Source organism: Netta rufina (assembly GCF_964035555.1).
Source record: "Netta rufina genome assembly, chromosome: 9".
Classification (NCBI taxonomy): domain Eukaryota; kingdom Metazoa; phylum Chordata; class Aves; order Anseriformes; family Anatidae; genus Netta; species Netta rufina.
This window is the reverse complement of record NC_140132.1, coordinates 5,294,507-5,366,595: the sequence shown is the minus strand read 5'-3', so window position 1 is coordinate 5,366,595 and position 72,089 is coordinate 5,294,507. Positions and strand designations below refer to the sequence as shown.

Here is a 72,089-nt window from a genome sequence, read left to right as displayed (position 1 = left end):
TTGAGCTGGGTTAATGAAATAAAGCCAACCTGATTTTGCAGCAGTCAGTGTATATTGGATGGTTGGGCGAAGGTGTCTGAGTAGAGTATTGATTACATTGATTGCACTTCAGAATTTTCTTGGAAGACTGCTGTCAAAATATTGTTCCTTGGGGACTTGATCCACCTGCCACAATTTATCTTAGCATATTTTTAATGTTCGAACTACTTACTTCCCTCCATTCTTGCCTTGAGGATGCTATACATACACACACACACACCAATAATAGCATTTAGTCGTGCTGATGGATGTGCTCCTGTACTTGAACAGTTTTGTGTTTGGGGGGTTACTGCTGCAGCCTGGTTGGAGAGGAGACCGGGAGGGCTGAGGGGATGCTACAAACAGCATCTTAGTGTGGAGCCGAGAGATCTGGAGCCTGACATGGCCCTCTGTGTGTCCAACAGGGATCGGCTCTGTAGGGTGCACGTGAGGGTGGTCTCCAAGGACTTCACGGCCAAAGCAACACTGAGGAACCCAGCCTGGCTTGGTGGCTCCCCATGTGGGGTGACTGCCAGAGGCAGAGGCTGTGCCTTGAGTCCTGCCCCCAGCCTTCCTCCCAGTAGCTAAAGAAGGCCACAGAACAAAATGACCCCTCTGTTGCAGGGGAAGGCCCGGGCGTGCATCAGGCAGAGCCCCGTGATACCACAGTGGCCCCCATCGTCCATCCCTAAGGGTCTGTGTGGCTGCAGTGGCACCAGCTTTGGTCTGTGCTTCCCAGCACCCAGCGAGGAGAGAGTGGGGGCTGACAGCTTTCAAATAGAAATTAGAGAGCCAAAAAATATGTGTAAGAAAACTTCAACCTGACCACTGCTTCTAGAGGAAGGTCCAGTGGCATGTATAAGATTAAAGGACTTACGAGTTCGTATAGTACCAACATTTCCGTTGTCTAAATTAACTGTTGGACTATAATGGTATTTGCAGGCTTACATATCGAATACATTTGTTTTTTCTTATTCACCTTGTATGTGCTAGTCACTGGTCACTGGTGTGAAGCTCCTGCTTTGTTGCACTTCTTTTGCAGGAAGAAAATCCATTCATCGTATGTCGGCTCTGAGTGAATATAACTTTGTGGAAAACAGTTTTCCTGTCAGACTGTGTTTGCGTCCCAAAACCCACTTACAGGGTTTTAACACATTTCCCGTTGTTATGTCACGTAAATGACAAGTGAGGCACGTTGGTTTTATGCCCTTTAATGATTTATCTTTATTTTCATCTTTGCAGTGTCTGTACGTGGTGTTCCTGGCCTGGCTCTTACATCCCCCGTGTGGGAGCAAAAGTACTGGTAGCATGTAAGTGCTTTGTTTCTCTGCTCTGACATTTACTAGCAGGTGGCAAAACACACAGCTGCAGCAGAAAACAGGTTCCTCACAGAACTGAGGCGTTGTGCCTCCAAACAGCACGGTGCCTTCCCTTGGGTCAAAGAGGAGAGAGAGAGGAAAGCGTGCACAGGAGGCTTCCTTTTGAATTTAGGGGCGATGGATTTACAATGTCAACCTAAATGGGATCTATCTGTTCAGCTGGAAACAGACACACATCAGGGAATCACGATTCTGGAAAGAGTTTTAATAGACAATGGGAAACGACCATGGAAGGAGTAGCTGCAATGTGCTGCACCTAGAGGACGGGCCCAGCAGGCGCAGTGTGCCTGCCCTGCCGTGTGCTGCGGTGCCTGGCTTGGAGCTGGTGTGTGCTTGGGGCAGGAGGAAAGCAACCCACAGAGGCTTCACCCAGGTGACCCGAGCCGAGGCTCTGGCAGGGATCAGTCCCACTGCCTTCCGTGGGTGGGATGCCTGCTGCTGGTGGGATGCAGCCACCACAGACTGCCCTGCTGGGGCCACCCTCTTTAAATACACGTAGCCAGATTGGCACAAACACTCTGCTCCCAGTTAAATGGAACACCCCACAGCTACACCCAGAGAGATTTAATCCAGTTTAAGCACAAAGCAAAACAAATCTGCTGGGCCAACTTTGGTGACATAGTCAGGGAGCCACCAAGGCGGCACGGAGCTCATTACTTCTCCTAGCTCCTGCTCCTCTGACCCAGCAGCCTCAGCTGTGAGGCACCCCACAGAGGCTGCCTCTTCTGCTGGGATGCAGCCAGGGGCTCCATGTTTAGGCAGACACCAGGAAGGTTTTGGGAAGCACATCGCAGGGCTGCAGTTGTAGGAGCTGGGGAGTTGCCGAACAACAATTTTCCAGCTCTTCTCCACTGAGGTGGGCTTGCAGAGCTCAGTGTCCGCAGCATGTCTCAGCAGAGGAAGGCAGAGCTCTCTGCACCCGACCACTGGTCATTGCTCAGTAGTTCTGCTGAATGGCTGGTGTGAGTTTCAAACCCCTGCAATACAGGCATTCACCAGAGTACCTTACATTTCAAAGCAGAGGTTGCTTTTCTTCCTTTGCAAGGGGAAAACATTGTAAGTGAGCCCATAATTTTGAGTACGCTAATTCCAAGACATTTGCAGAGAGTGAGTGGTTTCCTGGAATAACAGCCTCTCTCAAGAGAAACGTCAAGTGCATTTAATCAGTCACATTTAGAGCTCTGCAACATCTGCAAATGAATTATTAACGATCTCAAATGTTTTCAAATGATCCAAAAGTCAGGAATAGTGTGGCTCTTCAGACAATCAGCTCTGATTCAGGGCTTCTCCTTCCCACTTTATGCGCTAGGGACCCTGCACCTGCCTGCTGCTAGCCCGAGTCCTTGCGGCTCGGCGAGGCCTCTGCGGAGGCACCGGGGAAGCCGAACAAATGCGAAGTACAGCTGGCACCCGGCTGTGCCTGCCTGGATTTATACATCATTTAGCAAATAGGCACGGATCAGTGCTGTGTGTCCTGGGGGGAGGCGGGGGTGCTCCAGGGAACGCCGTCCCCGCGTGGTGCTCGTCTTGTCTGCTGCCCACGGTGCAATGTTTGCACTGCAGTGGTGATAGGCTGGTCTGGGTAGGGTTTAGTGGGAGAAGCAGGGTTTGAAACATTGGGCTTCTCATCAGCCAGCAATAGCTAAAATATCACAGTAAAGCTGGGAATTAAAGCACTGCTCAGGATGCCTGTGTCCCAGCCTTGCTTCACCCACCGGTGTGTGAAGAAAGTCAGAGATGCTGCGTGTTGCTTTGGGAGCAAAACAAGGGATGTTGTGAAGTGCTTTGAGAAACAATAACAACTGCCATAGTTGTTATTGTGAGTCAATCCCCTTTCACTGCAGTGTAGAAATACCCTTTAAAAAATAATTGTAACAGTCTAATTTCTTCAAATGAGGTAATGTGGTTACATTAACTTTTGAATCAACAAATGTTGTCATTTCATCGCCCCCAGCTGACAAAATAATGGAGCCATCAAGAAGCAGATATAAACAAAACACTTGAAGTAACACGTGAATTAGTGGGGGAAAAAAATGGTATTAACTCTCATGGATACTAACACAGTGAATTCTGGTGTGTGTACAAACGAGAATTCCCTCAGGTCTTCAGAAACGTGTCGAGCAGCTTGTTAGATTCAGACCAAATACAGAATGTCTGTTCAGCCTTCTTGTTGGAGAGGAGGTGAACCGTGAGAACACTGTGAAAGTTACTGCAGCCTTTAAGAATAAGAGCTGAGCAGAAAGGTTTTTATCTCCTAGACAAAAGCCACCGATAAACAGAGCGTGCAAACCAGCTGCATCCAGGATGCTGTGAAATTGTAGCACAAAAGGGGAATTAAAACTCTACTCCTTACTTCGGCTGAGTAAAGCTTGCAGGGTGGTCACTTTATTTTGTGCATAATTGTAACAATCAGTCTATGGCTTGGCAATGTGTCTGCTGTGGATTATGCAGTCTGTGTGCATTATTAACAGCACAGCTTTGTCCCACTACACTCATAAGGAAAACAAAAAAGCACAGAAAATCACAGCCCAGCGGCTGTGGGCACTGGAGCAGCAGGGCCCCGCGGCGTGGCTCTGCAGGGGGCAGCTCTGTGCTGGTTTAACGGAGCAGCTCTCATCCCATGGCGTGTGTTTGGATTGTCGTGCCTTGCAAAGTCGGGTATAACTTTGCTTAGGTACCAAGCTACAGCTACCAAGAGGGTGCTGCCTATATGATATTTGCTCATTTCATTTGAAAAAGGAGTTGGAGTTTCATTTTTTTTTTTAAATAAAGTACTTCACAAGGAGATTAGCTATCTATTTCCTACATCCAGAAGAGGAAAGGATACTAATGTTGTTTCTCAACTTAAAATCAGCTTGACACCTCCATGTAGTTCTATTGCATAACGTGACTTATTTCAAGTTCAACAACCTTTCCCTTTTTATGAAGACAAACTGCAAGCAACAAAGCCCCTAATGGCTTGCACACATTGTACATGAGATGTTCTTATAAACTGGTGCAGTTGCTTATGCCGAAGCTTGGCTTTTCTGAAGCTTGGTACTTCAACAAAGAGCTGGAGTGAATGGCCTGCCCTTTCTCATCCTTGCATGCCAAACTGCTGCTGGCTCAGCTACGCAAGAGGCCAGGAGCATCACTGGGGGGGGGGGGGGGGGTCTCTAGCCAACCAGCAGCTCATACAGCTGCCTTGGTGCTCAGAAAGTATGAAAAAGGGAAAAACATGAAGGGGGAGAATGTTGTAGGAAATGTCTCATAGGTCCCTTTGCAAAGGGGCTACAGGACTCCCACCTCCCCATGCAATGAAGAAGGCAGATTATGGCAAGGTGAGGAATTGGGGGTCACATCCCTTCTGCTTTGAGGCACGGCTTTGTTTTATTCTTCTGCACAGTCTCTGTACGAATCTACCCCCGTAATGCGCATATTTGTACGAGACTTAAAGGTGCTTAAGTTCCTTAGACCCCAAATCATTCTTGTATCCATGTTTTTCACTGTGCTCTCTTTGAATATGAGCCAGGAGGCAGCACTTGTGCCAGACAACTGCTGGGGAGCCTAAGGGAAGGGAGTGCTATGAGCTGTGATGGAAGGGAAATGAGACTGATGAGCTTAGAACTACCATCAGTCAGGCTTGACCATGTTTCCTTTGTGTGGCGTCTGGTCTGAGCCCTCCGCACACCTTGTACCTGGAAGTACATCATTGCCTGGTATGGCCAAGCTGAGACGGGACCCGTGAGCCTCATCCTTCTCTGGAATAAGTCTTTCCAAGACAGGGAGATAGCTAAGCAGTAGGAATACCGCTAAGTTAACATCTGGTGTCAAACATCATAGTTCCGACACAAGCTCAAACATCGACTTTAAAAACAAAACAAACAAACATAAACATAAACCGTGAACCCTACAGCCTGCTGGCTTTGTTCTCTACTTGAAGAAAACATCAAGCACTCTGAGCCAAGTCCCTCGGGAAGATGCTAGGCTCTTGGGAGCTTCCCTGGCATTAGGGCCCTGCAGGGAAAGAGGCGCTCCGAGCCTGTGCACTGTAGTGCTGACACCCATGGTGGGGCCGGCAGGGCTGTAGTGGAGGCTGTCTGAGTGCCATCTTAGCACAGAGCAGAAACAAAGGTTGAGACTGCCAAGCAGTTTTTATGACCGTGTCCTCAGTGTGATGCTGAGCCTGAGCGCTGCTGGGCTGCCATAGCAACTTGTACAGCTCTGGGTGCTGCTCCTCGGGGCTTGCTTCGGCTGCCACTGGCATGGGTGGAGGTGCTCCTTTTTAAAACCACCATTGAAATAAATGAAGGCAGCAAAAGAAAAAGAAAAAAATAAAAATAAAATAGTTTTGATTTTCAAACTGTGGAAAAAAAAAAGGATGAACTTTTATCTAGTTTAGCCATGAGGACCTACACAAGAGCCATGGTCAAGATTACTGTTATCCTTGCTGAACTTTGACCAAGCCCTGCTAAAGACATTTGTAATCGTTTAGCCTGGTGTCCCGGTGGTGCTCATCACTTATGTTGAACAGCACATCTGTAACCCTGTATGCCTCCAACTGAGGCTATGAGTGCCAAATCCATGCACAAGCTCCTGCAGCTCTGCCTCCTGCTGCATGGTCCTGCCCCAGCACAGCACAGCCTTCAGCAAGGCTGTGCTGTTCCCCACTGAGGGGTTTGCCCAGCCCTGCCCAGAGCAGTATTGGGATCGAGCAGAATGACAACGTTAAGAAGCAAAGTGATAAAAGTGATACTTGTATATTTTTAAAGCACTTTTTTTTTTTTTTTTTGAGTAAAATACATTGCCAGAGTCACAAGCAATTACTGCTGGAATGCCAACAGGTTTGTCCCTCCTTAGAGTATAGATGCGAAATTAACTTTTGCATGCTTTCAACTCTATACTTAATGTTTTGACTCATTCAAGTAAGAAGGAAGAGAAGAATTTTAATGTGGCCCAAAGCAAGCGCTCTGGCTGAACTCCTATCATCTACAATTGCTCCGGGTAATGGTGACACTGGAAATGAAGTGTTATTTCTGCAGCCTTTGTACTTTGCTTCATTAGACATTACCTCGCCAAAAATCATCCCCACCCCACTTAGCAAAGATGAGATGCTGAAGAATACCTCAGGGAGAACCACTTTTAAACTGTAATCCTGGAAATGCTTATGGCTGAGATACCCCAGTGAAAAACATGTATGACTCACAGAGTTACACAAGCACATTTAGTTCTGGAAAAGAGCTGTAGCTTTTCCAGAACATCCACTACAGGTCTTAACAGGTGCTCAAGAGACCTTTCATGTGTCCAGAATATCACGTAATGTAGTGAATAATAAAGGTTCTGTGTATAATTCTGAGTATATTTAGCAACCATTTTGTTAGACAAGAAAGGGATGTTACCAGCAGTCTTAGTTCTCTGCTTCCCTTGGGGCTTGTTTCTTTCTGCATGGTACCCACCATTAAAGGTGGCAAGGAGCCTATCTGCAGAACCTCCTGTCTCTTGCTCAGATATGAGGGTTCAATTTTATATTTTTAGGGCTTCACAATAGTCTGTCTGTCTTAGACAGATCATTTATCTTCCCCCTCTGCCAAGAGATACAAAATCATTAATGATTTGGGGACCAATTTTCAAAAAAATCTAATGCAGTTACTGCCCTGGTTGACCTCAGCAAGCTCTTCAGGTATTCAGTACCCTTGATGATAATGCCAGTCAGTGGTATTACAGCATAGAAAAAAAAACATAATTATTCAACCAAATTAATTCACAGTAAAATAATAGACTTCAAAAAATGTTCATAGAAGTAAAAATATGTTTTGATTTCTAATTATTATGACTTTATCAAGTGCCAGAAAGAAACACAGTCTATTGTCCAGAAATAATTTATTCATCAACAATAAAACACTGAATAGAAAAAAGCCTTGTAAATAAAACTATATATATAATGCTTTATTTTTTTATTCAATACTCCACAAAAAACACTACAGACAGTAACAAAATAATCCAATTAATCTTAAAAATTTCAAATGATAATTGTCACTTTTCATTTATCATGTTTTATTAACAATGCAAAGGTCAGTTGTTTACATATTGTAGTTTTACTTGATTTCATTAAATTGTTTCTTAAAACACTTGAAGCAATTTGTTATTTGCCCCATCATTTATAACATACATAAGTATATCAATAAACAAGATAACAGCTCTGAGAAAGATATGCAGACTGTTCAATGGTAAGTAGTCTACCATAAGTTGTTTAGTGGGAGAGTGGGAGTAAATCACAACTGAATTGGGATAGAAGTCAACACATTGGGGAGAGAAATCATATTTGGGGAACAATTACATGTTTTCCATTGCCCGTTTAGTAATGTGATCTCTTTCAAGCTCTGATTTCTCCTGTTTTAGATACTCTAGCACCTTTGCTAGCATATCCTCATCCAGATACTGCCTGTTTTGTGTGTCATCGTTGTCCCCTGCCATGGAGAGCCTTTTGCTGAGTGATGCCAGCTTCGCGGCCTCCTGTGGTCCCACCTGGCCTAGGTGCTCTCTGATGGCCTGCTCCAGCCGGTCGTCTTCCTGCAGGTCGCTTTCAGAAGCTGGAACGGGAACTCGCTTCATCTGGCTCGTATTGATAACTTCAGGATATTTTGCCAGCATCTTTGCCAAGTAATCAGCCAGCTCTTCATCCTTCTCATTCAGTTTCTCATACTCCATTTGTCGCCTTTCCAAGTCGTTAATCCACGCAGCTTTAGGAAATGGGCGTCCTTTCAATCTTCTGGGAATGTAAGGCAGTCTTGGCAAATCATTTTCTTGATTAAGATGATTTAGTAAGTAGGAGGGATTCTGGTTACCTAAATTGTCAGTTCCCAGAAGACTGACTATGTCTTCAATATTGAGGTCTTCAGGTAAATTTTCGGGAATTGCATTAAGAGGCTGCTTCATGTACCCATTTTTAGAGTTTACATTACTTTTAAATATGTCACTCTGTCCTAGATTAGCTTCAGCGATCTCATCAAGGTCTTCTGGGAACTCTGCTTCCTGCTCAGCTTCCAACCTTTCGCTCTGAAGCTGCTTTTTTTCCCCAGCTTTCAACATGTCTATCAAATCCTCAGGAGGAACTTGTAAATTCCTTGAGATTTCTATTAACTGAGCTATAGACTGAGGATCAAGTTGCTTATCCAAAAATGCGGTTGCTCTTTTCTCCTCAAGTTCTCCTCCAGTCCTTAATTTCCTATTTCCAGCATTGCCCACCAGCCTCTTCAGGTAATAATTCATTAGCTTTGAAACATCCTCTGACATTTGATCTTTATTCTCTCTTCTCATTTCATCCTCAGGGAAGCTGAGTTTCCCTGATCTCTTCATTTCATCATCAATCTCCTCTTCATGTTTATCAATTTCCTCTTTGCTGTCTTTTATCTCTTCCTGGGTTTGGCTTTCCACTTTTTCCTCTATGGGATTCCAATCTTCTCCTCCAACCACATCTTCGTAGGCAATGTTATTCACTTTATACACATCATCTTCATCGTCTGCATACAATTTCTGGTCCTCATCCAGCCTCTCTTTCTTGTGATTACTAGGTCCTGCCATCTTCCCCAACTCCTGAAACACTGACTCCAGTGTAGCAAGACTTTGGGGTGTGTATTGCTCTTCCACTATTTCATTGGTACGCTTGAAAGGACTGTCTCTTGAACTGTCTTCATAGAGGCCAATAGGCATTTTGAGGTATTTTTGCCACCTCTCAGGCCACTTGTAAGCCTCGTAATCATCTGTTACTCCAGCTGGAAAACTATTATCAGAACTCAGACCATAAGGTTTATTCTCCTTTGGGGCAACTTTTGACTCCTTCTCAGCTTGTCGCAAGGCTTCCAACATAACCTTAACCCACTGAGACTCATCTTCAGTCAAAGAATCCCTCACATTTTCTGGTAGGTGAACCTGATCTTTGCTTTCTTTCTGTTGCAGGAGGTATGGGACACTTTGATAGGAGTTGTAATCAGGGCTGCTTTCTCCCTTGTTAGTTTGCTTGCGAAGATCTTCTATGTATTCCAAAGCTTTGATCATATCAGGATTTGGGAACCTTTGTAAGTTTTTCATTACATAGTCTGGGTCCTTCTGAAGCAGCTGATATTGCTGGAAGGAAGCTGCATCAACCCAACAGATTAGGGCAAAGAAAAAGGTGACAGCAGAGGCTGCTCCAAGCTGGAAGGTTTTAGTTTCTGCCATATTTAGTATATTTCCTTGAAATAAAGAAGAAGAAAAAAAGAGATAGTTAATATATGGAGACAAACTTAGCAAACTGAGAGGTAAAAAAGAGATTGTTATTTTAAACAGGACCTCATTGTGAAGAATATTAGTACTACATGTTTTTATTCTTCATGAAATATTAATAGAGCTCATATATGGAAGATATTTTTAACGGAAATTTATTTTCAGATTTTCTGAACATTTCCTCTGTCTCCTCAGTTTATTGCAAATGATTGGTTTGCAAAGCTAGAAACGTCTTATCTTTATGCTCAATTTACTTTATGAACATCAGTTTTCCAATGGCAGTGCCAAAGTAAAAATAAAAATCCTATATAGCTAAATAAATGCCAATAGAGGATTCCAGATGTCATTTGGATTATTAAAATGAAGGCTTCAAATGGTAAAGACAGTATGTCCATATATTTAAATGCAGCTCAACATATTAATATTAAAACTGCATACAGTATTATTTTGTGAGATTGTTCCATAGGGCATCTCATTTACTGTCAGGGTAATACCTCTGAACGGTGCTAGACTGCAGTAAAATTAATGTAATGAAGTGGAGAACATGGCATATAAAATAACTTGCAGGTTTATTTCGGTTATTACTGTTAGTGTTATTACTTCCTTTTTTGCTATTTCATAAAAACAAACAGACAAACAAGCAAAAACTTTATTTGTATAGCAGCTGAATTTTAGTTAAGGGGCTCTATGAGTGATGCATTTTCCCATGGGCAGTAATACCCTATATAAAGGACAAATTATAATTTATCATACAGGTACAATACAATTATTTTATGTTCCATGACAATTTTGGAAATAGGCTCAAGTAAATAGATTCTGAGGGGTGATTTCATTCTTTCTTTCACTTCAGCAGAAATTGAATCAGGTCCCAGGACAAGCAGAAGCTTGACTATTGGTATAAATGAGATAAATTCAGTTAGAATACATCAAAAGAAACCCATGTCTCATCAGTGTGTCCAGTTTAAGCCAGCCAATAATAAACTCTGTTTAAAGGAACACAAGTGGGAAAAATATGCATTAGACTGAATTAACAAAATGACAGCACTGCTGCGTATGAGGCTACAGCTGCACAAGCCCAGTCCTGCAGTGAGCCGAGCACCCTCCGCTCTGTGAAGTGAAAAATTGCAGTCACTTATTTCCTAGGAGATGCTCGGGAGCTCATATCCTGGGGCCGTGAGACAGATTAGTCTCTTTTCTGATCCATTTACATTAATGAATAAAGTACAATAACGAGAAAGAAATGGTAAAGATAGAAACCACTTTGCTTAATTGACCTGGTTTGGCTTCTTTGTTTTTGGCTTGGTAAAACCATCCTGTCGAGAAGTTGGTGATTCATGACAGGCTGCAAGAGCTACGTAGACTGCTGTTTGCCCACTGCTGTACATAGAAAGTGAGCATCAGTATGCTCATTTCAGCTCAATTGTACATTTTTCCGCTGTTTTTGTTCCTAACGTAATGTGACTTAATAATTAAAAAAGAGAGCCGCTTTTTTACCTCAGTATGCCTGAGCAAGCTAATAGCCATAACAGAAAACAATTTCCCCAGACATTTTTGAATATTCAAGTCTGCATACATTTGGGAATTGATTTCAGAAAGCATTACTTCAGAACAGCTGATTAGAAGGTCCCACCCTCTAGGTCTGTGTTTGCCCTAAAACAAAGCCAACGCATCCCTTAATTTGCTATCAATCACAGAAAAGGCACTAGTCCTATATATAAATGTATATATCTTGAGGCAGAAAAAAAAAAAGAAGAAAAAAAAAAAAAGGAAAAAAACTTTGCTACCTATTGCAGCAAATAAATGGAATTAAGATTTTTCTAGCAGAGAAACTGGTTATTAATAGAGTTAGTTTGATAAGAAGAGGAGAAACTCTATTGTTTTTGAGAAAGGAGGAAGGGAGAGTTGTTCCATAATTATCTGCCAGGCACATCCCACTAACAGAGACCAGGAACTCAGCCTCCTCCACAGCACACAATTATGTATTGCTATACCCTTTGTAAGAGTCAGCATCATTCAATTAATATCAAAACGTGTGTAGCCCCACAAAGTTTTGTTTGGTGTTCCATAAGGATGTTGCTCAATGGAATATTTCCTTTGCAGGAATAGCAGCTTAGTGGTTCCTCTCTAGACATTTGGAGTACATTTGTCTCTAGATCAATTTTCAATTCTAATCTATTGTTAGATGATTCTCAAAAGCCTTTGTCAAATGGAGCTGGAAATGATTTATTTCAAAAGTTTGAGTCCAGGTCATAAAATCTTGTCATTAAATATACTGCCTTATTCAGGGTAAGAGGACTCCTCTCCTCAGTTTCTCAGACAAAATTTCACTTTTTTTTTTTTTCTTTTTTGAGAAAACAGAGGACATTTTAGACTACCTATCTTTTGGATCTATAGTAAAATATTCTCTTTTGTGCCTCTCAAAGGACAATATGCTAAAATGGTTGTTTTATCTACATATGTATAATCGTGAAGCTAGCCTGGAAGGGGAGTGCATTTTTTTTTCTCCTCTACTAGAACCTAACAGACAGCACAATCATTTTTTGGCCAACAAATATACAAGTTTCTATTTATAAAATGAGGAGATTGACTTCGCAATTTAACATGCACAAAGGCAATGCAGACTGACAGAAGTTCCCTGGAAAAGAGACAAAACAATAAATCTCCGTACTGGGATGTTTCCATGGTAGCAGTAATTTTCTCCCTCTCTCTTTCTCTTTCTCTCCCAGCAGTCTTTTTTGATGTGGATGTAACGTTTCCAGTGAAAATTTGCTATGAAAACTCATGAGCTTTCCTATAGATGAGTCCTTTAGAGTCTGAGAGGGGATCCAACAGCAGTTTTCCATGAAAATAAGGAAACACATCATGCACTCTTCCTCCCATTTACTTTTGCAGTACACAGCGTGACTGCAGCAAAGTTGCTGTTATAAAAGCCTCTCTAACCCGTTATGCCGCAAGGGACTCAAAACACGAACAAAATCAGAACGGGGTGAGGAGGAGGAGGAGGAGGGGAAGAGCAAACAAACCGCCAGCAGTTCTGAACGCACATAATGACAGCTTGTATCTGTGGACACACACAGGGCTCATCACACCGCGTTCGCCTCCCAGGTAACCTCGCATCTTGTCCTTAGGCACAGCCCGAGTGCCATGCCGAGCCGGCGACACGCAACGTGGCAGCACCAGCCAGCAACGCAACACCTCCCAAACCAACGAATGCATCCAGGAAAGCTCCGATGGCCCCTAACAGACCGGCTGAAGCACCCAGGAGCGGCTCCACGACACCCCACAGACCCACGGACGGGTCCGTGTCCCCCCAACCGCGCGCGTCGTTAAGCGCACACGCATCGGCCACCACCTCGCCAGCTCCCCCCCGTCCCTCCCGTCCCTGTTCCCTCTCGTTTTTCCCCGGCTCCCACCCCAGCGGTGCCCGAGGAGCGAGGCAGGGGCGCTGCCAGCCCCGGCCGCCCCCCGGCGCCCCCCGCCGCAGCCCCCACCTGGCCGCGCCGCCGCCGCCGCCGCCGCCTTCAGCACCCGGACAGCGCCCGCTTATACCGCCCTGCTGCTGACGTCACCGCGGCGGGACACGCCCCCCACCCGCGGGGCCCCGCCCACCGCCGAGCAGGGACCCCCCCAACACCCAAAGGTGGGACTGGGGGGGGTTAAAGAAGGGGGGGGTGCTGGCATAAAGCGGGGAAGGGGAAAGAAGGGAAATAGAGGGGAAAATAAAAGAAGAGGGGAAAAAAGGGAAGAAAAAAGTCAAAAAGTGAAAAAAATATGAAAAAAGGAAAAAGGGGGGATAAAAAAAAAATAGGAGGAAAAGAGGGAACTCTGTATTGGGGGCAGGCAGCGCCTGTTGCTTCTCGGCTCCAGAAAGTGGGGGGGATGCGGCAGTGGGGCACGTTGGGCACAACCCGCTGCTGAGACCACTCCAGGGTGCAGCGGGGTGAAAGGGGCTGCCGGGGGTCCGTGGGGTCAGTGCGTGGGGCAGCCCCGTGCTCGCATCCAGCACCTGGCCTTTGCAGGGCACAGGGTGGCCTTCAATGGCTGTGTTGGGTGAGTCATTGGGTGACCATTGGGTGAGATGTTTTTGGGTAAGACCTTGGGTGAGCTGTTGGGTGACCATTGGGTGACCATTGGGTGAGCCCTGGTCACACAGTGACAGCTCCTGCCACAGTGCAAGGACAATTCGGGGTGTCTATGCCCTCCCCATCCAGCACAACAGGCCCAAGAGCTCCAGACCAGGCAAGGGCTGGGTGCAGTAGGGGAATGGCAACCTTCAGACGGAGCGACTGAAGCATGTCAGGGAGGGACAAGGCACAAAGAACCCCACTGCTGGTTCAGGGGGGGACAACCCTGCTCCTCCCCGGGGCAGGCACGGGCACTGCACTGTGGCCCGGCCGTGCCAGCAGCACTCCTCGTGTGTAAGTGTAGTGTCGGCACCCTCAGTGCCAAAAGGCCAGCACGTGGTCACGTAGATCAGTAGGGTGAGTAAGTACCTCTCTGCCATCAGTCAGGAAGCATGGAATGTAACACACTGCTTCAGGTGCTGCTCTGGGTTTTAGCTCACTCCTTCTGCTTCCCTTCTCTTCCAGAAAGGTTCTTTTACTCTGGCTTTTAGATAAGGACTCATTTTCCCCCAAAATAAATCTTTCCTGACAATTTTGACCTTTTACAGCACAAGATATATATATAAAAAAAAAAAAAAAAAAAAAGATGAATAGGATGAATATACCTTCCAAGGCAATAAATGTTACAAAATTAAATTGTCATAAGAACAACAAGGTAGAAATAATTGCAGCTGTGAGCACAGACAAAAGGACTGTCTATGCTGCATTTGTTGGGGCTGAAATGGAGAGCCTCTCATTTTGCCTCACATGGAGTTGTTAGTAAACTACAGGATCCATCTTTGTCGGTGCTGAAACTCAGCAGCAGTTTTGTTCAAGACCCAGGCACAGCCTGAAATGCCTGCTTTGATGGCTGGACCCAGAAAGAAATGAGTTAAACCAGAAGTTCTGCTAGGACCCATGGTGGCATCCTTGATGATGGAGACAGAGGGGCATCAGCCACAGTAGGCAGAGAGCAGGGTCCACATGAGCCATGCACTACCCTGACCACCTGGGAAGGGTCCTGCTGAGCAGCACCTGTCCTGTCAGCTGGGTTCCAAATGCCCACAAAATGTGTGGTTAGACATAACTACAGCTATCATACCTTAGTCCATTGTGAAAATAGCCATCGTGATCAAAACAAACAAAAAAATCAAAGAAAAAATGTTCAGATTTTCAATAATTTTGTTGTACCTCTGCATGTGCTTCCAACAGACTCTTTCTTGTGCAGTCCATGACCAAACACCCAACAATTGTCTAGCAAATTCTTTCACATGAAGTCATCCTACTGCCTCCATCCACCTATCCCCGATCCTCAGCATCAGTGCGTATTTCAGACAGCTCAGATTAATTGGCACATCAGCACGATGCTTTCCTCTGTTCCTTAGCCTCTCACTTGAGATTCACAGTGTGTGAAGTCAGACACTTGGCTTAGTGCTCTGCCATGGCTATTTTGGGTTCAGTGGATAGAATTTACAGAAGGCTAGCCACAAGTGAGCTGTCAATTTTACTCCACATCAAAATGTTTATTTTGCATGGGCTTTGTGCTAATGATTGTATTCACATGGTCCTGTAAGGAGGCCCTTAATTAATGTACTCTGTGTGTGTGTGTTGCACTCTTTTCTTTGGAATGAGTCATGAAACAGAAAATTTGATCTGTGCTGTCATTAGAAGTTCCATGGCATTTTATGCAAGAGTAGGATCACAACACAGCATTTCTGAAATTTAGGTAATTGCATTAGAACTAGCTCAATATCAACTGCTTAACCATAGGAGGATGGTAACCTTGTTTTTCTGAAGGCATTTTGACCATATTGCATCCTCTTGTGTATGCTGGGAACAGAACAGCAATAAATGTAACATTTTCTCTGAATGGTTTGCCCTGTCTCATGCTCTGCCTTACACAGTTATGCATCATGAGAGGCTAGAAGCAAATCAAACCTGCATCTTGCATGTTAACTTAAGAGTAAGCAAAACTTCGGGGAGGTGAGGGAACTCCACTGCAGCAAACAGAGGCAAGAGGACCAAGCCCATTGTGGTTTGTCACACCCATTGAGTTCATTATCACTGAAGATGGTGGTAAGGTGAAGGTGATGATGGCAAGGACCCCCAGCTGCCACCACCACCACCCACAGACCGTGGAGTCCCGGTGAGACCTGCCTCCTGCCCCAGCTCACACAGGACAAAGCAATGATCTTGATGGTTACGGCGACACAGAAGTAATGCACAGCAGCAGGCAGCACATTTGTTTGGCTCCTTTGCCTCTGTTGTCTAAAACCCAAAATAGTCTGCAGGCTGTACCCTTGACTTCAGCTCTCTCTCTCTCCTCATCTAATTGGAGTCACCAAAAGATCAGTGCTGCTTAAAAATAAAGCGGGGTTGTGTCAATATTGATGGTTCTTCCCCCTTCCTCCGTTTCCAGGGGCAACTAAAAATAATTTACAATTCATTACAGATGTGGCATTTCCTACAGAGTAAGTAAGTGCCATTGTCACATTTAGAATTCATTCCTCATCTGACTGGAGTATCTGCATTCATTCTGTATGTAATGAGAAGGGGGAGGTTTGCTTTCGTCAGAAAAAAAGTTCTCCTGTCACCACAGATATAGATTAATTTAAATGATTTTGATTTTAAAATACTTGACCTCTGCTTTGGCCCAAAATTATATTTGTTATTTTCTGCTCATTTCACATTCTTGGGAAATCAAACATATTTGTATGCAAACATTTTTGTCCTCCCTAAATTTAGGACACAATAAATGGTTTCAATTCCATTACCAAAGTTGTAAGGGGCAGAGAAAATATAACATTGTAAGGAAATCAGGGACTTTGTGGTTTGCACACAGTTCTTTAAGAGCATGGATGCCAAGGCAGGGGCCCGTGGTGGCTGCAGGCCTCTGGGCGTTACTCCACGCCGCAGGAAGGCTTTGTAGGCCCACAGCGAGCCTGCCCAACACACCTCCCTGAAGTGGTGCTGCACGCCCCATAGGGATGCTTTAAGAACAGGTTTTGCTATGGACAACAAGAAAATAAACTTGGATTTCACCCCAAAATTAACCTGTTCGGGATTTCATACTGCCTGCACTTAAAAAAAAAAAATAAATTAATAAGACGAGGAGCACGGAGGCAGAGCGGGTCCCACAGCTCTGCAGGCACAGCTCGGCCCGTGGAGAGCCATGCCCAAGCCACGTCCACGGCACAGCTCCAGGCATGGCCAGTGCCCCGTGTCTCCTGCTGGGCCTCGTTCGGCACAGTGCTGGGTCCTCCCCTGCTCCTGTCCAGTCTGGAGCCCGCCATCATGACCCAGACTCTGAGGTCCTGCCACACCTGGCCCCCGGGTCCCAAAAAGCAGCCAGCAAAGACGGGGGCGCTGGGGTCAGCCGCTGCTTCTGACAGGAGAGGAGGCAAGAAGCCATGGCTGGCAGGAGGGTGTAAAAGCAGCAGATGAATCAACAGGGAATGAATTTACTGTTGTACTTATTCCAGTACAGCCTCCACTTTGATCACCACGAACAAGAATAGCAAAACACCAACAGATTAAGGAATATATATCTTCTCCCATAACCACCATAGTATTTTTATCTCCAGGCCTCCCCCACATACATACACGCGTATTTCCTCCCGTGGAGTTTCAAAGATCTTCACCAGCCTGTGACATCTGCTTACCAACATTTGGTGTAAAAATATCAATATCTGCTTTGCATAGCTGTGAGGGGTGTTACGTTTACCAGGCAGTAAAGATCAAGAGTCTCCGGGGAGCTGGCTGGATCAAACTGTCATGATTTCAGCACTGCTGTGCGTCAGACGGCAGAATTTAAAGTCAAAACACATATAGTTTAGGGAGGAAGACAATGAGAAGCTCTGAGTCATACCCTGCTGAGGGTGAAGAGAACAGATTAATAGACAGCAAACATGAATGAAACCGAACGGCTCATTTCAGTCACGCGGCTCCTTCTTAAACCCAAAATAGGATTTATTTTTAGTCATTAAGGATGAAAAGAGGATTTCTTTGCACCTTGCCAAGGAGCACTGAGAAAGGAGTTTTAATTAGTGTGGCCAGGCTCTCTGCCCCTCGCAGACCAGAAGCAGCAGGACGCAGGGCAGCGGTGCCCTGGTGAGGCATTGCCCGCGGGGCCCTACCAGCAGCACACCACAGCCGTGCTCCATCCCAGCCACGTGTCCTGCACCAAAACTGACTCAGAAAAAAACAAGGGTGACCACTTCACTTTCACCTCTTTTCAAGGAACTGCACCACTCCCTGCTGCAGGCTCAGCAGGGAAGGGCACAGAGCACTTTACTGCCTTTCTTTTATTTTCTCTTTCCTGTGCTATGTACTACTTTGTCCTTCCCTTTGCATCATTTTCCCATAATACTCTCCCTCCTAAGCCCTTCCCTCTGATGTAGTTACTCCGTCAGACACCAGCCCTGGATGAGAGCCAGGGCTCTGTGCAGGTCTTGCTCCCTTTCCCTGTCCCCAGGTAGGGCCTGGTGACTGCAGGAGCACTGGGCACTGTCTCTCATTCCAAAATAAAAAGTAAACGGAAAGGAGCTGTACTTGTGTTTTGCCCCGACAGCAGGGGTGTGGGGGAGACAGGAGAACCTGGTCAGAGCTCTTGGTTTGTAGATAGGCTGTGGATTTAATTCATGCTTTTCTACACAGGACATAACCCTCACAGGCAAAGCTAGCCTGGCAAGAGAGGACAGGAGCAGAGAGCAGGCTGAGGCTGGCATGTTTAGGTGGGAGAAGGAACAAATGGCAGCCTGCAGGCCCAAGGCTGCAGCACCGCACTGCCAGGGCACCCTGGGGCTCAGGGGACAACCCAGTCCCAGCTCATGGGCGTTTCTGTGATGGGAATGTGGTGTTTCTGTAGTACAGGTCCTCCAGAAGTGACCTGCAGCGACGCTTTTACAAGAGCACAAAGGTTTTATGTGGGAGTGAATGATGCTACTGCAAGAGCGGTATGTTCACACGTTTATGTGATGCTTCATTTTAAATAACTGGGTAGAAGCAATTTCACTGTTGGACATAGGATTACTTACATTATTTAGTCCTTTGCTAAATTATTCCTGTGATTCTGCTCTGCAGAAACTTCATGATTTTGGGGCTAAGCCATTTCTATTCCTTAATTAGAATCGTAGAATCATTATGGTTGGCTAAGCCTTCCAAGATCATCTGGTCCAACCATCCCCCTACCACCGATACCACCCACTAAACCACGTCCCTAAGCACCAAGTCCAAAATTACATCAAAGCCTCATTAATTTTCATATTTATTACTCACAAACACAGAAAAGTTCAGTGATTTTGGATCCCCCTCCCCCTGGCATCAAACCTCTGCTTTGTTACCTGCTTACTTGCCTGACAATGCAGGATAGGGGTTAGAGCAGCAGAATTGCCACCTATTAATTAACACTTCATTTCTTATTCATTTGTTGAGGCTCCAGCCATTCTCAAAGCACGAAATCACATGTCTGCATGCTTAATGGGGGCAAATGTTCTTCCCAAGCCATTAGGACAATGGGTGCTTTAGATACACAGCATGTGAGGATCTATCTGCCAAGGCTACAAGGGCAATAAGCCATGCTCTGCTTCCTTGTCATAAAAAGTTATCACCATTTTCTCTTGCATTGTCTTTGCTAGCATCATTACCTCCACCAGTGCCATTACAGCATTTTCTGTGGTCATAGGCTTGCCCTTCATTGCCTAGTATGTAACTTCATAGGTTCCAGCCCTATTGCTACAGTAATTTATATAGAGCTGGGTCAAAACCAAATTTAGCATTTGGTCACGAATGTGATAAAAATAGAAAAAAAATGAGACTGACTGCAAATCACAGTGCAGAGCCAGCGGTGTAGAATTTCTCCCCAAATAAAACTTCTACCAAGAAGAGGGCAAACGGATCTGGAACCACCAAATTAGCTCCTGTGGACAAGGCAGAAATGCCTCACTTTGTGTCCATTTATTTAAAGTTTAAAGGTGAATTCAAAATAAGCCTGAATGATAGCATCAGAAGGAGAGCACAAATTCATATTGTCCCATGCACTTATAGCTAGTAATATTTGTCACATGAGCATTACAGCTGAGGGCTTGCATTTTTAGGATTGACCCGTACTGACGTTGCCTTTCAGGATATACAGCCTGGGAGAGCTGGCCGGCTTCATGGCAGCTTCCCTGGGACAGTGACAGGAGGATCAAGCAAGGCCTGAACCTCAGTGCAAAAAGCAGAAGAGGTATGGGAGTTAAGCATTTCCCCCAGCCTTGCAACAGTCATGCCTGGCCAGGCTCAGGGTAGAACTTCAGCATGGCAATTTTGTCACCTTGTGGTTCCCTGACCCATGAGGATTTAATGCCACCACCCAGGTGTGCAGGAAGCGTGTTCTGAACGGCAAGAGGCACAGGAATGAAGCACCACCATTGCCTCCTGTAAGTGCATGTGGGCTCCTGTGCTCCTCCCAACACAGGTGGGAGCCCGAGGGTGCATAGAACTGGGCACAAAGCATCCCACGGTGCCTCAGAAACAACTACTTAAAACAAAATATATATGTATATATCACAACCAGGAACATGCAGCATTCATCTCTGGAAGTAAACCAGAACCATTTTTCTCTGAGACTTCCTCTCCCCATATTAACATCTGGAAAATGTTTCTGTGACCGCTTGGTCCTGAGTGGCTCTCATGGGGTAGCGAAAAAGTGCTAGGCAGGTTGCTCCCCTCTTCAGCAAATACAAAAAGTAAACAGTGCCCTCAGTCCTCCAAAGAGGCTGAAAACTAAATGACACCTAGCAACACCTCTGCAAGCTGCGAAGAACGCTTGTCTTGGACCTCCACGTGGTTTTAGATAGCAGCCTTGCTTCTCTCTCTCAGCTATCAGAGCCTTGACTGGCAAGTAAAACCTATATAATTAGGAGGAAATGCCACAATTTTCCACTAAGGCAAATACTCTCTGTGTGCTACACAAGGCTGGTAAGTGGCAGAGAAGCAGCGTGCCCTTCCCAGCACCAGGCTGCCGCTGAGACAACATCACAGGACAGGAAAGCTGCTCTGGCCTGGGCGAGAGTCCCACAGGGAGCCCCAGGGAGGGCATGAGGATGAAGCAGGTTTTCCTTGCAAGGCCTTAAAGAGAGGCAGTGGGTGGAGGGACTGCCATGCTTCCCCAACATTGGTGGCTCAGAGCTTGTTATAATTCAGGAAGGAAAAGGATACCACTGCAAATCAGTTGAGGAAGGGACAAATGCCCCCTAAGAAAGCAGCCTGCCCGCTGTCTTGTCTGAAGATCAGTGCAAATGGCTTTTGACTGCGAGCAACTTGCTGGGCGCTCCTAGCTTAAGCATAAGATAGCCCTGTGTGTTGCAAGATATTTTTTCTCGCCTCAGAACAGAAGAGTTGCATAAAAGAATGGGTACACATGGAAGATGGACAGCATAGATCCTGTACCAGCAGAGATAAAACACACAGCCTCTTTTATAAAATATTAAACATAAGCTATTTTTCCAATTGAATGAAATGTACTCAAAACAAACCGTTTGTATCCAGGGATCCCTGCAGGCGACAGAAGGCTTGTCATGAAAATAGCTGTTTCAGTGCTGGGCTAATAATTCAGATCCAGTAGGGTTCATATCTGAAATTAAACAGACACGTTATTGCATCTCACCCCAAATCTGCAGCATCCTTTCTCCGGAAATTTGCTGCCAGATACATTTAAAGCCAACCATAAACTCCATAGATGCTGTTTACTCCTGTTTCTTCAGCCACAACCTGCCAGCACAGCTTTGGCTGCAGGAAATGCACTTTTCCAGCAGGGTGGGACCGATTCTTTTGGATCCCATTTGCACAAGCTCCAGCTGAGACTGCTTTACACTGAAAAAGCCCCCACGTTCACACAGGGCTTTTCAACTGGGTGGGGCAAACTGACTTCTGCTGCCACATGCATCAAATGAGCGTAGTGATAACAAGGTAATGTCATTTTGCCTTTGCCTGCTGGCAGCAGCATTGATTTATATGATGGTGGCAGTAGCTTCCCCAGCACTACATGTATCTTCATTCCATATCCCACAGCTTTGAGACCAAGCAAACTTCCCAGATGTGGGGACACCATGCAGGGACAGAGCCAGAGCTGCTCACAAGAGTCAGGCCCTCTCCCTTTCTGCAGTTAATGCTGCAATTCTTCTACCTGTTCTATTTCACCACCCTAGGAAATTGCCTAGTTTGCCCATGCCTAAAACCAACCCAGTTTTCAGTGATCTTCTCTTCTGTGCAATGCAACGTGATGGGGAAGGGTCTGGGTCAGCACACAATATGTTTTCCACCAAACCTGTAGCTCTTAACGTGATTGTGGAGCAGTCCTGTTGCTGCAGTGCCATCACCTGGGGGCCTCCCACCAACAGGAGCTGCTCACAAATGTGAGCTGCCTCCCCCAAGGACTCAGTGGTCATCTCCCAAAACATGGCAGGCATTCTGTCATCTATCTACCACATTCAGCATGATCCCATGGAAGTGGCCTGGTTTGCCCCAAATAAATTGTTTGTAATTCAAGGCAAAAGCAATTCATTGCAGCTGTTTAAAATCAGGTCGCAAAGCACCGCAATGAATTACTGTCAGCCTTACCTAGAGCGTGGCTTGCGTATGCTCCTGCGTAGATATGTAGTCAACAGGGATTTGTTTGGCTGCCTGTGGTTTTCCACTAGTGAATCTCAAAGCTGAATCAAACGGCCAGATACTGCATCTGGCACTGGAGATCTTGCGGGATGAACTAAATGGATTATTGTCCATGCAGGGAGGTTTTCATCATCTGTCGCAGATGTAATATTGATGAGGTACTCAATTTTACATAGCTGTTTCAGGATATTTTACATTCAACATCAACCACCAAACAAAATGACAACCCTTCTGGGTTGGTGTCACTTGCCTGTAATCAGGAAGTCATCGCCACAGATGTCTGTGGAAGTGGTATCTTCTTCAGCTCCTCCTGATGGGCTGGTTTCCATTGCAGTGGGAGTACATCATGCTCCGTGCAGCACTACACCACTGCTAGGCTCCTCTCTCAGACCAGGGCTGCAGAAGCTGTCCCAGCTCACCAACTCTTTGTATAAGCCTCCACTGGGTGTTTTTACCCAGGCACATGAAAGTGCTTTTCTCATTCCCCTAGACTCTGCTCTGGAGGAGGCAGCAGCAGTTGGTGGGTACAGATTCAGCCCCGTGCAGCGGCAGTTCTCTGTGAGCAATTTTGGAAGGATTTTCTTTCTCACTGCTAAGCATTGTGAAGGGCATCAAATCCTGCTGTATTAGTATTATTGTTAGTAGTAGCAATAGCAGGAGTAGTGGTCGTAGTAGAACAGAGTTGTTTGGGGTTTTTTTTACAAGACAGGAAGAAATGGGAAGGAAGAACTATAACATGAGGAGATGGAGTAGAAATCAGAAAGAGAACAAAACGTTTCAGTCCTCAGCCATGCAGCTGCAGTACCTGAGCCCGGGCAGCTGAGAAGACAGATGCTCCTCTGGAGACCACATCCAGAGCCTCTGAACTGGAAAAAGCAGATGGGCCGGCGGCTGAGGCAGGAATCATGAGTCTCACTTCCAGGGTCTGTGCCAAAGAGGTGGGACCAAGGGGTAATTAGGCTGATAAACAGTGATATTAAATGTATGAAATGAGGCTTGCAATAAAAGAGAAATCCTAGGAAAAATCAGTCGAAGTGAGAAGCATAACAGAGCAAATCCCAGCACAATTAACCTGTAGGGAAGCAGAAGTACAAAACCTGCTCCTAAGATTAAATTTGGGCACACAACTGCAGTTATGTCCCCTGATTTTTATCCATAAAACACGTATCTGAATCACAGCTATTTATTTGCTTTTTAAAAAAAAAAAAAGCAGTAAAACAAGAGAATTGAAAGTACATGCTTCGGTTATATTAAGATCGAACTCATTCGGAATATGCACAAAATTAAATGCATGCCTAACCGTTTTGAGAAGCAGTCAGTGTTTGGTGAATGAGAACCTTTAGCTGTACTTTTTAATTATTATTGAAAATTCTTAAATCTAAGTTTATGTTGTTATTTTTCACAGCTGCTTAGACAGCCATGGCTAAGAGACTGCATTGATAGTCAGCAGCATTAACTTGGAAACCAAAAAGAACTGCAGAGGCTTTTCTGTGCCAGTGCTATCAGACAAAACAAAACCTCCCTTTTATAGTTATTAAAACCAAGTTCAATCACTGCTCTTAACAAGAATGACTCTTTAAGGGAAAAAACAAACAAACAAACAAACAAACAAACCAGACAATGACTTTCAGGCACTCAATTTGTAAAGCAAGCATGCAAATTTGATTGCCACAAAGATCATCATCTATGACGGTACCTACAACCCACTGATAAATACAGTATCTTCCCATGGCAATATTGCTTATTATCTGAAGACTGCTGTGACCTACCGAGTATCTGTTGCATTCATAGTTTGCATTGTGCTGATGTAAATCTTAAATTCATAAAGCAATATGAATTTTAATAGTGCTGAGCAAGTCTTGCCTGACATATCAGCTGCACTAGCCTGAAAAGATTGAACATTGAATAAACACAGTATATGCCCACATCTACAGAAAAATACACACACCTCAAAGGGGTTATTTTATCTCTCTCTTTTTTCATTTTTCTTTTTTCTTTTTTTTTTTTTTTGACATAAAATAAAAACAAATCCAGCTATGTAATTTTCAAAATCCCTGAATCGTTGGATACTGAAAACAAAAGTTCTTGGATGATACTGTCACAATGAGGTCGCAAAGAATTTCAAGCGTGGCAAACTATTTCTCTCCAAAACGTACTTCCAAGCATCATAAGAATGCAGAACTGGCTTGTATTCCTACACGCTCCTTTCTGCCTTACATAGAGTCTATAGACAGCCCTTATAGACCTGAAGCAGCTGGGTTATAAAACAAATTCCAACTTTTAAATGGCATCCTAGAAAGAATCAGAAGTCTTTGTTTTGCTTGATTATAAGAAGTATGTCCACTCCATTGTATAGATTGAGCTGGTAAACATGAATGTGATCAAGAACAAGTGTAGCACATGCATGGGAGTAGAAGGGAGAGTAAAATTAACATTTCACAGACCACCTTAATGATGACACTTCATAACATCTGTTTTCTCTGAAGTCTTAACTCTCCTTCATCCTGTTTTTGTAGTATTCTCTATGGTGTCTAACAGAATGGAACCCTGATTGGGACCAGAAGAATCTGCTGTGAATTATTTATGTTCCAGTATTGCTGTTTGCACAAGGATTAAGCCATTATAATAATCTGAGGGAAAATACATCATCTTTTAGTCTCATTTTCTTCTGGTCTGACTGAATTCAGATTAATGAATGGAACCCATACACCTAAGTAGGAATCTGTCCCTCAGTTTCTTTCATCCCAATTTACGGCACTTAACAGCACCCAGCTACATTATGGCTAAGCCTTTCTTTAAAACTGTCTGGAATATTTTAAAGGAGGTTTGCTCCTGACTCAAGAAAAGGAAAAATAAATAAGAAAAAAAAGGGAACAACTTTCAGCAGAATCAAAGACGTTGCAATTGATGGAATCGGTTAACATTCATGACCTCACCAAACTGCCTTGCATTATTCCTTTTGTTAAACCTAGATCAAAGGTGCCCAACACAGAGGAAGAGTGAGAAACAGCTAACTTGGGAGACTGGAGAATAAAACAGAAGTTTCCAAAAGTTAAGTGCTCACTTTTGTACTGACGTATTGGCAGCAGAGCATTAGTCAGACAGCCAGAGAGGTCTCATTTAATATAAGTATATTAGCATGCAGCGCCTGACTACATTTAGAAAGCTAAGCAAGGCAGGATCATTCTCTGCAGCGAGTCAGACTGATGCATTCTCCACAGAATCATGCCTTACAGAAAAATAATCATGAAATATTAATCATTTCCTATTTAGAGCTACAACTGTCACAAATGATGCCGCCTTCCCTTGCACAATGCCTTGCTGAAGACGCACACAAACAACACAATGAAAGCTGATTCCTACCTGGGCACAGGCAGAGCCTCACTTCGTGTGGCCGTACCACTGCTGCCAGCAGGACCAGGGACACCTCCTGGAGCCCACCAGTGCCCGTGCTGTGTCCCTCAACAAGCGCCATGCCAAGGCTGGCCCCACCATACCATGCCAATGGGTCCATGTTTGCCATCAAGGAGATGCTTCTGGGAAGTACTCACAGCGTGTTGAAGACAAACAATGTGCTGCCCTACAGGTTGGGCAGCACTCCTGCTCCTTTCCAGCAACGAACAAACACTGACAAGAACAAAATGCAAAGAGGAGAGCATGGGAAATGTGTTTTCATGAGGGTTTGTGTGGGCTAAATGGAGTGCTCCACGTGCGTTTGGGAGCTATTCAGTCAGGGATCAGACTCAACGCCCTGTGGCTTGCAAGGCCTGTCATTCAGCTGAAATAGCAAATAATAAGAAATAATTTCCCTCAATCGCTTATAGGCAATCCAGAGCATGAAACCCATTTGCATAAAACAGTCATTCTCATTTCACACACGCAGATCTCCAGCAGTCAAAACCTCGCAGTAGATCATTCAGGGACTGAGGGGAAGAAACTAAATCAGTTGTTTGCTACAAATAACCCAGCCGGTTGTGCCTGACGTGGCACTGCCTCATGACTGGGAGCTGTCGGTGCTCCAGGCTGTGACCTACAGCCAGGATCCCAGGACAAGGAGCTCCGTGAAGTGTCCTAAGGTACACACTTTGCTATTTCATGCTGCTGTAAACAGGTCAGGAAAATTTAAATGTTCGGGTGGGCCAGAGGGGCAAAAACACTTCAAAACTAACAGCAATGCTCGTCAGGCTGAGCTAGGTGGTCACTGGAAGTGCACTGATTGTCTGTGACTGGGAGACTTTTGCTTTCAATTACCATCTTCTACTATCTGATTAAACTTCCAGTCATATATTTCTTGGGCTTCTTCTATTTCTCAATAACAACTGTATCTTCTATCTGCTGATAAAGTCCCTTCCTCACTATTTAGCATTTCTTACATATGTACTTTCCTGAAATTAAGTTCCAGGAAAAACTATAATATTATCCCATAGTATTTTCTTCCTCTTGATACAGGAAAAAAAAAAAAAAAAAAAAAAAAAAAAAAAAAAAAAGGTTTACAAAGAATCAATACAAAAATCAACTATTGCTTTTATTACCATCATCAGGAATTTCTTGGAGCCAGATGCAGAAGCCGTTTTAATGAAACTGGCCTCAGCATCCACAAGAAGTTCCTAATTCTCTGAGTAATGGTTGCAAATCACTATCTTCAGACACTGCATTGCAATACTGCTGAAGTACATAGCGCCAGAACACCTTGAAATACTAGCTAGAACAAATAGCAATTTAGTTAATTAAGACCAAAAAAAAAAAAAAAAATAGTTCTTTTCCATCAACACTCACTCATCTCCTGGCCAAGGATCTCAAACTTTGAATAAACTAAGTAGTGATTATAACCTTTTCGCCTGTACTACATCTGTCAATGTAAGGTCCAACAGACAGTCTTGAACACCTAAAACCATCCTTTTCCTGTTATTTCCATCCCAGCAAAAAGAAATACTGTGAGGAGTTGCTTTCATTTGGTCTCTGCTAACACTTAACAGTCCACAAGAGGAAGACCCAAGACAGAAAGCAAGTTCTCCTCCATAACACAAAATACAGCAATATGTTTACCCAGTCACTGAAAATAAAGCAGCTGATGAAGATTTCCAGACGCAACGACCATTTTTCTATTTCTGAAGTGAAGTGGTGGCAAGGCTCCAGGCTGGGAGTGCGCAGCAGCAGCCTGTCGGGTCACCAAGCCGGCTGCAGAGCCTGCCTGGGCACCCAGGGACATCTCCAGCATGGTGGAAAAGACAGCACCCTGTCGCTGTGGCACCGTATCTGGAGGCACATCTGTCCTAAGTCGTGGGTTTTCTCTTTCTAGGGTTTGTTGTCTTTTGTTTGGGCGTAGGGCGTATTCGTAGCAAGAGCCCCACGTTCAGCATGAGGGACAACGAACACTTGAGTCCAAGCAGCGAGTGGGAGAGCAGGGCTGCCACACAGATCAGCAACCAAGAACACGTCTTCCCCAGTCTGCCACGTATTTCCTGCAGGGACTTCTGCAGATCGCAGGGCTGCTCCATGCCTGGTTCCCTTCTCTGCACCAGAGTTAGGTTTCCCTTCCCACCACAGGGTTAAGCGCTGAAAACCGGGAGGCCTGTTTGCTGTCAAAAAACGGCATAAAATTTTCATTAGGTTCTGAGGGGGTGGGAGGGAAAACAGCTCACAGGGTGGAAGGCTGCTGAAAATAAAGCATAAAAATTGAGAAATGTGGCAGAATAGCCCCTCCATACTGTGCCTGAAGACAGTTTTCTGTGGTTTTGTACAGAAGTTATCTGCAAAAATTGCTGTGTTCTGCAGCATCATGACATTAAGGTAGATTCTAGCTCTGAAACATGACAAATTCAAAATACAGCTGTTTCAATTTTAATTAAATAATCTCCTATCACAGGTTTTACATTTAAAAGCTATCCCTTTAAGCTAAAATGTTGGGAACAAAAAGGCCAGGTTCAGCTATTCAGAACAGTGAATCTTTTTCTCCTGATGCGCCCTACAGTTAAAAAGCATCAAAACTGTAACAAATATTAAGAAATCTGTCACTGGCTGTCATCTGCTTTGAAAGAGCAAACTCCCCAGGGCTCGCTGTTGACAGCACTGAAAGGAACAGCTCCACCTGCACTCACGTGTTAGTGCATCCCCACAAACGCTTCAGTGGGCAGCCCTTCCACGCCAGACGTGGTCGACAGGCTACCTTCTGCACTAATTAAAGGAGGTTAAAATGAGATCAGCCTCTCCCTTCTGCCTGTCTCACAGTTTGTGTTTGCGAGCATGCTCAAGCCCAGCAAGGGATAGCTAAATACTAAGCAATAAGTAAAAAATAAGAATAAATCTAGTATTTCTCGAGGGGTTGCCTTTTAGTTCACCGTTCTCATGACTGGAATGTGATGTGCTGGGTTTTTATTGACAATTCATTTGGCTGCAGGCAGGTGCAGCCCTGTGTTTGCCAAGGAACAGATCCAGCACGGGGCTAGCACAGCTCTGTGGATGCTGGACCAGAGCTGACTCAGGTCCTGGGGCCTACAGGGACGGGTCGGGCACCTCAGGCACTTACATTCCCTCACACACCAGTGGGGTACATGAGCTTTCTCTCCCCCACAGCCCTGCTGCACGGCGTGGGAGAGGAGAGGACAGCAGGTGACAAAGTGCTGTAGCTCCACACAGGCCCCAGACCCCGGAGCAGCATCCCAGCCCCTTCACCTCGAACCCCATCCGCCTCCCAGGGCACACCTTTCACTGCAATGTTTTGGCATCAAAGGACTTTGCAGCCTCTCACAAGCGCAGGCTGTCCCACAGAGACAAAACCTACACAGCTCCTTGGAAATGGAGGCCTTCAGCTACCCACAAAATCTGAATGAGAAAGCTATAAAAAAAAATCCTAGCTATTTCCCCAGTGGCAACAAGACTCATCCATACATATTACTTTGCCATGGCCCCAGTGACCACAAAAATCCTCTCTTAGGTCTGTTTCCTTTCAAAGCATATTATTAAGTCCCAGGGTCTCAACTTTATGAAAATTCCCCCTACAATGACACGTCAGAGGACAGGCAAGCTGAGACTCTAGCCAAGGAAGATCTTGTGGTCTGAGCACCTGCTGCCTCCCGGCGTGCCTGTCAGCATGGAGCAATGCCCATGACCAAATTCCAGCCCCAGTGAACAGGCAGAGAGAAAGCAGTGGAGGGGCAGGTGCTGTCCTCCCTCACTATGGCTTGCCAGAGAGCCTGGGGCATCAGCCTTTCCCTCCCCAATCCCCAGAACCGTACCTTACTTCTTGTCTCTTCTTCGCAACACAAAGTACGTTGCTGGACTTTTTTGAACACAGACATTTATTTTACATTTTCCCAGGTTGTTCTCTGGGCAGAAATGAAACTGCGAGCACAAGCAGAGGATTGCTTGCTCATAACCAAGCCACCACAACTCGCATGACTGACTCAAGCGAGGAATGGTACAAGGCTGAGCTAATAAAACATGCTGTCCTCAGTGCGTGACACAGCAGCCAGCATGAAGGGAAGATAAATGGGTATTTCCTCTTGATAGGCTCCGATAGAAATTGTATTTCAGACAAGCTGAATCCATCCATTCTAGTGAAATGCCAAAACATCCCAATTTGCAAGCTACATCTTCTAGCAGCAGCTAAAAGAAAACAGCTCAGAGATCAGAGGCAAAAGTTTCTTTTTGCTGTTGGTGGATTAAGAAAGCATGTTCAAAACAGCAGTAAACAATATGCCTAACAACTCAGAGCTATCTGCATTAGTTTGTGCCTCTGTTACGGTGCTAATCTCCCTTGGGATCCTGCGATGGCATGGAGATTCATAGGAAAAGCAGTAGTGCAAAACACCACGTGGCCTGCAGTCAGCTTGTTTACCGCACTGGCTGCTCTCTGGAGCTGAAAGCCTTAAATGCATCAGGCAAACACATCTGTGAAACAAGATCTCCAGCAGTTTCTGTATTTGTCTGATAGCACCGTACATAATCATGCTGAACAAGGACAGATTAAGGAACACGGGGACTGCATTCAGATATGCAACAGGAAAGGCTGCATTCACAGCAATTTGTCATCTGGATTGATCCTACCTCTCTGTGAAGGTCACAGTTAACCCGCCAGCCAACAAGAGAAACGTGCCATGTGAACACTACCAAATACACATTATTTCTAGCTAAGATAATTTTCTCTATTAATGGCAACAAATACACAAAGGTGCTTGGGATGATGATGTGCAAAGTCCATCGGTCACGTGTATGTGCAATGTGTATGCAGCAGCTGTTCGCAGCAGCCAACAGTCCCAATCTACTCTGGAGCCACCATAATTGGGGGCCAATAGTTACAGAAATTAATTGCTACTGCTGCAAAACTACAAGGGGGAGAGAGGTGAAACTCAGTGTTTCTTGCTTCAGGGCAATTCTCAACTTTATTACCAACTAATTTCACAAAGAGAGGCCATTTCAATTTAAAATCCTCCATCTATGCCTTAACCTCTGTTCCCATGTGAGTTTTTCCCACAGCTTCAGTTGAAAACCCCGTTTTTCTTTCACTGTGATTAAGCAGCATACTGAACACCAGAAATTCATCTTCGTGGAAATAGTGCAATACAAATAATGCAATACAAGTCACTGCTAAAATCAGAGGCTTGGATTCCTCTCACCCAACACTCACCATGGGCCACGGTGCTGGTCTTTCTAGACTGCTTTCAAAGGGGGGCAAGCAAGGGCAGTGCAGCCCACCCAGAGATGTGTTTAAAAGAGATGCAATGAATCACCCGTCGGGACTGCTCCTCTCTCTCTGATTGCCATTGTCTAGACTCCACACCTCATTTTTAACACAGCTCAAGGTGGATGAGATGAATACTGCACCAGGTGATTATATTTGAAAAAGATATCTACTTAAGTGCTGGAAGAAATTAGCAACACCAGATAGATAGAACATTACTGCACTGTGGTGTCTGCAGAAAGGTGGCATCAGAGAGAACGAAACGCAACCACCACACCCACACATCCCTGCTTATCAGCTCTTGCTGGATTCCAGGCACCCTTCAAAGAATAAAATTGAAATTTTACAGCCCATCAGCCTCAGTGATTAGTTCCATTTTTAATTAAAAGGAGTGTTCAATTTGAAATAGCCTTCAGAATCTCCCTATTGCACTGGAAGGAAATGAGAGGTGAGGAACTTCCCTAACTACTGTTGCTACCAATCTCTGCTTCGAGGCTCCCTGTGCACGAGCAATGTCAATACACATTATCAGTCTTTCCATCAACCAGAAGTTTTAGAAATATTTGAGTTCGTATGAAAAATATTGACAGTACTGTTTAACACCATCAACTCAAATTATTTTAATAACTTTTTGCTTCACCTTTACTGTAACTATATGACCCTACCTTCGCAGTAATTGCATGTCGTACTACAGGTGGATGACTTTTCATTAAGTGATCTCTTTCAGTAACTAATGGCAACTTAAAGACAGTCCTTCATGTAACATTAATGATGAATAAATCCATAGCAGCTAGTAGGTAAAGATATCAGAGTAGTTTCTTCATATTCAATTATTGTCCACAAAGATGCCTCAAGAGGGCTTCTGTACAAATATTGTACAGCCCAAGAGAGGGTTAATCTCTCACACAAGTCGCTAAGCAACAGGATTCTGCTCTTATGCCATGTTTTGCCAGCCAGAGCTGTGCCAATGATGCAACCTCTCTGCATCTTACCCAGAGAGTTGTCTGAAAACTTGTCTGCAGCAACAGCAGCCCTCCAGGCTGCTCACAAGCTTAGGTTTAGCTCCTCAGAGCCTTTAGTTTTCAAATTGTTTTGATACTTCTAATTTTCTGTTCCCAAGCACACATTGTATTAATGTATTGTAATACGAGTTACTTGATGAAAAAGAGAACTAACCGAAGCGTAGCTCAAAAGAAAAAAAAAAAAAAAACAAACACACATACACAGGAAGAAGCCCCGGTATTCAGCAACATTCAGTGTCCCACTACTAAGTCACTTCAATAAGGTGTCTCAAATACAATCAATAAAAGCAAACTTAGAAGAGTGCAGAAATTCAGAAGCCAGGCTCAGACTTTGGGGCTGGTCCCTTCTCATTCCCGGAGGGGAAGGGGGCGCAGACAGCTCCAGGCAGCAGCACTGGAAAGCCAGCCCACCTACACCAGGACTGCATCAGCCACCAGTGCTGGCGGCTGGCTGCACATGAACCAGTCTCAGCTATTTTGGATTAACCTGATGGTATGTATTTCATAAACGTCTGAACTGGGAGAGAAGGATCCATCCTGTAACGAGCAAATCCAAACAACGTGAGCTCTGGGGAAATTCATCTCCAAACAGTTCCTTTGAAAGTTAAGTTTCAGAGACTTGCCTCTGCAAAGACTTGGAAACCTTTAAGTTCACTCAGGAAAACCAAGATCGTTTCAGACAGAACACATGTAAACCAGGCATGTACGTCAGCCCTTGCTCAGCGTCAGTCTCTTAGTGTCAGCCAACCTCCATGAAACAACAAAAACAAAATCTTTGTGTTGCCAGCGTTTTCCAGCTAAAACTGCTAATCAGATTTTATGGAGCCAGGTTTTGCTTTGTTTTCCCCTAATTTCTTAGCTGTCTCACATAATGGGCCTACTTATAGTACTAAATACTCTGGTCTGTGTGTTTATTACAGGGGGATGTGTCAACTTACCGAGCTCCTGGCTGCTGTTACTGTTGGCCATAGCTGTGCAGGAGGTCAGACACCAGCATCAGCAGCACAGGACTGTGAAGCCGCCAGCTCTACACTGGGTCCTTCTCCTTGCTGAGGAGTCCAGATAGCGCAAGGCTGCTTTCTGCCATGACACCAGTCACTGCGATGCAGGACTAGATCCTGAGTAGCCCAAGATTTAGCCCAGGAAATTTGTTCGGTGTGGCCAAACTGAACCCACTTGGAGCATTGACTGAATTCACCATGCAAGAGCTGTGGGATGAGCGAGCTCAAAGCAGCCCCTGGGTCAGTCATTTATTGCAAGTCCTCATGGCTTCATCTCTTTCCTCACAATTTCTTTGTATTCCTTTTTTTTGTTTGTTTGTTTTTTGTTTTGTCCGCTTGGCTAACAGAACTGGCCACACTAACCTAGAGTGGCAATCTCTGGTCACTCCGAATGTTCGCTGAATCTCAGCAAAGTCAAACGAAACTTTGAAAAGAAAGCCTAGCAGGTGGGTTCGAGAACACCACCAAGGACATGGGGTGCTCCAACAACTCTCATGGCTAGGATCACTTTCACTTGGAAGCAGGAAGGATGTCTGCATTAAAGCAGGTCTGTGTATAACGTTTGCCTTTGTGGAGGCTGCTCTAACAAGCTGGGAGCCCTCTTTTGGAACTCCTGGCATAATGCAGGGTTTGAGTGAAGGAATCACTATCATATCACTACACAATCTACTACATCACTATCATATCACTACATAACGATGGCATTAGACAACCAAATCCCAAGAAAACAAATAAAAATATACAACTTCTGGGGGTTGGCTATCTTCAAGTTACTAAAAAAATGAACGATGCCTCTAGCTTCACTTTGGGCTGGTAATGTGTATTCTGGTACCTGCTCCCTGGCTGAACGGCTTTAACCAAGTGAGCAATTTTGGTATGAATAGTGGGATTTACTCTGTCAAATTGCTTTTCATCTCAAGAGAGAAAAATCTAAATTTCTTACAGGGGGATGACTTTAATACTGGAAAAGGTTAAGTCCCTCCTTCCACTCCTAAAGTTAGATAAAACACCTCGTACCCAGGAACCCATTCAGACTTTTTCACGCAGTTGTGAGCAACAAACACGGACAATGACTCAGTGACGGGCTGCAGGAAATGACTCACGGAGCAGCATCTCTCATTACTGAGCCGGAGTGTCCTACTCCGAGCCAGTTCCTCCCAACGCCCAAGTGATTGGATTATACTTCTGCTGCATTCCCTGAAAGGAGCTAATGAAATAAAGCTGGAGGGGAGAGCTCTGAACTCCATCCTTGGAGAGGCAGGGCTCCCTGCGGCATGCCAAGGCTACAGTTTCTCTCCATTATCAGAAGGGTAAATACCCCGCATCAGTCATATTCCCAGATCATGCAACCCACTTTCTTTCTGAGAAATGAAAGAAATAGAGCTGGAATGGGTCTCTGATGGTAAAATTGTCCTCCTCTCTCCTACACAATACTATTTGAAATCATTAATTAATGCAATCTGAATTATTTCTTTGGGACCTGGAAAAGTATGCAGACATCCTGAGAAACACAGGAAATCTCATATAACCTTCTCCCGCTTAAGGGATGTAGGTCACTCCCTACTTCTCCCCAGGCATGTTGTAATACAGAGAGATAAGAATTTGGGGCACCGTCATTTCCTCTTACAGCCATTACAGACATAAGCCAAGGCTATAATTTTTTTTTTGAAAAAAAATAATAATAATAAAAAAGGCAAAACTGACAAGAACATGCAGTTACTCAGGAACAGTAAACTAATCTTTGTGTCCAGTTAATCCACATGTATTCTTTCTAGCCTCATTATCCATGCTCCACAATCATTCTCCTGTGGTATCCAGATCAGATCTGCTTTAGCTCACATTGCCGTAGACTCCAACAAAGCCTGTCTCCGCTGGGGGAGATGGCTCAGAATATATCACGACCTTCTTGCGCAGTTGCTTCCAGCCATCTCCCACAGAAGCCCTCTCCCAGGACAGACTGGGATAACCTGTCACCTGCCACGTTAGCTTAATTTAAAAGATGCCTACTGAAGATCAAGGAAACTAGTAACTTAAAGTGCTGACTGAACTTAAAAAAAAAAAAAAGTCATTTTTTTTCTGCAGCTCTAAATTCTCCTAACCTTGTAATTTGCTAGTATGCTTATAAATCCACATATAGCTGCGTTTGATATTTATGTATAGCCAGAGTCAGACTCCATTTAGCGAGGGAAATGCCACTACATGGAAGAAAGCCATCTGTTCTAAAAACAGTCAAGTTGACCTTGTTTTCCAGGCGGTTCGGATCTAGAGGAGAGACACGTCCTTGCCTCTCCTTGGAGACATAGTGCCATACTCTCAAAATGCAGAACAGCTTCACGGGCACATGCAGAGATCCTGTAATAAAGCACGGAGAAACGGGGCTCGAGGCATGCAAAGATCAGGCTGCCAAAGCAGGGGGTGCTCGAGAAAAGCTAATTTTAGTCTTGTTAGATAAATGCTCGAGGCATGCTCTATATTCAGGAGAGAGATTCCTGGTGCAAGGCTCAGAGCAGGACCTGGGCCCACACCACCATCCCCAGGACAGCCTCCCCTGGCCGCAGACACCAGCCCTGCTTCTGCCAGCACCGCGTACACGAGCCCCTGGCACCCCAGCCCGTGATCTGCAGCAGGGCATCCCCACCTTTATGAGCACTGAGATGGGACTTGAGCCACCATGGGTTCTGAGGATGGCCCATAGCCCCTTTAGGGAAACAAAGATGAGGTGGTGACTGCACCAAAGTCAGACCTGCTCGCCTCTCCTCAGGCACGGGAGAGCAGCGTCTCTTCTAAGTTCCAAACTTGATTAATTTAACTTTAGAAACTACTCTTTTCTTATGAAAGAAAGAATAGAAATGTCACGCTCCGATCTTTGAGTACTCCATCAATAATTAATAATGACAAATATAACATCATAGGCTACAGCGTTACAAACTCCCTGTTGGCTCTCTTTGTAAGGCATTGACTGCAGCCTCGGAGAGCCAGAAGGTTCAAGGAGTCTCGACAAACCCCCCTGGGCAAAAATCAAGAGGCCAAAAGCGAGGGAAGAAATCTGATTATTTGACTGGTTGTGCTTTTTCCTGCTGCACCACACTTTGATCGGTAAGGAGGACCACAGCAGGTGGGCTCACACTGCAATGATGGAGCAGAAGCAGCACCAGGGCGGTGAGGAGCCAGCACCGCCCTCAGTGTTACCATCAGGCTCACACATCTGCTTAAACCCTGGGCAATCTGTGGTCGCTGCTGACCTAGGCTGGTGAGAGCCCATCACTGAATCAGAGATGGCTTTGGTCTCTCCTGTTAATCTTTCTCCAGTTATTATTTTTCTAGACAAACTCAAACTTTTTTTTTTCTTTTTTTTTTTTTTTTTCTGGGTACAGAGAGTAAGGGATTAAACGGCCGGCTGAATCACTTGTTTTTAAAAGAAAAATACTCACTTTGCAACTAGGAGAGAAAAATGGGGCTGCAGAATATGGAAAATTTTCAAGCTTGGTTTCAGACCTGCCCGTCCTTCCCGCAGAGAAGGCTGCAGCCTCAGAAATGCCAGAGCAAAGGCTTTCAGGTGCCGTCCCCTCACAGAGAGGCCTCCAGCAGAAGATCAGAGGCTCCCAGGAGCTCAGGGTTGCAAACAGCCTTAGGCTTCGGTGCCTCGGAAGATTTCTTGCTGCTAACTGCTGCTCAGTTTGTAATATACCTCACACGGGCAATTTCTCTGGGTGGCATTTAATAACCTCTTCAGACTTTATTGCTTTCTTGCTTCTATATCTTTACCGAGCTACTCTTATTTCTTACCATGCTATTTGACTACCCAGCGCATCTGATTTCTCAGGGAACAATAACTCTTCAGTAGGACCCTTTTTTATGAGCAAATCAAAAGCATGTTTTGTACAATCAACCACCTCATGACATTTGACATGAGGCCTCAGAAAGTGTTCTTTTTAGGTTTCAACTGATTTTTTTTCCTTTTCATTCTGTTTTATTCACATGCTTCATAAGTTCCTGTTTGATTTCTTCTATTTTCAGTATTCCCTAGCATTTCCATGCCAACTTTGCTCCGAAAGATGACTTTCATTATTATTGTATGCTGTACAAAACACGTTCCAAGGCGAAGCAACAGGATTTGATTTGCTGATATGTTTTCCCCTGCAAGCGTAAATAAGCACCCTAAGCCACGAAACTCAAGCTGGGCTCTATCCCATGTCCCAGGCTCACTGCCTTGTGATGCTAAGAACTGACATCTCACAATATCTTCAGTTATTCATAAAGCTAGATATAATGACATTAATTTATTAGAATCACAGCCTTCACTATTTAAGTTTTTCCACAACTTAGAATGAGTGGAAACTTGAAAGTAGGAATTTCAGAGGCTCATATGGCAGAAGTCAAGCAAGAAGAACTCCAGCAGGGATGTACCACAGGGCCAAAGATAAAAATGAGCCATCCTTGGGCATCCTTTGTCTCAGGCTATGGTTCTATGGGACAGAGAGACTTGGTTCAAGATCTCTGATTGCTTGGGACAGGGGTATACAGAACCTCTTGCTCCCAATATCTGTAAATCGAGCTCTACTGCTGCCAAAACAAATGCACTTCCTTCTGATCACACCTTCCAGAGGTTTGCATAGAAAGCACTATGCACTACAGCAAGGTCATTATGCGAAAAGCTAGATGCAGCCCACTCACTTTACATCTCTTCAGTGCCTGCTCTGCTGTGAAGTCCCAAGTCCTCCCTCCCATTTGCCTGGCAGACACCAGGCCACCCTTCCGAAAGGCACCATCCTGCTCTCACAGTTTGGTCCATTCCTGCCCGTATGTGACAGCCTCTCCAATAGCTCGTCTCCTGTGTTGTGTGATGACCCAGAGATACCCACCACCTCTGATGGACTTACAGACAGCACACAAACCTTAACAATCCCAACCTCATCACACAAACCTTAACAATCCCAAACTCCTCACACAGACACAACAGCTACCCTGGCACCAGCACCTCCTATTTGTCAGGCTCACTGCTGCTCCTCTTGCTAAAGAACCAGTGCAGCCCTCTGAACGCCTCAGCAGGGCCCTCCTGCTCTCTCCACCAATGCAGATCCCTACATCAGGGCTCCGCAGCTTCCTTGGGGTGTTTATTCTCCACCAGTTATGCAGATGAGCCTTGTCACTGCTCCTCTATCATTTCTCTCTTCTGCTGCCTTTCAGAAGAATTAAAGCTGAACTTCCTATTTACCCAGCTTTCAACCTACGCCAAGGAAACCTCTCACTATGCCCTGTAAGAGTTCACATAACTCTGTTGGGCTGTCACTGTGACCCCTAAATACGTGTCCCAGAAGCCGGCCCCCGTCCTGTCGTGGACATGCCTGCTGGGAGCAGGGCCTGCTCTCCTGAGGGGGCCCTGGCCGGCGTGGGTTCAGGAAACCAGCTCCTTACAGAGCTGGCATGGCACCAGCCGTTGCATTTCTAGGACAATTCTCTCGCACAGTGATACTATCTGGTTTCATCTAGCAACATTTTTTTTTTCTTCTCTCAACAGTGTGGCCCATTGAATAAGTGCGTTTCACCGTGGTAAGCAGCTTTCCGGTTTGGAGCTGACGTGGGTATGACCAGTTATACTTTTCTACTAATCAATTCAAGAAAGTAAATGCACGATGAATTGGCTACTGTTGAAAGAAGAAAAACATTTCTTTTTTAGTATTTAAAAAAGTATTTCAAAGTTTGCTGTTCCATTGGCTGTAGCTCACGAGCCTCTGCCTACACATCAATATCATAAATCCATGAAAACAATGCCTGAAGGCAGAAAGGTTTTTCAGACTCAAAATGGTTTTATAGTGTCTTGGTTTTATTTATTTTCCCCCATTCTTCCTATGTCAGCCAGAGCAACCAATTCCTACTCACATCCTTACGGGTGATTAAGTAAACATCTGTAAGCAGCCCCACTCCCGTAACTGCCCCAGCAGGCCAGCTGTGTAAGTGAATTAATCTAATGCTCTGCCAAAGGCAAGTGGCATGTTTCTGGTTATAGGATAGCTTCAACTGCACTTAGGTGATGGGATTGCTTTGGGAATAAAATTGCCCATCTAATTCTGCCTGTGGGTAAAAGGCAGCAGCTCTTGCCTAGGACACTTTAACAAGTGAGAAGAGCCAAAGAGTGAATAATTCACTGTGTGGGAATTTATCCAGCCTGGACCTTGGCTGAAATAACAGTCCTGCTCTTCCAGAGCAGAAGCCAAGGAACTCTCTGATCGTTTCTTGGAGGTCTTTTCCAACCTTAATGGTTCTGTGATGTTATGACTGCATTTTGGCAACTGGAGTTTAAAGCTCATCACAACAACGATGTGTGCAACACAGCTTACCTGGGTGCTGCATCAGCATTAACTCAAAATGGTGGAGTGCCACCTCCTGAAACACCCTCAGAAGAAAACTGTTTCTGAGCAGAAGCAGCATTGCTGAACAAACCTGGACAGCTCTGCTTCCTTTGGGAATGCACTGAGGACACTGTTACGCTATGAGATACAGCAGATCTTTAGTCTATTGGTAAAATATCCATCTTGCCTGTCAAGGGCATTTGCTTCCACAAGAACTCTCTTCTAGAAAACAGATATGGTCAAAGAGGTTGCAGCAAGAGAGACGTAGTTGGTGATTAGAGCTACATGTATATTACACAAGCTTTGCATGAAACTGTTAAATCATGTGTACACTAGACTGACACCGATGACTACCCAAGCGCTATTTACAGGGGTACCAATAAATCAGTGAGATCACTGTCCTCCTCCCTCCCTCCCCGCTACCTGGATTCTGGCGGATCCAGGTAAGTCAACTGAGCTTCATAATGAAAACAGAAATTTAATTATTCACAAGCATTCCCCCTGAGCTTTCTCTGGGCTTTTTGTGAATGATTAACAGAGCAGCTGCTCCAGACAGCACTCTCAATCCCTGCTTGCTGGCCTGTTAAAAGCAGTGACTCATCAGCACATGACGTCAAACCCTCCACTCCTCTGAAATGGCAGGAAGGAGGTTTCATTAAAAAGATAAAAAAAGGTATCAACATAACAGCCTGAACTTCCTCCCAAACACACACTGGCCAGGGGTCAGCTCAGCTGCCTTGCCCGAAGAGATACACTGTGCTTACACAGACTGCCCCTGCCAGCAGTAAGCTTTCCTATTAAATACAGCCTGCTCATAAAGCACGCTTCCTCACGCAGGCTGGCTCGTTAGGCACCGACTCCAAACAAAACACAACAGCGATAGGCCTTTTGGTAAGGCCTGGTCATCGCTGTCCCCAGCAGAGCCCAGCAGGGAGGCGTGCACCACATCCCGGCTCTCCCCACCTTCCTGCAGGGCCCCCCTGTGCCTTCCCGAGGTGCCTACACAACGCGACGTTCCCGTTCAGCACTTCTGGAAGCTGCCCAGCTAACACTTCCCAGCAATACCTGATAAGGGTGCCCAAACAGATGTGCTGGGAAACATCAACAAGTGCTGCAAAATTTACTTACCTGTGCCTTCGGTGAGGCTGCACTAAAATACGCACACAAAAACACCTGTACATGAATGCAGGCATTGTTCCCTGTCTCTGTGAAGAAACCTGGGCCTAGTGCCACAGAAGTTTGGAGCCAAGTAAGTAATCTAGAACAGGGCTGTTTCTCTGCGGTTACCATTCAGGTTTTGACCGCAGACAGCAAGTCCCTCCATCGTAACAACGGCCTTTTACTCCGAAAATCCACAAAGCGATGGAGAGGGGAGCAAGCACAGTCACTTAAGAGAGAGCTCTTCTGGGGAATTAACTGTGAAATTCTGTGATATTTTACTTCCTCTGCCAGCCCTGCGCCCCGAAGCTGAGCCCAGGCCCCAAGGCAGTGCATCTCAGACAGGGACTGGCGGTGCAGGGCAATGCAGTCGGTATCTTTAGCTCTGCTCCCGGCTGCCTGCAGGGCAACATCACTCACAGCCAGTGCTGCACAAGTTCCCCTAGCATGATGCCAGGAACAGAAACACTGGTGCTTGCTCCATCTCTTCCCAAAAGGTACTCAGTTAGGAGGTAAAGCACACACAAGGCTGACGTGGTGCCAGGGCTGGGAAATGCTGCTGTGGTGCAACGGCGCTCCCACCGTGCTCCTTACTTGGCTCTGTGCTCAGGCTCTGGTGCACATTTCGGTTCAGGAAAGCACCCGACTGCCACCTTGCCCCGTGGGAGCGATGCAGCATGCAACGCCTCGCTGCACTGCTAAAGACACCCGAGCCAGGCCGAGTGGTGCAATTACTCAGGAATGAGAAATGGGGAAGTCTGCGCAGAAATGTGGGTATCCCTCAAGCACAGCTTTCCAAAATAATTCACTCAGCACAGAAACAAACCCAGAAGTGGACAGAGGAAAATGTTGAAAAGGTGGAAGCAGAACTGAGCAGCGCCTGGCTCCTGGGCCCCGCCGTTCTGCTTCCTCCCTTTCATTCCCTCTTTCTAAAGTTAACCCAGAAACGTGTTGAGAAAGGAAAAAATGGGAGATGACGGGGAGCTGGGAAAATCACATGGCAGGAAAAGGGAAGAAAGAAGAGGTTGGAGAAAACAGGTTTGTAAAGAAGTGGTACTGAAAGCATGTGGGGAGCATCCTGTGCAGAAATAGCATGAAGAGCCCTTCCCACGCAGTGAAACACTAACAATTGAGAGTAAACCTGGTTTAAGTCAGTATATTTTTTTGAGGCTGAGTCCTACACAGACCATGGACACATCGTATTTAACCTCACACCTGAGCTGCATGCCCAGCCCTCCCTGATGCTGCAAAGGCCACAGCACATTGGACTCATGTCCCATCAGGGCCAGCCCTGCCGTGGCAGGGCTGGAGCCCATCACCGACACCCTGGCCTCGCCTCTGAACCCACCAACCTGACTGAGGATCTAGGCATGGCAGTGCCTTGCTCCTTTGGTAACAAACTGGGCAATATGTGGGTATGGCAATAAGTGCTTGAGTTGCAGCTCCACAAAGCTTTTGTTCCCCTGCCAGCTGTGCACAAAGCCAGCTTTAGCAGGACCTGAATACACCCTGACTTTTAAAAACTGCCAGGTCCGTCACTAACACAACACTCACTTGAACAAAACCAGGGAAGGCTGTCCATGCTTTGCTCACCACGCCTCACCTCGCTGTTTGTCTTGGTTTCCAAACATATCCAGTTTCATACTTAAACCTTCCTCTCCCTGCAGAAGCCCTGCCTGTGAGAAGTGAGCTCATCTGCTGCTTTCCAGCCAGGAAACGACACGCAGAAACCTCCTGCCTGCAGCCATCACCTGCTAGAATGCAAACTGTATTTTTATTTTATTTTATTGTAAAGCATGACCCTAGAGTTGATCAAAGGAAATTCTCCTTTTCTACATCCTCCAAGAAACCGCTGCTTCCACAGTGCTGAGCCAACAGCACGGGTGAATTCATTTATGCTTCAGAAATGCACGTACGAGCTGGCCTACGTGCCGGTTAACACAGGAGACACCAAAGTGCTTTGTTGGATCCAGGCCTCATTCATAATTGTCACGAGCAGTTACAGAATGTGAAAAATGAGAGAAAAAGGACGGCATTGCTATTTCTGGCTTTCATGAGCGTGGTTTCCATTTGAATTTCCCGACCAGCCACCAATAAGCCACACCTGAATGCAGTTCACACATTGGAACCAAGGATAAAAGCACCTGCACCCCATCCTGAAGGCAGAACTACCCACACTGGTCATTGCTCCCTCAATGTTACCTGGAAGCTGCAGACAGCAAAACCGAGAATCCTTTAAAAGCCTAAAGCATGGAGAAATGCAGCACAGGGATCCCTGTCTGTACGCGGTACCACAAGGAGCATTGGGCTCGTGTCGCAGGAAGGGAAGCTGGAGCAGGTGCTGGGAAGAGAGTTCCCACTGATAGAGCATTCAGTGTCCAGCTGGACTGTCCAAGAACATTTTGTGATGTCCACCACGGGCAGGTTGGGAAGTTAAAGAAATACCACTCAGATACAATTTAAGTCCAGCTGATCCTGCCTGAGACTGAAAGATGAACAAGATGATCTCCTGAGGTCCCAGTCTTGCCGCTTTTATGCCAGATTTAAACACAAATGTTAGAGTACACATTCCTACATAGCATTTTTGACACAGTTTTCATCAGTGTTTCAGACAGAACTGTCACGTTAAATGTTGGGGTTTTCCCAATCAGGATGTCAGAATGAATCAACATTTCATTATTGCATTTTAAAATAGTTTCTAATATTTCATTGCCCTCTGCAGTACCTTTTTTTTTTTTTTTTTTTTTGCCAGCAAAACATTCTTGTCATGCCCAAGATAACACTTTGTGCTAATTCTTGCCAAACAAGAACTGATTACCCAAGCCAGTTTCTCTCTGAGAACAAGGACCACCTTGTCACTGACAATAGACACCAGAAAAAATCCTTTCACTCCAAATGCAGCTGTCAGCTTACAGCCCAGCCAGTCCCTTCTTTGTTCTTTTCCCCAGAATATTCCTTTCTTGCCACTTTGTCAGATTGTTCTTTCAGTACAGCTATCCAGCATAATGCTCACCTAGGAGCACATCCCGAGCCCACTGAGAAATAAAAAGAACAAACTATTGCACCTGAAACTTCTTTAAAGATGTTCCTCTCTGATTTGTTATTATCGGCTCCACTCAGCTAAGGCTGGCTTCTCACTGTCAGCTTCCAGCAGGACCCTGAAGCGTGATCTCCACAATGCAGCGAGGCTTGCAAGGCTGCTGACATTTATCCACATGAGATTCTGGTCCACAGAGCAGCTGAAATCCACAGTAAGCCATAATGCATTTGTCACTCTGCGTGTCTAGGGATTTCAAATCCTGCATTGTTTTTCACAACTAGGTCTCACAGTCAGACACAAAATTCACCTTTGCAGGAGGAAAAACATCAGCCATCAGAAGACCTTAGCATGCTTCTGCTCTCCATTAGCACGCTGGGTGATGATACACACTGGTTTTGGAGCAAGAAGCTCTGGAAGAGAGAATTCTCAGCTGAACTTCACAAGGAGATGACAGAAGGGCAAAGTAACTTTAAGGGACCTTTTGTGTGTTTCCCACCCTACAGATATCTCCACTGGGATATGTCCACAGAAGTGTTGCCTCCCTCATGTACCTGGGCTGTCCTTTAAAACAAACAACTACGACCAGAGGCAAATACCCTCAGCTAGTCTGAAGTGCTGGGTACTGCCTGGCTTACTGGAGCATTCTGGACCCGTCACACGTTTGTTCTCATCACGTCCTTTCCACAAAAGCTGGACATATACCGTGGCATACTGGGAAAGAAGCATGCAGATAAGATGGTATTTATTTCCAGATGGTCTAGAGGTTAGCTTCAAACTATTTTATATCACTCTTTGCATTGGAACATTTGGTTACAAGAGCTGTTAAATAAATAAAAAGACAAGGTTAAGTGGATCACCCAATGGAACTTGAAATAACTGTAAGTTATGGTAATGTATACCGCTGGTCTTCTTTAGGGTTTGCTGAAGAACAATTTCAAGAATAACTTCTTCCTTTCCCTTAACCTGGGTCTCATTAGTCATGTTCCAAGGCAACAGGTTTCCATGACAGCAAATATTAAGTCTCCTGCAGCACAGCCCTTTGTTCCTGCTATAAATGCTAAGCTTTCACTACTCCGCTTCAACCTACACCTGCTATCTTCATGGAAAAAAAAAACCTTCTTGAAGAAACCTAATAGATATTTTAATCAACAGCTGTATTTTATTTCCACCATGACCTTGCAAAGGAACATGCCCTCTATTGAATTCTGTCAGAATGTCGTCAGATGCTCCTGAAGGATGCTTGTACCTGGTCTGAGCTCACAAGTTCTTGGCAGCTATTTAAAACAAAAACATTTTATGTAAGATAATGATGCAGAGTCCATGCTCATAACGTTAATGAACAATAATCCCACCGCAGGGATTAACTGCACAACTGAGACCTCTGGTTATAGACATTTTATTCAGGGTGAGAGCAACATCCCCGTCACACAGAAGCTGTGCTAACAAAAGTATTTCTACCACATTTTCAGTGGAGCAGAACATTGTTAACAAGCACAGGTAGGAGTTTTCTTTCTTTATGACCTGCACTGAGTCTTGTTATTTTGAGGGGACTGTTGATTTAATGTCTCTGGGTATCTTTGAAAGCCTCGCTCACACTGTTAAACTCCTCTAATCTTTCCTTCTAAACCAATCCCTCCTGACCCCTGATGTACCATTACTGCATGCCATATTACCCAAATGCAGGCACGGCGCTAAGCAGAGGATAAAAACAACAAACAAACGTGTTACCTACTGGAAAGAATGTAAAGCAAATGAAAAAAATAGTAAATCATCCTTTCGCGAGTACAGCATTATTCTGCCAACAGAAATGCAAACACAGAGCTCTATCTAAACTTTACAGGAAGTTTCCCACACGGCTTTCTGAAAACAGCTTTTCTTTTTGTAGGAGGTGCAAGGGGGAGGGCATCGAAGATTCACTTTCAATGGCTTTTTGTTAAACAAAGGCTAATCAGAGGTAACCTAAACGCCAGTTGCCCTCGAGTTATTTGCGCTAGTTGATGCCTTTCCGTCAATGCGTAACGAAAAAAGCAACAGAAATGGTAAGAGTTCCCAAATCCTGAGAGATCCTGCCACTCTTGCTTCTCTCTCATGATGATTTGTCACACTTTTAAATATTCTTTTGACATTATTACACTTATTTTTATCCCAGTATAATGTGTCTGTCTGTCTTTAATTGCCAGGATATGTTCAAAGATGTCACAGCATATGAGCTGCAATTAGTTGTACAACAGAGAACCAGTCCTGTCACAACTGGTAAGCAGTAAGATCACAGTAAGAATCCTCCAGGCAGGGATCTTAATAAGAAAATCAAAAAGCTTTTTGTGAAATGCAGTTGGCAAAAGCAAGGAGGGGAATCTAGGCTAGCAACATGACCATGATTAATGGTAATTTTAGCAAATGTAATTTGCAAACTAGGACATGTGTGCTTGAAGCTTGTCAGCAAGGTGAGAGTTTAGACAGCTGCAAAAAAAAGTTCGTGAACCTGGGAAAACTGTTAAGGCACCCATTATTGTGTTTTTTTTTGTTGTTTTTTTTTTTAATAATTATGTTAAATAAACTCAGAAAACTCTTCAATGAGCATTTCCTAGGATGGTCAGATAGATTGGAAAGAGAAACATCAGTAATAGATGAAATGGGCAATGCTTCAAAGAGATTTGTGAGTGTATGCATTAATGGTCTGCTTTAAGAAAAATCAAACTAAGATATCAAGAGAGGCATAAATCTGCTAACGAACGGTACTCCAGAGTGCACTCATCTGTGTACAGTCCTGTTGATGGCAATGGACTTCCCTGAAGATGGAAACACAGACGTTTTGACGCAGGACCTACAGGCAACCTGACAATAACTGGGCTTCATTTGAGCTTTTTCTCTTTGAAGAAGCAACATACTAAGTTAGAGCTGGGTGGAGCTGAATGCCATTATAACACCACTTACCGAAGCGTTCCCTTTACTCACTGAAGGTTGTAGAAAACACAGATACAACTTTTATGTTTCTAGACCAATCTGCTCTCAAGTACATTGTACAGACAGACACTTCCAAAGAAGTCACATCAAGTCATCTCATCTGCTTACTTAATGCAACCCATCTACAGGCAAAAGAAACAGGAATCTCTAGATGTTTCTTAGAGCGCTTAACACATACCCTCTACCCAACTTCGCAGCCAACAAAGGCAATTGGCATAACAAGCAATGGCCATTTCCGCTAAGGTAAGGAAACCATGCTATTTCTTTCACAGTTCTCAAGCTGACTCAGGGTAGATCAGTTTGGCAACGCTGTTTATTTCAGATACTATATTGATATGGCTGCCATAAGTACCCATAATCTATTTTCCCCCATGAGGTATTTTTCATCATGTGAAATGAGAGATGAAGAAATCCTACAGCTCTTCTTAAAATGACCAAAAAGACAGGCTTAAGATATTCATACCAAGAAATCTTATTTTTAGATCTCCTATTTTGATATACTCCACAACTCGAGAAACATAAGTTCTAACAGTCAGAATCACAGCATGGCTCAAAAAAAAAAAAAAAAAAGAGTAAAAATAAATGACTATCAGTGATTTTCTTGAAGAGAAGTCACTTAGGAAAGTAAAGAGGTAGACTTGGAAAGAGCCTCTTTGCACATTCTGAAGTGGCTTCTTAATCAATTAAACACTCTAAATAACTTCATTTCAAAGCAGTAGAAAATAACATACAACTCCTACAATTTCATTAATCTACTATTAAATTGAATGTCTTCAGAGCTATTAAAAGCCCTTCAGCAATTTCCCTATTTTTTCAATGCTGAAAGTATGCCTTTGACATCAATACAGAGAAAACAGATGGATAAAGTAATTATAAAAAGAGCAGCATGACGCTACAAACCAGCTTGCCACAGTTTTACTAACAGACTAGATAACACAGGCAGAAAAGTGGGTTGACAATTAGCAAAGTTATCGTGTTGTGTCAAAGTGCTTCCACCCACCAAAAAAAGAGAAAAAACCTCCCTCAGGAACATACAAACAGACTGGGAGGGAAGGAGCAATGAAAAAATTAAAATAATCATGCAGGACATTTAAAGATTAGAAAAATCCCTGAAGGAAAATTCTGCCTGTACATCCCAGAAATCAAAGAAAATAAATGTTGAAGGGAAATGCAAATCAATGCTCGGATCATTCTGGCATATTTGTCTGATAACTTACCTAAGTTTTGTATAAGGTAATTTCATGACTTGACAGAGACAAAATATCTAGCTACAAATAACAGGATAAGATAAAGAGAATTTCTCTCAGCTTTGAAGTCTGTTAAAGAAAATAATCTATCTGAGGAAGCCAGTTCAATCAGCTTATTGAGTTCAAATTACACTAACAGAAAGATAGGCGAGCTAACACACCTGATTCCCCACATATACAGTGCAACGTTTTATAACTCCAATGTCTTGTAACACATAATAGGATGTACAGCCCAACCAATTCTTCCCCTCTCTATTTTACCCTTTTTCCATTTGTGGAGCTTGTGAAGTTATAAAAAGTTAATTAAATTGTCCAGCCTTCAGAAAAATAGACCATTTCAACTATTAGAAAGCTAGCCTGCCTCATCCTAATAGATATGTGAAGTGGGGAATGGAAAATCCTCCTAAGAAAGATGGTTATTGGAGAATAGAGTCAAAAGATACACAAGATCTTCACCCTAAAATCCCAAAGACTATTTTCTCCTCCTCAGGATATCTCCTGCTCTTGAGCTGTATGTTTCCAAAGGCTGTACAGCTTTTCTCCAGGTCCAGGAGATCTAGGAAGACAGAGACAGGCCATCCACATGCAGAAGCAAAAAGGATTTGTGAAACCTGTGAGAAGTCTGCCTCAAGTCAGAACAGTCTTCTAGATGAAATGGAAGTGTAGCCTGTGCTCTAATAGCAGTTGGAAAACTGTCTTACTAGCAGAGTAGAGCAGAAAAGAGAAGGAAGACACTACAGCTCAAAGTGGCTGGGCCAAGGAGAAGTACATTTCTTCTTCAGGAGAGAGGTTAATCTTGTCAAAACAAGCTTATTAAATCAGGGCCCACAACAATTTGGCTTTTAGAAAAAAATTATTATTAGAGCAGAAAAATCATTACATTCAAAATAATGGACATTTGTACAAAAGTAGAGTCATATGGTCAGCAGTGGACCAAAACCAGTAAATATACCTCTTCCACGTACTGCCAGATTAACATTTTATGATGACAAAACCCATAGTTAAAAGACATGATACAAAAAACTGTTCAGTGCAGCAAGGAGAAGAGAAACTAGATCAAGGGTAAAAACAATTCTCAGAAACTCACATGCAGAGTAATCCAAACAGAATTGTTAAACCCTGTGCTACATCTGCTGACCTTCATCTTGATCATTATACAAACAAACCCCTTTAGTTATAGTTTTTTGGTATTTCTCTGAGGATCTGGCACATTGAGAAGCAATTTCAGCAAGTGAATTTTACAGGTGTATATAGCAGTTCTCTTTTCCAGGTAGTTTTAACATTAAAATGCAGGCTTGTTCATGTACTCTTCCACTGTCTGGAGAAAAAAGAAAAACAATTGATACATTATGAAGCAGCTGAGTAATTTAGAATCTTTGAACCAAACCCTCTTGTCCTACTATATATATATATATATATATATATATATACACACTATATACTATATATATATAGTATCAACTATATATATATATACACTATATTCTATATATATCTAATATATATATATAAGATATATATATCTAATTCCATGCAAAAGTACAACTATATATATATATAGTTGTATACTATATATATATATAAAAGTACAACTATATATATATAGTTGTATATTATATATATATATAGTTGTACTTTTGCTATAGTTGTACTTTTTATATAGTTGTATACTATATATATATATATATATATATATATAGTTGTACTTTTGCATGGAATTAGATCAGATTAATGTAGAAATAATTCTACTTTGAAATCCTTAACAGCCTTTTGGAATCTGATCTTCAAATACAACAACATGTAGCTAAATTCACCATGTCTAGCTGACCTTTGTACGAAGCTGGCCTGGTTTCATACGCTAACACCAGCCCAGTTTGAAAAACTGGGAAACTCCATAGCATGTCCCTAACTAGATAACTAGAGCTCCCATAACGCTGTTTTCCTTCAGTACCCAGAAAACTGAAGTTGATCTATCACATTCAACTGCTTTTGCCATTGCTGGCTCAACGCTATGAGTTACAGAAGAAATTCTCTGAGGGGTTTTGAATAAAGGTTACACATCTGTGCCTCGTAGAAACACTGCACAGGTGTTTAAGAATAAAAATGGGAGTTTTCTAGCACATTCTCTTTCCAATTTTAAATGTTCATTTTAGGTCATTATTTCCAATGCATTAATGAAGCAATAGATTTTTCTATATGTATACATAAAATGTACTCTTAGATTATGTACATATATTTCATATCTTAGATATACCTTAACCTGTTTCTTCATATAGCATCCAAGAAACTATAGCATTTAAACTGCAAGAAAGCAAAGGCAGTATATGAAGAGCTTCCAGATGATTTTGCAAGATGCAAGAGGATTGAGTTGAAAGCTCACCTAACTGCTCCTTTAATTGTGTTGTTGCACTTACTAAAACTAAACTTAAACCACACTTGGATAGTAAAGTACCAGAAGTGCTAAGCTATATTTTAAGCTCCTGTCAAACAAGGAAGATGCAGGAAGATGAGGTGTTTGCCTTTAGTCTTTCTCGGCCTTACCTCCTGCAACATGTCAGAGTCTTCTATGGCTTTCACTGCAGACCTCTTTGAAGTGTCTTGTACTTCTCCACCAATTATAAACTCATCAAGAATAAAATAAGCTTTTTCAAAATTAAAGATAATATCCAGCTCACACACCTGGCAGGAAAAAAAAAAAAAAATCCCACATTTAAATCACTTTACAGCATTATGAACAGTATTGGGGTAGAAGTTTTTTCAAATGATGAAATGTATTCAGTATATGCACTCTCATGGCAGGTAGCCAGGTGAAGAAGAACACTGCATGTTAGGCAATATTGCAGCTTCTGCACATATTCTCTTCGCATATATAGCCTAGACTTATAGCAAAGATATTCTACTTACTATATTTTATCAAATACACTACCTGCATTCTGGGTTTCAGACAACAAAGCTGACTTCCTAGCCTACTAACGTTATAGTCTTATACAACGTTATAACGTCTTATACAACCTGTGTAATATGGGTTACATATATTCACACGCAGAGCAAGACAAATTCCCTGTCCTAGTGACCTTACAGTCACCAATTCCTTTTTTGTTTCGAGGCAGTACAAACGTGAGTCATGGCACAGTGATTTAGATAAGAGATGAATTAAAGCAGTGAGAACAATTAAAAAAAAAAAAATCATGTGCCACCCACTAGATCAGACTAATATGAACCTTTCTCGGGTCTTTTCTTTGGAAAAGAAAAAAAAAACAACAACAACACTTTTTCTCGTCTTTATGTGCTCTTAATTGTTACACAATATTATGAAAATCTATTTGCTGTTTTTATAGCTGAAGATGTCAGGAAGGAGAATTAAAATACTGTTACCCAGTGTTTTCATTTTAAAAAAAGTATTTCTCAAGCTTTTCCCTTAAATTCTATTCCCAGAGAAAACATCAATATTAATTTTATTTAGAAGTAAGAATATGAACTTGATCTTACGATATTTTCAGAACTATTTTATAAAATATTCTAATAATGAATTTCCCTTTGGACTGACAGAGACCAAGGGGCAATTAGTGTAGATGGAAACAGAAAGCAAAACAGCAACAGGTAGCTGTTTATCAGCTAAACAGCAACGCAGTTCGTGGTAGAGAGTGAAACCTACGTTTCCAAAGTATCTGTCCAGAAGCTCTACATATCGATGAACGACCTCTAGTGTCAGGAGCTCATTATCCTGGTCTTCTATTGCACAACAGAAATACAAACTAGCATACCTAGGAAAATAGAGGCAAAAACAGGAGAGTGAACAGCTGGACACACTAAGAGCAAAGGCTCTTAGAAGTTACAGAAGTCTTAGAAGTGATATTTAATGTCTAGTCTCTAAAATAATCTTCTTTCATTCTCATGGTGTCCTAGAAAGCACTGAATAAGATCCGGTACTTTAAACAAATTATTAATTTAGTTAGAAAAGTAAACTCTAGCCCTTGGCAAAGCAGCTCCAAGATTGGTCTCAAAAAAAAACAAACAGTAAGGCAGCAGCACTTTAAACATTTCCCTCGCCTGCTGCTGTTACTGCTCTTTCTTAACAAAATAAAGGAAGAAATAAAGGTGGAAAGTGTTACATCTCAGTAAGCCTGCTGGCTGCCAAATGACTGACGGTGTTCTGCATGGGGCCAGAAAACGTGAAACTACTTCTCCCAGTCCATCTTCACAACTTACTTGCACCAAAACTTTGTTTAGATTGTTCCAAGGTGGGAGTAACAATCTACCTCAGCTCTCCGGTGCCACGGCCAGAGCCCCAGCTTATCACAGCATGCGATCAGATGTTTACATCCATCACTTCACAGCAAGGAAAGCAATTTTTGCTTAATGGAAGACATCACCTATTTGTATAATGTGCTGTATCTTAAACCTACTTCTGTTTACTACAAGTCACTTCACAAGAATTAGAAGTTAGCTATTGCTAAGCCTTGTGCAAATTATTTGTTTGGAAAAAGGAAATGGGAATTAACACTTTCCAGAGCAAAAAGTTTTTCAAAGACAAAAGGTGTTAAAATGTTGAAAGTGCCTCAGAACCTTTCCTGCAGCCTTCCTGAGGAAGCCCACACTTCTCAGTAGATCATCCTGAAGAATCAGGAGCCTAAGCCTTCTAACAGAATTTCAACTACAAGTACTTACTACATTATTCCTTTTTTTTTTTTTTCCATTTGATAGATTGTACAAATGCTTTTTTACTCCATAATTTACCCTGCCAATTTATCCAGGGTCATTGTGCTGCTATATTTATGATGGCTGGTTCCCAAAATCTTATTGTAAAAACAAACCCAAGTGCTAAAGTGAGCCTTTATTTTTCCACCTCTAGCATGTTATTTATATGATTAGTAATTACATGTTCTCATAAAATTACTCACACCTTTTGTAAACAAGCTTGAGGTCTTTCCAGTCAACAAAGCTACTTGTTTTCTGATGGCGAGCCAAAATAATCTGAACAATTTCTCGAACGATCTTTTTCTTCTCTTTGTCAGGTAGTGTCGTGTACCATTTCTGAAGTCTTAATTTCCCCTGTCGACTGAACAGCAGTATGAAGTGTATCTAGAGTAAACAAAGCAACAAGGTTAGTGCTGGGCACAGCCAGCTCTGCCCCGGGCACTGGCAGGAAGGCATTCCTGTGCCTGCCACGGACAGCACAGACCTCAGCGAAGGCATCTCTGACCCCGACCGGAGGTCTGGGGGAGGCTGAGCATGGAAGCTGGCATGCTGCCCTTCCTGCTGCCTTCCCTAGCAGATGTCCCCTCCCTGCACATCCCCTTCATACCCTCTGTCACCCGCACTTCCTTACCTCGGGCAACCTGTGGCTTTGCTTTGTATTCTGCTGCTTCCCTGGGGAAATAGAAGAGCATCACCCCTTTGCGGTGGCGAGAAGAGGGCCCCAGCCCCTGCTCCAGCAAGACTGGAGATGTTAGCAAAGGGACTACAGGTACACTGGGGACTACAGGGGGGGCTGGGGGAGTCACAGATGCACTGAGCGTGGCACAAGATGAGAAAGTGAATATTGAGATAGAGATGGTCATCACCAATAGCTCTGGCATTGCACTCTGCTGTAGAAGAAATAACGAAGAAATAATGAATGCTGTAGAAGAAATAACAGCCTAGAAGAGGGTGTAAGGAGCAGAAGAAAGAAGCCAACTGCTTTGAAAAGGGAGCTCGACTACTTTTACTAAAGAATTTATGAAACACAGACGAGTGTGACAACAAAGGATGGATCTCAGTGACCCAGGACGTTACATTACAGAAGCACTGGATGTACTGTTCTGAAATTTCAATTTCAAAGCCAGTCATAATTTTACATGGTTTGTCCTGTGATTTATTTTTTTTGTGCTTAGTATTAGCAGTATTATTGAAATACAGAAGTGCTAGCTTTTAAATGCCAGCGGGCCTTTGGGCGAGAAGTGTCAATGCCCATTTATACAGGCACTTTTATAAGCAGATGAAAGTAACTGGCTATACTAAGCCTTTAAGCAGTCTAGTAAGTCATCTACCCGCAGCACAGAAACGGCTTTAAGAATGCAGGAGATCTATTTGAGGATGACATCCATCTCAATGAGATGTCCTCTGCTACATGGGAAAACCTAAAGGGGCAAAAGACACTTCCCAATGGCTGAAGACATCGTGAGCTGCTCTGCTTTTTGACAGGCATCCCCACGGCTTCTCTCAACAGCACCAAGGCTCGGAGGCAATGCTCTCCCAGGAAGGATTTCCACCTGCAGCCACCTGCATGACCGTGCAGAGACAAGGCTTCCCCTGGTGCTGGCAGGACTAGGGAGCAGCACAGCAGCCTCCTTGTCCTCACTGACTTGTGATCCTTGCAAGCTCCCAGCAGAAGAGAGACCGGGGCTGACAGATCCCTCACCAACCACATTTCTATTAGCCGACCAACCTCTTCCCTATAACTTCTCAGTCTACACCCTAGTCCCTTCTCCTTCTTGTTTTCTATTCCAGCCAGCTCTTGTGCCTATAATTCCTCCATCGCTCCATCTCCCCAGTAAAGACTGAAGTTAAGGTTCACAATTACTATCAAGTCCCAGCAGAGAAGCGCACTTGAGATGTTTCTACTTAAAAACAAACAAACAAACAAACAAACAAAAAAAAACAACCCTGGATTTTACAGGAAATGTTAATATTCATAATTCAGAAGCATTCTTTAGTTATTAGGCCACAGAGTTGTTGAGTAACCTGGAGATAAGAGTTCTGACTATATTGGGAAAGACTTCAAATACGGGATCATTTTAAGGAAGCGTGGATTGGGTTGTTTTATTCATATCTGCCTGTGGCAGAATCGGCTGCAAATACGGCCCGCACTATCAATAGCCTACTGTGTTTGATAGAACTAGAAGGATTTTGTAGCTGCCTTGTGTTGAGCACTGTAATGCTCTCCAGACGAGTTTGCTAAATAAAAATAATTATGCTGCTGGCAGTACACACGGCCTAATTACAGTGAAGATCAAAGCACCGTGTTCTTGCCTTTCGCTGTCCGTATCACCAGCTGGTTTTTGACATGGTAATATTCCAGCTGTCAGGGTTACCCCCTCGAGGTAGATGAAGGGACAGTCCATACACTTCGTCCACAGAGACAAGCTGGATGAACAAAAGACTCTTTTGCTCGCTGCACAGCACCATTAGCTCCAGAGCCTTTGTGAAGAGGAGTGCCTTTTGAAAAGCAGAGCAGAGGTTCTGAAGATAAAAGCAGCAGGTCCACAGGTGTCCATTTAAAAGCAATCAGGCACAGCTAGCAGCTATTTGATAAACAAATTTCTAAAAATACGTTGAGTCAGATAGGAGAGGATGACCAGGTTTGATTGAAAATGCAGGGAATTAGTCAATGAATCCCTAGCAAAAGCTGAGAGCATGTCAGCATAACAAGATCATGCTGTTTGAGAAAAGTTTCTTACGCCCTCAGGAAGACATCTAGGCTTGCAATGCTTTGATAGGCAAAGATAAAGAAAGGGTACTCAAGTTTAGGTTCAGCTGTTGGACCTTATGGACCTTAAACCTGAGTATCTGTAAGCAATAAATATAGCTCCAGGAGAGCAACCCCATGGCTTTAAAAGGCTATATATCAATAAACCAGGGAATTCTGTGAATATTATTGCCATTTTCTGCTGATTAGCATACTCCAGCATGCCATGTTTCACCCATAGGAAAGCAAGCTGCTCTCCATTTACAATTGCTTGGAAAACCACTATTTTTCGTAAAGATGCAGCTGACGTGTTACCAACACTTCCATGAGTGAAGTTAACACTCTTTGCAATTAGAAGGTATCTGTGGACACTCTTAAATGCATCAGGATTCATATACCAGCTTCAAAAATCCTATCTTCTGGGTCTTCCATACATACTCTTTTACATGCAAAACAGAGCTGCATACCCCATAAATCAATTTTACTATTATGGAAATATTTACAGCTGTAAAACTGGTAAGAGCCTCTACTGTAGTCCATCTCCAGTTTTACAGTCTGCCACAAAGCAGTATACTCTCAAGTTGCAAGTACTTAGGGGAAAAAAAATATTTTTTCTCTCTGTTTTGACTCTTCTGCTTTTTTTTTTTTTTTTGCTTTCTTTTTTTTTTTTTTTTTATACCTTCTAAACTCCATTCAAAATGGAGAACTCTCTAGGAGATAAACAAAATCACATTCTCGGAGGAATTAAGCCTCATAAGTGTAAACACCAAATTGCTATGTTGCTATTGCCATTTCTTTCAGTTCAGCTTTGCTCTGCCCAGCCACCTTGACATGATACAACACATTTTTCACTCTCATAGCTCTGCTGATTACAGCTCACCACAAAGATTTGATGCATCAACAAACCTGGAAATGTTGAAATACTGCATAAACACCAATCTAACAGCTCATCTGTTCCTTGCTCCTTGACTGCGGAAACATACTTCCTTTTCTATAGTGCCACAAACAAGACGTTGATGAAGGAATTTAGGGTTGGCTTTCAGCAGCCAAGCTAGACATAGAGGTAGATTATCCCGCAATCCTTCTGATTTTTAAAAGTTCTAATTCCAGAGTAAAGCGAAGACAAACAACTTGCTTTGAACCAAACACCTCTGAAGCAGAGTGCTTTGTTTCCTTCTGGACACCTCCAGGGTGTGCTGGCTATGACTAAACCACCAGACCCACAAGTGACGCTGGAGAGGATTTTTAGGTCCAAGCTAGAATGGGTCAGAATGAGAAGTGCAGTTCCTATCACAGCATCAGCTGTCTTCGCATGTGGAGTCTGTAGGAGACAGGCTTCAGTCTGAGAGTTGAGTGTAATTTTATTTGCTTGTTTTACTGAACCAGACCCAGCCACCTACTGCATGGTGCCAAATCATCTCCATAAACGTCTGTAAGTAGCCTAAAGACTGTGTTTTGTATTCACAGGCTGTTATTTTCTAGTTGAAGAAACAGATTTCTCGGAAATCAAGAATTCAAACCAGATTTCTAAACCTGAACTCTGTCCTCCTCTCTGAACCAGCTGTAGCTACTTGATACAACAGGTCAGAAAATTATGGGCCTTCTGCTTTATTGAGATCTACAGAGCTAGCGGGGATGACAAACTGTACCCTTAGGTCCAGGGCTACTGGAAAATCAGATGTTAGGGTTCTGACACAGAATAATTTCACAGTAAATAGAAGAGCCATCAACAATACCAAGCACAGGAGGCTTGCATCCTAAGCCAGCTAAATGCTTCACACCCAGCCCCCTGGCTGCAAACTTGGATCCCTGGTAGCTTTTACAGAGGTTTTAACGTGCACTGCAGTGTTTAGTAAGGCTGTCTGTAGGACTCCAGCCTACACTGCATTACATACAGAACAAACCATCAGTAAGGAGATCAAATGAAGAAGACTGCACGGGAAGACAGAGCAGGTTTTCCTGACTCCCAGCATCATTTTTTTCCAGGTTGCTGTCCAACAATACAAGCATTTAAAAGTTGCCTTGCTTCTTTCTGCAAGGTGAACTCAAGGGGTCAATGGTGCGACAACCTAATTCACCCCCCTGTGAGCAGAAACTGCCCTAGCAATGTTCTCTGCCTCCCTACGTCCACCTATAAAGCATTTTCCAACTGGTTTCAAAGCTGTTCTGGAGCACCTGGAAGAACTGCAAGTCACCTGTGGGGAGGGAAGGCAGGAAAGGAGAGGAGAGGGCTGAGAGGAGAGGGCTGCTGGAAGGCCACGAAATGAAGCCAAGCTTCTCTCTCATGGGTGCTGGGGTTTGGCAAGGGTTTGCTCAGGGAGGCAGCTCTGCCTCTCAAGCAGTGAGGTTTTTAGGTTGTGCTTCAGCTGTCACCTTTCCAAATTCAGTTAAGAGCTCTCCTTAATCAAAGCCACCTCTATCAAACAGAAAGGCTCCTGAACAAGTAACTAATAATTGCGAATTAGGAATTACTGTCCTAAAACACACGGCTTGGCAGAACTCAGAAACTCTTGAGTTCTATTTAAAAATCTGAAGTTTAAGCCTGCTGTTGCCAGCTGAGGCAATATGACATGTTAATCAAGAAAAAGTCATGGACCACATAAAAAGGGTAATGGGATGAAAAAAGCCACACCTTTGGCTGCTGACATGACAACCACTGCTGACAGAAGCCTTGGGAAAGCCAGGCTGACTGGCTCTACCTGGTTGAGAGAAGGCAGCTTTTCATCATAAAGTTCTCTTTTAACTTATTCTGACTCCCTTGAAGTCTGCTTGATCCTCTCGTACTGCTTTAGTCTAGCTGAGTTCATATTCTGCTTGTCTTTTATGATTTGTCATTCCTACCTCTGATATCAAAAAAACGTCTTCCTCAACACAGATGGCTGTCCAGAATTCTTTTACATCTACTTATTTTTACAACACACCTGAAAATGAACAAAACCTACTGTCATTAAAATGTTTATTCTAAAAAAAAAAAGGATTAATAACCGTGAAAAATACATATCTATTGTGAGCACATAGATGGTTTGGAAAGCCAGGCTATTAGGGTAAAGCAAGGAAGACATACTGTATGGACAACTACTCACCTAATGTATTAGCATCCCAGACACACCTGGGAGAGGCAGAAGAGTAACAGACAAGCATAAGTATGTTGGTATTCTCCAGTTGCACGAAGTCACCATCTGGCTATTGACCTTTAATACATACGTGCTGGGGGCTAGGGGATTTTTAGAGCAACGATGTAAAACCCTGGGAACAGGCTACCTTGTTAAAAATGTTCGTTTCCTTATTTGTTTACTGTTACTGAAAGTTTTATTCTCGGCATCACAGAAGCTGACAGGTTTATTGGATGCTGCAGAATCCTAGCTTTAAGTTTTAAAACACAGTCTCTCTGATGTAAGCAAGTAAGGCAAAAAAAAAGTGAAAAAACAGCAACAGAAGAATGCCAAAGTAGCGTATTGTTGTCCAACTGGCACCGAGCTCCTTCCAGCTTAATCTCCATTAGGAACATTTCTGAACAATTTCCCCTAAACAATGCATCCAAAGTCCATGCAATAAAACCTGTGCCAGATCATTACAGGCACACGTGACTGTAGTTACACATTGATTTTATTCTCTTCATGATGCAGAACTCATCCTTACTTTATTACTGAAGTAAGAGTTGGAATTGACTGGCACACCATGTTTGAAGGAGCCGTACTCCACGCGGCATTGATCCAGCCAACAACTTTCCCGATAGCCTTACTTGAGTTAAGCAAGCCCATAATTGAAATGGTATAGCCGAGCTGAACTTCTGAGCCAAAAGCACTTCTGACCCTACCAAAGGCTGGGAAAACAGCTCTCAGAGCAGCTGCGCATCCCTCGTCCTGCCGCAGGAGCTGACACACCCCCGCCTGCGCTCACCCCCACAGCAGGCTCCACGTGCAGCCCTCCTGACCTTGGCTCCTTTCTCCCAGGCCAGCAGCATTCCTTCCGTCACCTCCTCCCCGCGACACGGGCAGCCTCCTGCCTCCTCCTTGCAGCTGCTAGCGTCCCACCAGCGCTAAGGTCAGGTTCCTTGCACCACAAGACCTAAAAACCTCCAGGACGTAGATGCAAAAGATTCCTCAGTCTCATTTTTCTTAACTTGTAACATTTTTATTATTTATTTTTTTTATTCCTGCAAGAGGAATGACTCCTTTCCAGGCAATAAGCAAGAACAAATCAATGCAGGAAGGGTGCATAAAACCTGCCTCAAACTCTGCAATCTGAGGGCACAGAAGGGTGGCCACACCACAACCACTGGAGCTGGTGCTCACACCTCCAGCCTTGGCACCTGCAGGGATGTTGGCTGGCCGACCCCGCAGGGAGCAGCACCATTTGAGAACACTTAGAGCAATCATTAATCGTGTAATCACATCTCTTCTGCCGGGGTCTCAGACCTATCTGCGTTTGTTTATGCATTGCTGGGGTTAGCAAATCTCAGGTAGGCAGCTCAGAGGAGGAGGAGATGAGGCAGGAGGCTGAACAAACTGCCGAGAGCGCTGCCCCGGTGAACTGACTCACCAGAAAGCAGGGCAAGTGCCAAGGCTGTCTGGGGTTTGTGTGTGTATGTTAAAATCCTTTTATTACAAGAAGCTGAGCAGCCTGTGATTCACCTTAGCCTCAGACTATTTTACAGTCACAAGCCATTTTCCCAGTCTGGTTCCAGAAGGCCTGTGAAAAAACAGAGCTGCAAGCTAGTCCAATGGACTCTGGCAAAAGGTGCAGTCACTTTTACTCTCATTTCCACTTTGCCTTATCAGTTATTTGCAGAACCCTGCTGTGTGTGGTACTGCGGTGTCCTTCCCTTGCCTCTGACCTCTCAGGAGCAAAGGTAAAAGGCTTTGTCCTGGGGCAGGGGACACAACGAGGTAGACAGCATTCCCCTGGCTCCTCAGTCAGCAGAGGGACAGCGCTGCAGGCTGGGGCCACCAGTGCCCCATAGGCTGAGAACACCCCAGGTCTTGCAGCAGCCTCACACCGACTCCACCGGTTCCTGTGCATCACAGAGCCACTCACTGGGAAAACGAGCTCTGGAGGGACTGAAGACAGACGTGAGTTTGGATCATTTTTTGAGTGACTTGAAAAAGCATCAAAGTAATTTTCTGGAAACACTGAAGCACTTCATTTAGGCATTTTCAGTGGAGACATTCCCAATTTTCCATTTAAAAAATGGCTCTTTTTATTAGGGTTAAAAAAAGACATGGATTTAACAACCTAAACATGAAAAATGAAAGAAGAAACTACTGTTTATGGAAGGAAGAACCAGAGCACAGGATCTCACCCAATGCTTTATGTTGGCCCCAGGTTTTGCCTGCAGAATGAAAAAAATTGAGTGCAAGCTTCTGGGTGAAAAATTAATTCTGCTATTCATCCAGGTCTTGTTCTGAGTCTTGGAGGAAAGGACATGCCTGAGGTCCCATCCCACCACTGCCCTCAGCTCACGCACTCACTCCTCATAGGACCCGAAGCTACGACAGCTCTGAAGGGACCAATCTGCTAAAGCCTTATTTTACAGCTGAAATGCACACAGATGCAGGCAATTAACAAGTTCAGATTCAGAAATAACAGGCTGCTTTTCAACAGTCACATCCCCTCGTGTTCCCTATCCAGCTGTAGCACGCTCTCCTGTTACCTGAACAGGCGCTAAGGCAGGCAGGAGCCACAAACCTCAGCAGCATGGTGGAAAGCAAGGGATTGGATCTGAGTCTCCAGGCTCAGAGCCCGTGTCAGGACTAGCTGTTCTCTGCTCAGGTCATCTGCTATTCTGGCCTTTATATTCCCCCCTGGTGCAGCAGCAGTTGATATCTGGTAAGTGGCTTAATTCTTGGGAAATGCCAAATGGAGAAAGAGGTATCAAGTAGAACAGGACTTATTTGAAGAACCTGACATGTTTCTGAGCCCGGTGGTTGTGAGCTGTGAGTGTTTCGTTTTGTTGTTGGTCACTCAGACATTCCCACGACTTTTCTAGATCTGCAGGCAGACAACCAGACGCTCTCTGAGCACTTCATGTGCTGTGAGACAAAAGCACAACATGGTAAACTTCTGCATTTTCATCAAATAAAAATTATTCCATTTCTTATTTCCTTGTGCTTTATGTCTATCACTCACCTCAGGGCACTAAGCAGAGGGTGATGACCATGTGGGAATCCCTGCACTGGCTGACTAGCCATCTGGAGCTGCAAGCCTCTGAGCAAAACTACCTGCAAGCTGTAAGGCAGCCACAGACATTGACTGGCTGCTGAAGAGGGCTTTTAATGCCATCTTTTCTTCTCAGGCCTGAAAAGAAGACAGCAGACAGACATCTTACACAAATTCAGCAAGTTAGTGAAGAACAGAGACTGGTGCTCAGAGCACCTGGGGTTACGTCTGTGATGCTGAGAACCACGAATCCAGGACATATTAGCCCAGAAAGCTGTCTGGCCAGAAAGGCACATCATGCTTGCCTTCAAACACAAATGGTAATTTTAGTTCCTGTTCCTCCCCCACTGCATGCTACGTCCCTACTCACAAACACCATTTGTATACGATGGGATCTTACACCTCTCTGAACTACAGCGTCTGCAAAAATGCCAAGGCCCAGGGCTGGCCGCTGAAGAACGCGCACACCCAGAGCAGCCCGGAGAGTGCAGCTGACAGCCTGGAGGAACAGCACAGCAGGGAAATGGGTGGGAAGGAACGGCAATCAGTAGCTGTGCATAGGTAACAAAAAGGATTATTTTTACAGCAGCAGTGCTGGTTTAATTTTGGCATCACTGGAAAGACTACAACTGGCTCACATAAACGCCTGCTGCATACGCCAAGTGCCAAAGCATAAATCCTGTCGGGACTGTAGCAGAAGCAGCTCCACCTGCCCTCCTTGGCCCTCTGGTTTCCTCAGTGCCTCCATCACTGTCCCTTCGCTGCTTCTGCGTACAACTGGTGACTTTGGAAGGTCTACACGACGGTTATAAAGCATAGGATTTTGTATCAAAAGAAAGATACAGAAAAGCTGCAAAGAGGCAAACATTTTGACACGCTCCACATGCTGAGCACATTGCCCAGAGACTGTAAAGCGTGAATCACAACCACTGCACAGCCAAGATGTCCAGGCAGCCTCTAGTAATGATAGTGAGTATTCAGGAGAGAACATTCAAAGCTGGAGGAAGATCACGTCAGCAGCCAGAGACTGCAGACTTCCTGAGAAGAACCCTAAAAAACATTTTTCCTAGCAAATCCCACAAAATGGTATTCACAAGTCCAGCTGAATGATAGGGTGGTAACTGAACACCAAATGCTGTATTCCCCCAAGTACTACTCTGATCTAAGCAGTTTCCAGGAGGGCAGACTGGAAGAAGCAGGGCATCCATAAAATCACTCTGCTGGCACTCCTCGGTCTCCAGGAATCACAGCATTAAGGACTTAGGGACTGAAACCCAGACAACACACCTGTGGGCTTTTCTTCTGTGAACTGCCTGACTAATACGACACCCACGGCACCCCTGGCAGTGGATTAGAGATCTTTCACCTACGCTACATGAAAAAATATTCTCTTTCGTTTTCTTTACACTTAGTGCCTAACAACGTCACAGGTGGTACTCTGACATTTCTTGAGGAAGCAGTATTCATAATTTCATGCATTTGAGTTTTTCCCCTATAGTCATCTTTCCAAGCTAAAACATCTCAGGGTCTTCTCAGAGCAATGCCATTCCATCACTACTATCAGATCCCAAGCAAACAGTTCACTGCATGACAAACAATGAAATACCACATGTACACTCCCTCACCTCCCCCACCACGCATAACGCTGCCTCAACCAACTGGATTCATTTGCTTGTGATTTTCTCGCCTTCTCTCATCTCTTCTTATCTGCTGCCCTTCCTGCCTTTCCTAGTTAAATTCCTAAAGGCAAAGTTCATCTCCGCGAGGCCAATGTGCTGCTGTATCAGAGTGGAAAAAAGCAGGCAAGGTTTAGAGCACATTCTTCTCCAAACTGCAGATAGTAAGTTCTGCAAAACACTGAAAACATCTCTTACAGATCCGTGTTTATTTTAGCAATTAAGGGCACTGGGACTGTTGGGAAAGTCAATATTCGGAAGAGCTGAGAGTTCATTTACAAACACCAGGCAGGTGTCAGCACCTGCAGTCACCTCAACTAACATTTCCACCCAAGCTTCTCGGTCAGCAGTGGGTATCAAATATCTGGCTAAATGGAAACACTGCTTGCCAGCTCCATTTCTATTCAGGCCAAGTATGTTTGCAGAGCCCATTTCTCAGGGGGATTCTTTTGAACTTTCTCCGGGGCTTCAGATCACGCCTACGAGAACTGATTTTTCTCACTGCACTGATGAGCGGCGCAGGCAGGAGGGAAGCAGGGCCTTTTGCTATGCAGGCAGCAACTCTGCACTCAGAGCTATGCAAGCAGAACCATGTACTCCCATCGAGATTATACTGATAACGGTGAGGTGGCAGTAGGATCAAGGTGTTGCAACACTTACAGACGCGAGAGACTACAGCAACACGTGTCCTTGGGGAAAGAAATGTTTCTGCTCTCCGTTCAGTCCCTGCTCTTTCACTTTCTTAAGCACTGAGAAAGCAGTCCTTCAGGAAATGCTTCTTCACTGCAACACTACACCTCAGGGAGAGGAATTTAGTCTCTTTTTTCTAAAAAGCCTTTGTTTGACCTGCCACCAGGTAGCAGCTGAGCAGTAAACCGGTCATTCTCAGCAGGATGTGAAGTAAACTTTGCTAAGCAGATACCTTCCTGAAACTTGCCTGGAGATATGCAGCAGAGCAAACAATTGAACCCACCCTCCTGCTGGGAGGTGGTACCATTGCCTTCCATTCAAATCTCAGACCACGCGGTAGTGGTGGCCAGCACAGCTGCCTCACAGCAAACAGGAGGAACCGATCTAACGAGTTTAAGTGACCTGCTGCAAGTTCTTCAGCTGTGAGCCTGAATAAGGCTTATTCTTGGTTTGTAACCCAATAACCCTTCATTCTTGACCGGTAACCCAGTGCAACAACCCTTCACAGAGGCTGGACAACAGACAGAGGAATTTGAAGCGAAGGAGTGCCCTGACAAAAGCAGCCTTTCATCAGCACTCATTTCACAACAGGAGAACGGGGTAAGGCTGACAGCACTAGCGGGTGTTATAATGCCAGCACGCGTTATTATAGCAATGCCTCAGAACAGGAAAAACAAAGAATACGCATGTTTAAAAAATTATAATTGATACAGCAGACAATACTGCTAATAAGCAGTGCTACTGTAAGCACTGCTCCCCTGGGACCACCGCGAGTGCTTTAAGAACCGGCATTTGTGAAGTGCATGCACCAGGGCAGAGTTCTGAGCTCAGCTTGCCTGAAATCACCTCCCATATTTACTGACCTTCAAGGGCAAAATAGGAACTCCAGTTATTTACATAAGCTTTACACGAGGGAAATTAACATGTGGGGCTGTCTCAGGGTGTAACCAGCTTGAATGTATGTATGAAGACTTAAGGTGTGGAGACTGCATTGCCATCTGTAAATTCATTACTGCACATATTCCATATGCTAATGCAATGACAGGGTACATTTTTCTAACTACACTAGACAAATATGAGGTGTGTTCTGACCAAACCACTGAAAAGAAACAGCTCAGCTCCACCTTTGAAGACACAGCCAAACATCAAAATTCAGCCTCCAGTGAAAGCAGAGGCTGCTGGGCAGCCGCACTGCTGGTGACTGATCTCACAGATGCACACAACAGGCAACCTGGGCAAGACAGGAGCTTGGGGCATGCTTGCAGAACCTGCCCTAAGCCTGAATTATCAAACAGCGAGATGCTTTCTCAATTACAAGGCATCACTGACCGTCTTACTGCTCCAGAGCCCACAGTCCTCCTTGGGGAAAATCTAGCCATTATTCCGGGGACGTCAGTCATCAAATCTAACAAAAGAGAATAACCACGGCGACCTTTTCTGATCCCAGCAAACCGTCACCAGTCTGCAAGCACAGGGCTGAAGGGCTTCCCTCGCAGGATCCCTTTAACCTGGAGGGCTGCTGCCCCTATCCAGGGCTGGTAAAAGCTCAAACAAGAGCTGCTGCCACCTCCTCCAGCTGCCAACACACACTGTAGGAACAGACCCAGACCCAAGCAGTCCCTATCACACAGATAGGTCACTCCAATTGCCCACTCATCATTTTGCCATGAACTGCACCCTACTCAAGTGGTTAGTTTTTCAGCTTAGGCTCTACTAAACTGCACACGTGAGCATCCATCACTTTCTGAACCTGATGAAACAACTTCAGCCAAGCTTGGCAGCGAGGCAGAGCTATGACCGAGCTCCTACAGCTCTCGGGAGACGAGGCAGCCGAGCAGAGGCCCCTGGGCTGGAGGCAAGGCTCCACACGAGCCCTCTGCTCACCAGACACAGGGGAACGTGTGTAGGGAAAGGGCTCTTCCCCGTGCTCCTGGCACAAGAAAACCCACTGCCCAAAACTGCAGCGCTCAGCCGCCGGCCAGCCCGAGGACGAGGCCCCATGTGAACGCAAACCCGATCCTCCTGCAGCTCCTCGGGTTACAGGAAGCCTTCATCAGCTCTCTCCAGAGCAGCCTCGTTTTCCTGGTTCGCTACCAGCCTGTCGGCATGACCGAGGCTCACCCCACGGGCCGGGCAGGGGGCAACAACACGAGCCCACCGCTCCTTTCCTGCCCGGAGGCGCAGACCTTGCCCGAGCTCCCTCGGGAGCGGGGCTCCCACCTGCTGCTGGCACAGCCCTCCGAGCACCTTCCCCCTGCTGAAACGCGGCTCGGGCCACTCATCCCAGCAGAGGGATCTCTGGGCAAAGAGAAGTTTCTTTCCTCCGGGACCGAGACCGCAGGAGGGTCGCGCTGCCCGTGCCCCGTCCCCCACCACCTCCCCCCGAGCTCCGCGGGGCCGGCCGCCAGGTCAACCCACGGCCGGCTATGGCGGGCGGGACCCCGCCGCCATCTCGGGCCGCGCTTACCATGGTGTGGCGGCGGCCGCAGGCTGGGAGCCGGCCCGGCCCGGCTGGCTGCCGGCTGCCTCCCGCCCGCCAGGTGAGGCCCCGGCCGCATCGCGCCCTCCCTTCCCCTCCCCTCCCCTTCCCTCCCCTCCCACAAGGCCCCGACGGGAACTCCCCGGCGCCTCCTCCCCGCACCTGCCGCCGCCCCGTGAGGGAGCCCCAGGGCGGCCGGAGGGGGCAGAGCCCGGCTGCTGGGAACAGAGCACAAAACAACCAACACAACCTGATCCTACGAGTAAAGACATCGTCTATGAGGCATTCTAGGCCTATGCCTACACGCGTCTATGCCTAGATCACCCATGCAGCTGTATCCTCTTAACCGTAAAGAATACCCGTCAGTGCGGATGTACATGCAGGGATATGATCCTTATGCTCATTTACAGGTGTGGAGGCATTTTGCACAGTTCCCTCAGCACACACGACCTCTGCCCTCCATACACTATGATTTGGTCTGCACACATTCACAGCAACCTCCACTTCTGTTCTCATTTCTGTTTTCTAACCCCACAGCATGATGAGCGCTGTGCTGTGCTGCTGCTGGCTGATGACCCCTCTGGTTTCATTTCTGGATTGCACAACACGAGAAGCACAAGTCCCAGCTCCCTGCAGACCCCACTGATACTTCATTTGCTTGCTTGACTGTGGCCTCTGTCACCTCCCGAGAGCACGCCCTGGGCCTATAAAGCAGCACTACCTACAGAGAGCATCAAAATGCTCGCCTTTTACAGCCCTGCTGTGGTGCAGCACACTCTGTGCCATGCTGGCCACGCTGGTTTTGCCAGGACACCATCACTAAGTCTGCCAAAGACACACTTACTGCTACCAGCGTCTGGCAAAGCAGACCAAAACCTGTTCCTGGATTCTCTGAAAGGTAGCTGGAATGAGTCGATAGGCCACAAAAGCTGCCACACTGAACGATGGACATGCTGCCTTCCCCAGGAGGTCCACACTTGGTTCCCCAACTGCAGAATCGTGCTCCTGTCCCATTCAGTCCCCAGCTGTAGCCTATGCAGAACAACAGAGCTGGATCTGCAGTCAAAACCCAGATGTTCCTCACCGGTGCTGAGTGGGGAATGTCCTCAGGCACCGCTGTGGAACTCGGAAGGCCAGCTGGTATGCCAGGTATGTGCAGTTGGACTGGATTTGCCTAACATGCAAGAATGCAGACACCACAGTGCAGCTGTACCGGAGTTACAGGTATCAACATTTTCATCTCCAAGATTAATTAGAAAGTAAAGGCTGAACACATCATCCCAACTCGCATCCCACGTCCCAGAAAAAAAGTTTCAGGAAAACAACTCCCTTCAGCAGCCTACGTCCTACTCAGCTATGTAACTCACTCCAGTAATGGACAATACTTTTTTCTGCCTAATCCTTCCCCAATAATCTTATTTTTCCATGCAAAGACCTGACCTAAGTAGACCCATGAACTCAGGAGAACCAGTCTGCTGCTTTTGTGTTTTCGCCAGTACATCAGAAAACAAGCAGCAGCAGCAAACACACCACGCTTACAGTGCACGTTAAAGGCAGCGGCCAACTTCAACACATTACAGCCAATCTTGCAGCTTAGCAGAGGACAAATTTTGCTGCCCTACAGAAACAGGACTGCAGGTGTAGGATCACGCCTAAATTAGATGCTTTCCAGAGCAGAAAGCCAGGCTGCACTTAATGACTGACTAACTAGAAGTGATAGAGTTGGAATTCTCCCCCTCCCTTGCTTCCCCACCACCAGGCACACTGTGCCTGGGTAACTCTGTGATGAGGAAGATAGCTCAGACTTCCCAAGGAGCAACTGCTGATGGTTATCAGTGCTGCACAGCAATGGGAGGGGGGGAGGCAGCTGCGGCGGCACAGCTGCACTGGTGGGGGTGTCCTTAAGCCAGAAAAATGCCGTACCATGGACTGCTTTGGGTTCTTTCCGTAGGTCCACTTAATTATCCAGACACAAAAGCTCACAAAGCAGCAGAGTTATTCCTCTAACTCAAAAGAGGCTGCAAGAAGACTTTGTGGTCCTTTTCTTTTCCCTTCCGCCACTGCCTGGAGGAAAATTCCTTTTCTGAGGGCCCTTTGACAAGGCTTTAGATGAAGGCGAGAAGTGTTGTGTTTTTTTTTACTGCTGCCGGATGCTGCATTCTCCTAGTTTATATTCCACTCTTCTTCCAGCAGCCTATCACGTTCAGAATCACAGAATTTCTAGGTTGGAAGAGACCTCAAGATCATCAAGTCCAACCTCTGACCTAAAAGAAGAGACAATTCAGAAGCAGACAATTTTCAAATCAAGTGTTACAGTGGCTTCAGTGGCTTCTTGTGTGCATCGAGCTGCTGGTAAAGCCTTCTCTAGATCCTAGGTGTGAGCTTTGGTGAGTTTCGACATTATTTATTTGAAAAGATGCCACTGCTAAAAAAGTCAGATGCTCTGGACTGATGAATTCCTAAGTTTGCAACATACTTTATATAAGGAAGAAAGCAAAAGTTCTCATTTCTAAACAACTGCCAAATTTCCTTCTGAAAAAAACAAAACCACACGCCCTTTTATTGCAGAGAGAAACCTCTTTACTGACGTCAAGTACCACAACAACAAAGCAGAGCACTCACCATTTACCCTGACTCTAGCCAGCATGCTCCTCAGTCCCATTTTTCAGCACCTAAACTGAGTTTCTTTCAGGCACACCAAGCCACAGACTACTCCAGGTGAGCAGCCCTTTGTGAAACAAATTCGGGCTGCTGAACTTGGTGACTTTATGGGAGACCTGCTGTGAAGGTTTTTTCCACTTGATAGGAGATTCATATGTAAAAGACAAAAAGTTAAAAGCCCAATCTAAATTCAGCTGCAGGAGGTAGCTTCTAATTGCACTTTGGATCAATAAAGCAGCAATCTAACACTTCTTTGTGTTACTGGGCAGGGGTTTGTACTTTTCCAGACAATTTTCCCCCTGCTTTTCACATGTAGTCGTTTGCTGCTTGTAAGATCTGGATTCTCCACATTTTAAGCGCAGAAAAAGCATTCATATCCTTAGAGGACATACAGAATGATTTACCTGTGCCATAGATTTTGGTACCTTACCAGCAGCAACAGCACGTTCAGTAAGTAGTGCCAACATTTAAGCAGTTTAAGGTGCTAAAAAAGTTTTAAAAATAGCAGGCTCAAGTAGTTACAGCCTGCACTGAAGCGACAGGTGTACTCAGGACTTAAAGGGTGTTAAGTAGCATTTTAGTCCTTTTCCCAGCCGTATAACACTAAGAGCAGGCCACAAGGTAAATAGGCATTAATAAAGCTCCATCCAGAAATCTCCTGTCAAGAGAAAATGTGTTATTGTAGCCCTCTTGTGTTCAGCTGCATCATCAGCTGTTGGATCCAGTCTCCTTCCTTCGGCCCCTTAACCCCACAGCCAGAGTACCTTCACATGCTTTAACCACGCTGCCGCTCAGTCCTTTGCCCTCTACACCTCCCTTCAGTTTCTTTCACGTTTTTCCTCTTCCCACCCCCAAATGTACAATTCAGGTGTACTCAGGCCATGCTCTGCAACAGCAGAGTGCTCAGTTGGTGCGCTCCACAGCAAAACAAGAGAATTGCTGTTTTGTAGTAGGAGGAGGAGGGTTAAAACATCCCTCACTGCCTATAAGCATGCTTACATTCCCAGCACTGATTATATTTATAAACGGGCCACGATGAACACAATTTACAGCCTTTTTCCCCTCATTAGATTATGCCTAAGAGATCAAGTATTAAATTGAAGACCCCACAAATACCATTCAGACATTTGCAACATTTCTCTGTCCCTACAGGAAGCCCCCTGACATTCTCCAAGCCCAGTAAGTACTATTGACTATATGGGTCCCAGATCTTCCCTGTCCATCACCAGGATTAAAAGGTCTGGTGTCCACCACTTCGGAGGAGCCCCGCACAGCCAGGGTTGTGAGAGGTAATGTTTTTTTTACATCATGCTTGTCCAAACTGCAAGGGCTGTAGCAAACAGACGAGCAAGGATGGCAACACTGCTGCGGTTACAGAATGGGATGGAGCCTTGCAGCTGGGGATGAGATAACAGGTCGGTTCCTAAAGACTCACCTTCCACGTCTGCTGCCTCAGTCTTCCTGAACAGCCACTGCAAGGCCAGCTCACTCTTACAGATCAGGAGGCTCGGGCAAGCAGTTTGGTCGTGCTTCAAGAGCTCTTATCACCCGCCTCAAGGAGCCAAACTCCAACACAGACATGCTGCTGCAGAGGAAACCTGGAGAAGGAGCCACAAACTAAGAGAGAAAGAAGGAGAAATGTAATGAGAACAGAGCACAGGCAAAGGACAGGGACTAGAACAGAGAAAGAGCTATGGCTTAGCAGCAGCTATGTCAAGGAACACGGGCAAGCAGCGCCCACTCCTGATCAGCAGCACAGAGGATGCACTTCAGTTTGTGAACATTTGTGAGAGTTTTGACAGATACACGCACATAGATCTTAAGAGTAGCTAAAACCAAACAGAAAAGAGGCTTCAGAAAAGAAAGATCAGGACAGAAGCGTGAGGCTCATGGAGTCTTCTTTACTGGAAAGACAGCCATGGAGTAGCAACATTAAGAGCAAGTTTAACCCTGGTCTGTCTTCTCCAAGAAACAAGTAAAGGGGAGAAAAGCACCTCCAAAACGTTTGTTCAGTTTCCTAAGAAACAGTGTAATATAAAGCATTTCAGAGGAAGAATGGAAACACCTCATATAAAAACACAGATGGAAAATCCTACAGTCAACCTGTATTCCTATATTAATTCATCTTAGTTTTGGACTTTGGCATTTGGAAAAAATGCTAAAAGATACCTAAGCCTCTTGGCATCTCACAGAAAGCATGATTCTTAGCATACCAGTGTTTTTCTAGACAAAATTAACAGGACATACTTAATAATTCACTTACAACAGCTAGATGTAAGGCAACCCATACAATCCGTGTGACAAAAAGCAACTCAGGAATGAATATTCCAAATATTCTGCAGGCAGGCCAGCCAACCCACTCACATTGGTATAGTCACGTTAAGAATATATCAAAGAATCTGGTTCATCTCCTCTATGCAGGGGCAGATTATATAGAAAAATCAGTAAGAGACCCTGGGTACGCAAGCACATTAGAGATCAATCAGTTACGGCAACTCTGAGCTGCCCATATACTGGGGGGGAAAAAGGCTCACGATACAGAAGCAGAAAGCAAAGTTTCTAATTTTTTTCGTTCATTATTTGAGAAAATACTTTATATTTAAATCAGGAAAAATAATTTGTATAGACTTAGTTTATTACTGATATAATTTTAATACTTTCTTTCGTTGCATAAACAATAAAAACAGTAACACTATCTAGAAATCTGTTCAACTATTAGCTTCTGCATATTTATAGTTTAGTAGCCTGCACAGATACCTAGAGACCATACCCTTACTTTCTCCAACGGGGCAAAAACTGCAGGATCGTTTCGTTGAAGCTGCTTACAAGTTCATTGTGAAGGCTTGCTGTTCTGGATACATCGTACAACTGCCTTTCCCCTTTCCCCTTAAGCCCACAAGAAGCAGATAAAGCTTCAAAAGGTCAAGTTTCAACCCACTGACAGGTATTTAGTTGATGACAATTAAAAAAAAAAAAAAAAAAAGCTAAGCTGGCAGAAGTTCATTATTTCCTCAAGAGTTTGATCGTGGTGTTTCCCCGTTAGCCAAGTCATTCAGAACTAAGGACTTAAGTCCACTCAGACAAAAACACCTTAGAGAGCTTTCCTTCTAAAGTATGCAGTA

At 44.6% G+C, this 72,089-nt stretch overlaps 2 protein-coding genes across 2 annotated transcripts; both read right to left on the bottom strand.

The window, feature by feature from the left end:
* Positions 1 to 7,709: 7,709 nt before the first annotated feature.
* SCG2 (secretogranin II) lies at positions 7,710 to 9,593 on the bottom strand (the record flags this gene model as incomplete). Its single annotated transcript, XM_084291910.1, has 1 exon — positions 7,710 to 9,593. The coding sequence occupies one exon, from the start codon at positions 9,591 to 9,593 to the stop codon at positions 7,710 to 7,712; it is 1,884 nt and encodes a 627-aa protein (XP_084148036.1).
* Positions 9,594 to 48,734: 39,141 nt separating this feature from the next.
* Positions 48,735 to 66,385, bottom strand: AP1S3 (adaptor related protein complex 1 subunit sigma 3; the record flags this gene model as incomplete). Its single annotated transcript, XM_084292105.1, has 6 exons — positions 48,735 to 49,173; positions 50,397 to 50,534; positions 51,511 to 51,619; positions 52,759 to 52,937; positions 53,185 to 53,225; positions 66,295 to 66,385. The coding sequence occupies 6 exons, from the start codon at positions 66,383 to 66,385 to the stop codon at positions 49,138 to 49,140; spliced, it is 594 nt and encodes a 197-aa protein (XP_084148231.1). The 3' UTR covers positions 48,735 to 49,137.
* Between the last annotated feature and the right edge of the window lie 5,704 nt (positions 66,386 to 72,089).